This window comes from Cynocephalus volans, chromosome 13 (assembly GCF_027409185.1).
Source record: "Cynocephalus volans isolate mCynVol1 chromosome 13, mCynVol1.pri, whole genome shotgun sequence".
Taxonomy (NCBI): Eukaryota; Metazoa; Chordata; class Mammalia; order Dermoptera; family Cynocephalidae; genus Cynocephalus; species Cynocephalus volans.
In genome coordinates this window covers 81726741-81798829 of record NC_084472.1, presented here as the reverse complement: position 1 = coordinate 81798829, position 72089 = coordinate 81726741, and the positions used below count along the sequence as shown (strand labels likewise).

General features: G+C 35.8%; 1 protein-coding gene across 1 annotated transcript; it reads left to right on the top strand.

The window, feature by feature from the left end:
• Positions 1–21397: 21397 nt before the first annotated feature.
• On the top strand, positions 21398–68287 carry ASB5 (ankyrin repeat and SOCS box containing 5). The gene is made up of 7 exons (XM_063076615.1): positions 21398–21714; positions 59843–59922; positions 62024–62131; positions 62825–62975; positions 63137–63271; positions 65383–65574; positions 66204–68287. The coding sequence occupies exons 1-7, from the start codon at positions 21519–21521 to the stop codon at positions 66329–66331; spliced, it is 990 nt and encodes a 329-aa protein (XP_062932685.1). The 5' UTR covers positions 21398–21518; the 3' UTR covers positions 66332–68287.
• The last annotated feature ends 3802 nt before the right edge of the window (positions 68288–72089 follow it).

Sequence of the window (72089 nt, the reverse complement as noted above, 5' to 3'; positions counted from 1 at the left end):
AATAGCCACCAAAACAAAAAACAAAAAACAAAAAACCTAGGAATAAATTTAACAGGTCAATTCTATTGTGTGGTACTGGAAGGTGTTTCTAGATGGTCAGCCTAGGCTTGCTGCAATCATTTGTGCTTTCAAGTAGTTCTGTAGGCTTCCTAATATCACTTAATTAATCACTTTCTGCTTAAACTAGCTGGCATGGATTCTATTCTCTGCAACCAGGAGTATTGACCGGCAATGATATATAATGTGTCTAAGTGAAAAAGAATTGTTAAACCAGAGCTTTGTTAAAAAAAAAAATTTCTTTAGGTTACTTCAAACCTACTCTAAAACTCCCAATTTTTCTAGAGCTATTTAATTTCTACTCTTTTTTTATTCCACAGTCATTCACAAATGCTGACTTTGTGTAACACCTATTTTAAAAACTAATTTTTGTGGCATTAGTCTTATCAGTACAAGTCTGTTTTCAGGACTATCAAGCCATTTTGACTTCTGAGCCTATGCTAGTACATAATAATGAACATGAACCATGTTTTCTTACTTTTGGTAGTTCAATTAACAATGTTCAAGCTCAGCTTAGCTACAAAGTGCCAGATGGCAATGAATTGGCAATTATTTATTAGGTACACACCATATAATATACAGAACTGGAATTTGTAACATAATTATCTGTGGCCATGTTTTTCAATTTGTACTGATTACATATTTCTTTGGGAATAATTTCTAAAATGAAACCCAAATATTATGTTACAAGATGTTTAGCTCAAGTCTTTTCCCAGTACTTTCTTTTATGCAGTTGTAGCCAAGCTTCACAAAGCAGTGTTGAATTTTCTGCTACTGCACATCCAAAATTTTGCTGTGTCATCTTTTTGGCATTATTCTTTGTGCTTTCCTTCCTCTCATTATCCAATCAAACAGCAAGTTCTGTCTACTGTACCCCTAATTTTATCTTGTGTTTATGTACTCTTCTTGATTTCTGCTCCTATTTCCCAGCTGCAGCCATCCTTATCTCACCTGAATGACTATGACAGCCTCCTAACTGGCCCTCTGATTCCATTCTTGCCCTAATTCTATACATACCAGGTAAAATGATCCTCCCTTGCTTTTATTAAAGCCTTTTAATAGCCTCCAGGTAACTTCGAATAGAACCCCATGTACTGATTGTGGTGTTGCAGTTTGGGTTTCTCAAGCGGAAGCCTCTGAGGTAGAGATTAGCATGCAGGAGGTGTATTAGGGAGCATCGAGGGCAATTCCGAAGAAGACTGACAGCTGAGAGTAGTTAGCAGTAACACCACCAGCAGCTGGGAAAAGAAATTTGTCAGTTCTGAAAGGGAATCTGAGTGGTGCATCACGGGGTCCATTATACATGACCCTAAAACAACAGCTCCTGCCCACTTATCAAGTCCCATTCCATGCCATGCCATATTGCCCTCATTCATGCTTCAGGCACACTGGCCTTCCCAGGAAACCCAAGCCTTTTACTGCAACAGGATCCTTGCACCTTCTCTCTTGTGCATGCAGTACTCTCCCCAGCTCTTCACCTGGCTGGTTCTCTCTGTCTTCAGGGTCTCCTTAAATATCGCTTCCTCCAGAAAGTTTCCCCTTGCTTCCCTAATCGTGGGTCACCACTGTTATTCTTGATCACAGCACTGCATTTATTTCCTACATTGCACTCATCAGTGTTTGTTTATCTTTTAAATTGCTATTTGATTTCTCCACAAGGATAAAAGCTCCACGACAAAAGAGAAACCTGTTTTGTTCACACTTGTCTTACTAGTGTCTAATATAGTGCTGGGACACAGTAGGCACTTGATAAATTTTTATCAAATGAATTAATTTAAATTTTTGTCACATGTTTTTGCATTAAAGAAGCTTCATGATTATCCAGTTCAGACTGATCAAATTGATGATGTGTGTATCAGTCAGACAGTAGCAATGATTAACACTAATAATGTATCAAAGCAAACTGAATGTGATTATTAAACATACAATTATTACAGCAACTGTCTTACAGAAGAGCACAATATTGTTACCATTAATTATAGTAACAATAAGTAAATTAAAAATTGAGATATCGCTACTAATAGGTTATCTGAGGACAAGATGTAAAAAGACAAAAGAAATGGATTACAAAAAGAGCCTGATATTTAGATGTGTAGTTACTGGAAAGAATATCTGGTTGAAAAAAATTTAAATAATACTCACCTTATGAAGGTCATGTCACACAATTATACAGGCTTATCACATAAATTTGATTAGCAACTTCGCCAGAGGGTTATTGATGAAACTTGTCATCACTCCATTAAGATTAAATTTATCTTGGCCAAGCTGGATGTTAATTGAAAAAGTAAATAATCGTGAGATAAAATTGAGTAAGCAAAAATCTTCAAGACTTTACGTATAAAAAAGGTGCTAAAATGTAATGTTGTAGGATATTTATTCCAATTAAACTACCATTAAACAAAGCTTTCTTCTGTTTGACTAAAACCTGATTATAGTAATTCTTTTCTGTGGGTTTATTAGGATGTATTTTTTTAACTACATGCAGATATGAGACAGAAAAATGGGTTGGCAACTAATAATATTTATGACCCAGAACTGAACAATAAATATAATTTTTGCTACTCATAGTAGTCCCAAGAATTCAAAGGCCACTCTTCATCTTCTCAACTTTTACAAATAGTATTTGCCTTTTTGTTTATCACTGGGAGACCTATGGATCAAATTTGGGGTGTAATTTCCTTTTAGTGTTTGACCCCTTTGAGTCCCTCTTGTTTTAAGGTATAAGAATATAAATTCCATGAAGATGAACACTATCTCGTTTATCACTATATTCCCAGTTAACACACAAAGGCCCTTAATGAATATTTTTTTGACTGAATAATGAGCATTACAGAGATTTGAGAATGGAGTTAGACTGGAATCCTTCTATAGTAACAAAGGGAAATTTCATTAACAACTTTTCTTTCCTCTACTTTATTTTTAGTGCTATCCAACTTGGCAACAGAAACTCAAGTGTAAAGAATCATTTTCTTACTCTTTAGATATACTGTAATTGTTTATTACACTCAGTTAATAACTATTCTATCACATGTATTGAAGAAAACTGCTTTGAACGTTTTTAACCACCTTTCTTTCAAAGGACTTACATATAACCATTTTAATAAGTAATATGAGTTTGAGTATGTGACAAAGCTTTAGTGTCATTCTTTTGTTCTTTTGCTTGCACGATATACTTAAAAAGTCAAAATGATATTGAACATAATTGCTCTCCTATTCTGCCAATCCTTTGAGAGTTCCTAAACATTCTTAACGTCTAGCATGGACTCTTTTAAGGGGAAAACGTCTTCTGAACTGATGCTTTTCCCTAGATATAGGGACTCAGTTGGTACCTCTCTCCAACTCTTATTGACTTCCCTTCTTTTCTATCCCCAGTATCAAGTGACTAACATGATTCATAAATGTTGGAAGAAAAATCTGGACATGCACACCTCAGCTTCTCCATTCTGTGGAGCCAGCTCCTCACCAGGGTGAGGCATTCTCTGCTGTTCCTCCAGGACAAAGCTCTTCCCTGACTCATGGGGTGGTCCCTTCAGTCCTGCATTGCCTGCAACTGGGTGAATACATTTTTCTAATTCTTGTCATAAATGTTAGAGTCAAACAGATGGTATTCCTAACCTAGCCTCTACTGGTATTAAAGGTGGTATTCATATGTGTGTGTGTGTATGTGTGTGTGTGTATTTTTTTTTTTTTTTTTTTTTTTTTTGAGGCTGGTCAGTATGGGGATCCAAACCCTTGACCTTGGTATTATCAACAAAGTTGGTAAGTTGATATTTTGACCCTCATCTTCCTATTTGTGATCTCCCTGTGGGAGGATAAATGGTATTTTTTATTGGACTCCCTCAGAATGTCACCATTTTGTTACATTGGCCAGGACCACTGAGAAGTAAGTTATAAGAAACAAAACCCAGCGTGAGTGATCAAAGCCTGGGTTTGGGGATTAGGCTTTCATGTATGTGCAGGGCGTGTTGACTGGGGTCAGGGCTGACTTATCCCATCCTCAGAGTAGGCACAGTGCCTAAAGCCCACAAAACTTTGAGGTGCCCATGAAAATGTTTTCATTTCTTCAAACTTTGAAGAAAAGAAATACATATAATACAGCCTGGATTTGTCTTTCTACCAATGTAGTCATAAAATGTCATTCTTAATATATTTTAATAACTTGTAAAATTTTTTTATGAAAGAGGCTCCTAAAGGCATAAATGCCCAGGGTCCACTTTAAAAGTCCCAATGCAGCCCTGCTTGATGGTCTGTAGAGGCTTCTATTAGGCTGCTCAGCCATTTGCAGTGGTGTGGTTGGCTTTTAACTGCTCCAACCTAAGTACAATAGTTCAAGCGGATGTTGATCGTGATGGGCACATATAGCTTATGGCTGCTCTCTTCTGTCCACTGGTGAGTGGCTGCTCCTAAAGAAGGTAGAATTAGAAGTGAGAGGCTCTAAGAAAATAGCACTTGGGCTGCATCTTTCTGAAGCAGAGGTATCAGGGCATCAGCAAGGGTACAGTTTGCAACAGCATGCCCTTGAGGTATACTTGACCTACATTTTCAGAGTGAGGGGCCTCAACAGATGGGGAGTCTGACAAGAGCTGGCATGTGGATTCTTTTGGGAAAGATCTTTCTGTATACAGACCCTTTAGACATTAAGAGGCAGAATGTGTCTGTTGCTTTTACAATGCAGGATAACTGATCACTTTGTTCTTGTCAAACACTGGTAAGGTTCTAGATTTCAAATTGGGATATCCCAAATTCTACATTTAGGTGCAAGCTTCACTATGAAACAACAGACTTGAATTCATGTGGCTTATCCATGGGATCAAAAATAAAAATACTCAAAGAATCACTAGATCAACTTTAAAGTGCCATCGTGGGTGGGCATGGAGACTAGAATCAAGCTTATGGTCAAACTTGCACCACCCAGATTGAGAGAAGATTCTTGAGAAGATTTTAGAATTCAGTGTGTTGGAAAGATAGTATCTGGAGAAATTTATGTAGGCCTCCCTCAGCCTCTCAGTGAACAGACATTAAAAAAATCGCCAAAGCAGTTTCAGTTCATGGGTTTATTGAGAGTGATTTTTCCAGCTGGAATAAATGTGAGAAACTTGGTGAATATTTTCAATAAGATTCAAGTTTATTAACCTTAAACAATTCCACAAGAAAAGACAGAGGCAGCAGCCTTTGAGGCAAAGACTAAAAATGATTGCATAGAAGATGCTCTGGAGGCCGTTATCTCATAGAGCTCACACACAAAGCTGGAAGAGTCAGAAATATGAAGCTCAAAAGGAAACAGAAATTACCATGTTTTACTGGATGGAAAGAAAATACCTCAAGTAAGACCTGGTGACCAGAATTGTCTCCATTGCATTTGAGTCTTTGAAAAAAGACTGTAGTCATAAATGCCACTCTCTGAGAGAGGAGACAGTGTATATGAGTGGACTTTTCAGGTATAGCACGTTTATAGTACCAAAATTAAGCTCTTACTGAGAAATTTCTTCTCTTTAATTTCACAGTTGTGGGTGCTGTATAATTGACATCTTTTGGCAGACAATTTGCTGAAGATAAAACCCAGATTTTTTTTTTTTAATTCACCCTCCCACGCTCAGATACTGTTGAATTTCTGCCATGGCTTTTGGCAGTACTAATACTGGGTTGTAGAAACGTAATTTTTTCTGGGAAAATTGCCAGCAACAGAGGATCAACTTGTTTTCTGCATTTGCTGGGTACAGGGCCAGGGCTGTTGATCATCTGTCTATATGTCCTACTATCTCTTTGAACTTTTTGATAAGTGAGGAACACCAGAGACCAGGCATTGAGCTGGTATGACTTTTGATGCCCTAAATGTGCTACAGTCATTTAAATGAGAACCTCCACAGGGCTGTTGTAGGAATTCCAACTCTCTCCACCTCCCAAGAATCCCACTGACTGAGGTTGAGCAGAATAATAAATTAGGAAAAACATGTTTAATTTAGCTTACGATTTTGTTTTGGCTTGGTAACTCACAAAAGCAGGTGAATTTTGAACTGCAAGTTCTTTACACATTAACCTGCTAAGGAATTTATTCCCTTTTTAAAAAAAATGTGAAATTCAACATTATTAAAAAATTTACAAAAAACAAATTTATATTTTAACAAATGATGATAAAGTGATCACCCAGGTTCAAGAAATAGGACATTGCCCCTCCCTGTCATACCTCCTGCTCCGCAAAGATAACTACTGACTTGGTAAATACTCTTAGGCTTTTACGACTTAAGTATGCATTCCTAAACACAATGGTTCACTTTTACCTTTATGTGAACTTTATATAAATGAAATTATAGAGTCTTTTTTTCAGCATGGGGAATCATTTTCTCAACATGGTGTATGTGAAAGTCAAATGTGTGTAGCTTCAGTTTGTTTTTATAACCAACTAAGTGTCTGGTCCTGGTTCACTGATGGTTTGGCTGAGCTGAAACCAGATGGTGCCCATTGGGCTGTGCAGCTGTTCAGCCTCAGTGCCAACAAAGCAGAACTGAAAATGGACGTGGTGTTCTAGTCAGTGGGTAGAACTTAATTCTGTTCTCATAGTTCTGGCCAATCCTCCCCTTGATGAACCTTGTTATGTTTTTATTGACTCTTGAGCTATTGCCAAGGGCCTAGCTGTTTGGTCTACCTCTCGGAATACTACAGGTTGGAAAATTAAAGACACTCCTCTGTGAGGCCACAAACAAATTACAACCACTAAAGGAACCATCGGGGTCACTCATGTAGATGCCCATGGTAAGGCCCATTCTGGTGAGACCAACAAGATGAGACCAACTGAGGCTGCTGACTGAGTCTGCACCACCCAGTCTGCAAATGCTGCTGCCTAGATTGTATCCACTATCATAGACTTGGGACAAACAAAGGATTCTATGTCTTTGATTCAGAGGCTATCACTCCCTCAGACATGTGACCCCTGTCAGAAGCTGACTCATTTGTCTCCAGGTGAGTAAGGCTGCATGTTATGGGGCATGCCCTTGCCCACTCCTGGCAGACTAACTACATCAGATTTTTGACCCTCTCCTGGGGCTATCAGTGGTGCCTCAGTTAACTGTTAACATTATTCTCCATCTGTGATATTGTTTTTCTCATCTGTCTTAGTCCGTTTTTGCTCCTATAACAGAATATCACAGATCAGGTAATTTATAATGAGCAAAAATTTATTTTTCACAGATTTGGAGACTGGAAAATCCAAGATCAAGGCACTGACAAGCTTGGTGTCTAGTGAGGGCCCAGTCTCTGCTTCCAAGATGGCATCTTGAACACTGCATCCTCCAGAGGGGAGGAACACGGTCCTTACATCGCAGAAGAGTGGGAGAGAGACAGAGAGAGCCCAGTCATAAATGCCCTTTTATTAGGGCATTAAATTCACCATCAGTTTGGAGCTCTCATAGTATAAAAGGCTTAAAAGGCTCACCTCTCAATACCTTTATATTGGGAGTTAAGTTAATACATTGGCAATTAAATTTTGATAGGAGTTTTGGAGAGGACAAACATTCAAACCATAGTACAATCAGCTGACTATAGTGGCCCTTGAAATTAACCTATGCCATGTGTTCATTTTCTGGACCATTTCCAGTCCGACAGTGGTGTGCTTTTTATCACAAAAGCTACTTAACAGTGTGGGTGGATACCAAGATATTCAGTGTACCTTCCATGCTCCCTACTGTCCACAGGCACCTGATATTATTGAGCTTTGGAGTAGCTTCTCAGAAATAAACTAAAAGAAAATCACTTCTTTTTTTTTTTTTCTTTTGTCCTTTTTTGTGACCGGTAAGGGGATCACAACCCTTGGCTTGGTGTCACCCACACCACGCTCAGCCAGTGAGCGCACCGGCCATCCCTATATAGGATCCGAACCCGCGGCGGGAGCGTCACTGCGCTCCCAGCGCTGCACTCTCCCGAGTGAGCCATGGGGTCGGCCCAAAGAAAACCACTTCTGACTTTACCTCCCTCCCCTCCTCCTGACCCATGACCAGTCCCAGAAAAGGAGTATCCCCTCTCATCTGCTTCCTGGATAATAGTTGGAATGAAAGGGGTGGAAAGTTACATGGATATATTTCAAAAGTTGAGGATTCTGCCCTGACCATTGTTGGGTATAATGCACCTTTCTTTCCCCAGGCCAACCTGGCAAGTACACCCTCTTGGTGGCAGTCCAGCAGAAAGGGGTTCTTGAGATTCAAGCTTCAGCCACTTAGGTTCATTGCGGGGGAGGGTGGGGTTGCAATTAACATTGCTCTGGACCATGAAGATAATGATGACTGGTTGTGAACACTGCTAGCCAAGTCCCATTACAATGGCCCGTACAGGCTAAACTTAGAGATATAATGGGCCTTTATGTTTTATAAGAAATTCCTTTGTCCCTATCACATCTGACCCTTCTGGACAAAAGGTCTGAGCATGAGTAGAGGATAATTGGAAAAAAGGTAAAGTTTTAGCTATTGAAATAGGCTGGGTGGGGCAGGGGGTTGGGGGACACAAACTGGGAACACAGAGAACACCTTAGACCCTGGGAGATATAGGAAGGGAGGGACAGTAATGATCTCCACCCTTCAAATCTGTCCCCAGCACCTTCCTCAGGAAGAAAAATGTCCTATTGCAGCTTTTTTGAACTGTTGCAGCCAGCTTTTAATAGATGGCTGGATCTGGCATTTCCAGCCAAATGTCTCTAATTACAATTTGATCACCATTCTCCTTCACCGTATTGAGACATCTGTTGGAAATAGCAGGGTTGCCTCAGTTCCTGTGCCTCCCTGTCAATGTCTTCAGATGTACTCCCTTCACTGAGCTATCACTCAGTTTTTCCATGGGTGGGCGAATGCCACCAGCTGTAGTATAGACAAACTAGACAGGTTGCACTGACTGTCCTCAGGCAGTTCCTTCAAAAATACAAAAACTAGACTCGATTATCAACCTAAACTAAGAATGCTAAGATTTAACAGCCAGCAGGAAGCCATATTCAAGGCACTGTCAACCCATGTCCCCCTGCCTCCACATAATGTAGGTATCATTTGGGGTGGCTCAATAATTGGTAATAATACTTCCTTTCCAGGGGCACCTTGGGGTTGCACATCTGGTGTAGAAGCCAGACGTTAACTTGCCTCCCTCCTGAAAACAAAGTGGCATGAACCTAAGGAATGGTTTAGGAAACACCATCAATAGGTTATGTAGCCCTCAGATGACTGCAGAGTTCTCTCCAAAATGCAGCCACCCTTGATTACTTGGAATGGCTCCCCAGAGCAATTTATACATATGCTGAGGATAATCATTACTCAATATTTCTCATTATTTACACATACTCTGAGGATAATTATCCCTACAACAAAAGTCCTCCAATTAGAAAAGGTGGTACAAAATTTGTCCCTAACTTCAGCTATTGTGATTAATGAAATCACCTCAGCACTGCTAGGCAAGCAATGATAGTTGATGGCAATTTTTCAGCTCTTTGGGTCCAGGACTCTGGGGGGAATCAATACTGGAGGTTGTCCACATCCTGCTCCCTGGAGTCCCATTAATAGAAGCATTAATTACTTTATTCATGGGACACATTTGATGGATTTGGTCCTAGCTTCTGCTGATCAGATTAGTCACAGGGGTTGACAGATTGGTGGACTCGGGAAAATTTGTCAGAAGCCAATATGGTGTAGAAATGAGGGATGAATAGTACTGGCAGGCAATTCTCCATGAGTGTCTTGTGTCTGTGCTCTTCTTGTGAGCAGAGGCACTTGCTGCCTTTTCTCTAGACTGTTTTTTCAGGGAGATTTGTACAGATGGTCCCCAACTTATGATGGTTTGACTTAAAATTTTGGACTTTACAATATGGTAAAACAATACACATTCAGTAGAAACTGTACTTTGAGTACTCATACAATAACTCTGTTTTTCACTCTGTTTTTCAGTATAGTGTTCAATAAATTACATAAAATATTCAACATTTCATTATAAAATAGATTTTGTGTTAGATAATTTTGCCCATCTATAGACTAATGTATATGTTCTGGACATTTAAGATAGGCTAGTCTAAACTATGATGTTCAATAGGTTAGGTGTATTAAATGTATTTTGACTTATGATATTTCCAGTTTATGATGAGTTTATTGGGATATAACCATCAAAAGTCGAGGAGCCTCTGTATAACAAATAGCTTGGAAGATAGAGGTAAACGTCTTCAGATTAGAGGGTAGGTTTGTTTATTGTACAGTATAATAAAGATAATGGTCTGCTTTCAGGGTAATGTTTAGGTAGGCTTACTACCCATTTAAAAATATCTGGGTTCCTAAGCTTGCAGTTCCTCAGACATGACCCAAAACTGCTGCATGTGCTGCATATAATTTGACCCCTCTATGTTTCCTCTGTGGGCAAGAGGAACTGATGCAAACAGTGTACTCTTGCTGCTTGCTGTGCCATGGATAATAAGTTCTTTGACTTGAAATGAAGTCTTTGACCCAGGATGCTCATTTGTTTTGTCAGCAGCCATGAAACTATGGCAGGCTATCTTATTAGATTGCAAGTAGCGTAAAATCTCAAATCTCTCACACTTCTTGCCAGAGAAAAGAATTCTTTTTTTTTTTAAAATTAGCCTGCTTGGGAGTCATTGGGTTTCTTGAATTTGTGGATTGGTATACTTCATTACTTTTGAAAATTTATCAGCTATTATCTTTCCAAATTTTGCTTCTGATCATCCTTTCCTATCTAAGACCTCAATTAAACATATATTTTCTAATTATATGTTTTACTCCTCTTGTCCTTTCTTCTATCTCATTCATCCTGTATAGTTTCTTCTGACTTATCTTCAGAGGTACTAACCTTTAGTTACATCTGATCTGCTGGTACACCCACCAATTGAGTTACAAATTTTATATAGTATGTTTTTCAGTTCTTGTTTTTCTTTGTTTCTTTCTTCTTTCTTTCTTCCTTCCTTCCCTGTCTTCTTTTTTCCTTTCTATCTCTCTCTCTTCCTTTTTTGTCTTCTTTTTTCTTTCTCCTTTCCTTTTTTTTTTTTTTCTTTTTCTTTTAAATCCTTGATGTCCTCTTTAAAGATTCCAGTTTCCTATTGAGTTGTTAAAGTTTGGCTCCTACCTCTATGAACTTGGTAAAATACTTGTTAGGTAACCTTTTTCTGGAAATTTTACTATCTGGAATACCTATAGGTATGGAAGCACAGAAAAGTTAATTAACTTTTTGAGGCTGCAGGACTAGAAATAGGAGAGTCAAGATTCAAACCCAAATAGTCTGGTTCCAGAGGACATGCTGCCTCTCTGGTTTATATCTGAGCAGGGAATACCCCCAACATACCATCATATAACCTAGAATAAATAACTAGGCCCATTAAATATGCCGCAGATTTTCTTTATAGTAAACCATTGTACAAAGATTAGGCAAATATAAAATGTGCTTGTTTGAGCAACAAGGCTGATAAATAGAGGAGATTCATCACAAGTCAAAGACAGGAAAAAGGTACGATTTAAATTCCTATTGACCGTAATCAATTCCTCCTTAATGTTTGTTCACTTATTTACAGAGTGATTTTTCATTTTCTCCATGTACAAGTTGCCAAATCTGTGTGACAAATATGTGAGAAGACAAAGGGTGCCCTTATCTTGCCGGTACCCTCAGTGTTCTTGTAGAGTCTGCCTTCCCTTGCCATTTCAAAAAAAAAAAAATCAGATCTTGGTTTCATGGACCTCAGTGTGATGCATATTCATCTTTGTGCTGGCAAACTATTCGCAAAGCCCACTACTGCCTTTGGTGATATTACAAACTAAGGCCAGGTGGGGGAGCTCCCCAAAGGACACTACATAGAGAGCTTGACCAGGCCAAGCTAGGAAGAAATTACCATGACAAAATGAAGCCAAAATGTAACTGGAAGGAAAAATTGAGGCTAGAGAATTGTGCATGCGCCAAATGAGAAACACAAAGAGAGAATATAACTGCTAAACTATTGCTGAGTTTGCTGGTCAGATGAAGACTTATCTTGACTGTTTGATTTGACATTCTGGGCATGACATAAAAAAAAAGACCAAAACAAATTGCAAAATTGAGAGAAAATCTATTGTTTAAAAAGCTGGACATTTTAATTGTTCCCAGTCTAGACTGAGTCAGCGCATGTCGAGTTTAACACCATGAGAGTACGGACTTTTTCTGCCCTCACTGTTGTATCCCCACTGCCCAACAGTGCCTGGCACACAGGAAGTGCTCAAGAAATGTGTGTGAAAGAAGGAGCATGTCATGATTTGCAAAGCAGAGCAGTATGCTGCAGTCATTTAGTAGTAGTAGGTTGTAGTTTGAGTTATTACTGGGGAGCAGTCTTGTTTATTATTTTAGAAAGGGTGACCCCTCAACTTGTAGGTGCATCTTTAAAGGAAATTAAGCAAAATGCAGGGCAAATTCTCATACACACAATTCTGCTATACAACTATAGTCATGTGTTGCTTGACGACAGGTATACGTTCTAAGAAATGTGTCGTTAGGCTATTCTGTGATTGTACCAACATTGTACAGTGTACTTAACACAAACACAGGTGGTATAGCCTACTACACACCTAGGCTATGTGGTATAGCCTATGGCTCCTAGGCTACAAACCCTGTATAGCATGTTGCTGTACTGAATACTGTGGGCAATTGTAATACAATGGTAAGTATTTATGTATCATGTTTAAACATAGAAAAGGTAAAATAAGAATACTGTATAAAAGATTTAAAAAATGGGACGCCTATATAGGGCACTTACCATGAATGGAGCTTGCAGAACTGTAAGTTGCTCTGGGTGAGTCAGTGAGTGGTGAGTGGATGTGAAGGCCTAGGACATTACTGGTCACTACTGTAGACTTTACAAACGTGGTGCACTAAGGCTACACTAAATTTATTAAAAAATATTTTTTCTTTCTTCAGTAATATATTAACCTTAGCTTACTGTTACTTTTTTATAAACCTTTTAATTTTTTTAAACGTTTTGACTCTTTTGTAATAACACTTAGCTTAAGATACAAACACATTTAGAGTTGTACAAAAATATTTTCTTTCTTTATATCTTATTCTATAAACTTTTTTCTACTTAAAAATTTGTTTTTAACTTTTTTCTGAGAGCTAAGACACAAAGGCACACACATTACCCTACACGGGGTCAGGATTGTCAATATCACCATCTTCTACCTCCCTATCTTGTCCCACTGAAACGTCTTCAGGGGCAGTATCATGCACAGAGCTGTCATCTCCTATGATAATAATGCCTTCTTCTGGAATATCTCCTGAAGGACCACCACAAACATAAAAGTAATATGTTACATTGTGATGTTACTACAGATTATGATGTCACCAAGTGACAGGAATTTTTCAGCTCCATTTTATCTTATGGGACCAGTGTCTTATAAAGCAGTCCATCCACCATTGACCAAAATGTTATGCAGCACATGACTGTATTATCCTATTTTTATAGGTGAGAAAACAGGCTGAGAGGGATTAAGAAATCTGCCCACGTTCACACAGCTCATACTAGAGCACCTCAGACTTCTAAACTGGTTCTTCTAAAGACCTCGCACTGCTACTTTCTGCCAACTTACCCCGATTATCCCGGGACACAGGTAATGTCAGCTGCTAGATGCTCATCAGAGCAAATGCCCAGGATTTAAGGTGCCCGAACAGATTCCATTGTCTTCATTCTCCTACTGGCACAGCTTCAATTAATTCACGGGCTGGATTAGGGTCACGGTAACATATAACAAAACACATTTTGCTGTTATCATTCTTATTACCATTGCTACTATCACATCTTTAGGTAGGATTTTGCAGTACCAGAACCTTTGTTTCTTAAACCGGGAGCCATGGATGCTAGTGTGAGATTAGCTTTATTTCTAAAACTGAAAGTATCTACTATCTTCCCAGGGTATTCCAAACAGTTCAGTGTCTTTTTCATGGAGCCTGGGAAAATAAATAAAATTTCAAAATATTTGTGATGAAAAAATTTCTTAGGAAATTACATCTATCCTTCATATCAGGAAGCAAAAAGTACATAATTTGTTTTATATATAATCTTAGTTATGCATTCTTTTTGTAGAGATGGACACATTTTTAAACCCAGCAGGTGTCTGATAGATTTCTTTTATATAACTATAGGTCTGCACAATAGGCAGTGAGTATAGTACTGCTAGAAGTTGGACATTTCATTAGAAATGTTAGTAAAATTTAGTGTTAGTAAAATTTCAGTGCCTAATGTTCAGTGAATTCTAATTTAAATGACTTAAATCACAAAGTAATAGACATGTTTACGATATAGCTAATATTTGCTGAGCTCTTTCCTTGCAGCAAGTTCAGTACTCTATTGAATGATTGCATTTAAACCTCACAACATGTGTGGAAGATACTTTTTATTATAGGGTTCTTTACAGATGAGGAAGCTGAGGTCACAGGAGGTTACCAATTCATCCAAGATTACACAACTATGGTGGAAACAGAACTTGAATTTAATTTGTTTTCTACTACACTGGGTAAGATATCTAATATTAGAGAAGGATTGTATATTTAGCATCCTTTTCACATATTATTTTATCTTGTTAAGCTAACAAGGAAAAGATGAAGCCAACTCATTTTCTCTCTTCTGCATATAGGTGGAAGAATATGCTCTGCCTCCTTCTCACCTGGGTGCAGTGAAGATGAAGAAGAGGTGAATCAGCCAGGTTCTGCATACCCAGGCAGCACACATAACCCATTTTCAGGTTTATATTATTGGCTGCTGTAAAAAGATGGTCAGAGGGCGCATTATGAATATTGCCAGCTAATGCATGAATAGTACTTTACCTTGCTTCCTCCAGGCCAGGGGCACCAGAGGCTAGCAGGGACTAGCCAGAGGTTAAGTGGTGGGCCACGATGGCCTCCACAGACATGTTCTAAGGCTACACTTTGCTCATTGTCTATGGGATTGGAGGGAGGAAGGAATGGAGGTATGAAGGAGAGTGCAAAGTTGACCATGTGAATTACTGGGAAAAGGTTGTCTATGTACTAGCATAGCTCTTGTTACATGAGGAGTATTAGATATTTAAGTCTAATGAGAATATGTTTAAAATATGATTTTTTTTCTAAAATTCATAATTGAAGTTAAAAATAGATTTTTAAAGGAAAGTGCACAAGGCAGTACCTATGTTGTTAAAGAAATTATAATCTTAGGATCCTAAATAGGGTCACTCACAGACCCCAATTTTATTAGCCAGTTGGCCACATTCCAGTGTAAATGATATATTTTACCTCTTAGAAGAAATAATCATTATTAATTTTTGTTTATTTTGGTGCATCTGGCCAGTACAGGGATTGAGCTCTGGATCTTGGTACTGTCGGCACCACACTCTAACCAACTGAGCATACCAGCCGGCCCCTCATTATTAATTTTTAAAAGTGTGTAAGAATGCTGAACAAATTGCCATGCTGGAAGTACGTGAAGGATCACTGTAATATCATTTCACTTTTAATGTGGTCTCACACTTTGGATCTTCAAAACGATGTCATAGTGAAGGTTTTCCCTTTAAATAATCCCTTAAATATGTAGGCAGTTAAAATGAGGTGGTTAGAACAAATTCTTATTCAGAACAGATTTGGGTGGGGCCTGTTAGCTTCAGCCCAGTAGTACACAAGCATTTAGCCGAAGGCTATTTATAACTCACACATGGCACAGATGTATGCTGTAAATCACAAAGTGTGGTAGAGTGAGTGGGAAGACCGTGGGTAAACTCAACAATATGAATGTTTCAAATGTAACATTTCAACAATAACCTGAGAAAAATTGCATTGAGGAAAACCTGGATTAGAACACCAGTTCTTCCACTTCAAGATGAACAAGCACAATCTTGTGCAGATTACTTACCTTCTTTAAGTCTCTCTTTTCTCTTCTGTTGTACAGAAAGGATAATGATACCATTTTCTTTATAAAGACTCCAGAAAATGTAAGCATAGCAAGACTTTTTCTGTACAAGTGAGAGAAACCTTCAATTCAAATTGATTTAACAACAACAAAAATGAATTTATTACTTCATATTGCTATCAAATCCATATTACTGTCAGATCTAGCTGCTTCAGATACAAGTAGATCCAGGTGCTCAAATGAAAGTACAACAATGCTGTCTTTCCAAATCTTGACTGTGCTTTCCTTTGTATTGGCTTAATTCCTAGGTAAACTATTTCTGTACTGTTAATGACTGCTCCTAGCATTTTTAGGCTTAGACCATGCTCTCTTAGCCTTTCCTGCAGAGCACCTTTCCTGCAGAGCACCTTTTCCAAAACTCCAGCAGTAGTCTCAGAAATATCTTTCATTGGCCTGTTTTGGTCAAGTATCCTTCTCTGGTGCCAGGAGATCAAGTATGTGTACTGAATTTGAGTAAGGTATGATCCTTTAAAGAAATGCTGGGTTTACGAAACAACAAACAAACCCAAAAAACCCAACAAACAAAAAACAAAGCCAACAACTCCATGGGAATGGATGAAATATTTAGAACAGTACTTGGCACATAGTAGATACTTAATAAGTTTATTAAATATTTAATAAAGGTTTTTAAACCCTCAAACATGCAGAGCTACCAGACTTCAGCCAAGTTTTCCCAGACCACACTAGACTAGAGCCTGTTTAACCCAAGGAAACCACTAGTTAGGGCAGATCACAGGATGCGATGTCTGATGTGACTCAATTTTAGGATAGAACCTGTTCTGTGTTTTGGAGAAAGCCATTGATTTTCCCCAAAGAGCCTGGATGCAATCTAAGTTAATGACAACTTTGTGGATAAGTATTTTTTCATGGATTTTTATAATGCTAGCAGAAATTACTCTCTTGTTCCATTATGTTGAAAATATGGCTAGAGGCCAAATATAAGAATTTACTCCCAAGTAGTAAAAACAAAATTGAATAGCTCTCACCCAAACTTTTCCCAATCAATAATACAGATAATAGTTATTATTATGATTATAATCTCTATGACAATTTTCCCATCAAAAATTAAGAATATCTAATAGGAACCTGAGGCATTAGTACCCATAGTTCTTCTGTGAATATGTTAATTGCTTATGACAGAAGCATTATGTTATAATGTCTAGGTCTATATCAGGAGTTATGACGATGTGCTTTGTTTCACCTTTATGAAGCTGATTTCCATGAGTGCAGCTTTTGGGTAAGCAAAGATGAAAACAGAATATACTGAATGGAGATAAAGCTAAATTCAGTTATTAATTCCCTTGAAAAACATTAACTTGAAGTGAAAACATTTCTGTTTTTATTTCAAATTCCCATGTATTCTAAACATTTAAGGCTCTAGTGTATTCTAAGCATTTAAGGGCTTCTCTTGTCTTTATTTTTTCTTGTGAGATTTCACAAAACTAAAATTGAGGGTTATGTTTTCAATGGTACTTTAAGTTCAATAGTGAGCTATTATATTACCAATAACAACTTGTGTAATTTTTTTTTTCAGTTTATCAGCCATCGTTGACCTTTAGATTTATGGGTAAATGACATTTCTCAGTCTTCATTCACCAGGTACAAGTCAACCTCAACAACCCTGTTCAAGGGCTGGCAAGATGCCTGCCATTGGACTGAACATTAGCAACCTTGCTGTTTGAAATGTCTCTGTGGTTTTGCTTTTTGGAATACTAGGAATAAAAAATTCAATAAGAGCCTTCAGATTTCTACCAGAGAATAATGGATCACATTTAAAAAAAAAAAAAAGTAAATGGTCATGTCAGTGGGGTCACTATATTTCACTTAGACTAAGATTTATCAACTGTGAAGCACTAGAAACAGTCAATTTTTATTATATCCCATTGACATTTTCATTCTAATAACTTGGATTAATATTGTGGCTAAGTCAAAACATTTAACCCCATAATCACTGGTAATAAAATTCTCTTTTTAAAAAAAATTTAAAGGCTAATCTGGTCATATGTGAAAGTCATTATAATATTCAACTTCTGAGTAACATGAAACTATGTCCCTGAATCATACACAAAAAGATGCCAACTTATGTACCCTGGGATACTACAGGAGAAGCATGAGGAAGAGACTTGAAAAGAGAAAGGTTGAGAGTCCCAGGGATTGGCCTTATAGTATCTTCTCTGATAGTATAACATGGTGAGAAACAGAGACAGTACCTAGAAAGGTGACAATAGTGGGAGGCCAGGAGCCTCTTTTCTTTGGAAGTTGTTTTAAGGATCATCCCCTTAACACTGATGACCTGATTCCCACTCCATTATCTTATTAAAATACTGGATTGAAGGTCATCAGTGAACTCCTTCTGGCCAGATCTAATATGCTTTTCTGCATTGTCTTTTTGTTAGTTCTTAGTCATTTGATTCTACTTTAATCATTCAATGTTTTTAATGTACTAACTCTTGACTACCCTATTCTGCTTCCTCTCTGTTGCTTTAATGGGAGTCAGCACCAAAACTTAGCTTTGAATGATCCAAAGGTATTAGCTCCATCATGAAACATTCCCCTTTTCCTTTATTCTTATTTGTTGAGCACACACACGTTTCTATCTCATTTACTCATTATAGTCTATATATAGCGTACCCCACCAATTTAAGCACCTGATTAAATACAGCCTTATATTGATCTCTGTGTGTATGTGTGAATCCGTGTGACTGTCTCATTCTCTGCATACATGAGTCATATTTGCTCAATCATACTGTAAGTGCTTAAAAATAAAGTGTTAAAGGCAACTTGAACATGTATTTTAGAGTCAGAACTATGTTCACATAGTGCTGTTGCTCATAATTAACTTTTATAGTTCACTAAAGCTGAGTCTTACTTTCCTCATCTTTAAAATGTAAATAACAATGATATTCCCCTGAGATTGGGTAAAAATTAGTGAATGAGTATATATATATATATATATATGCATATAGAGTACAGAGGACCCTCAATAAATGATTTCTTCCTGTGTTAACTTTTCTCACATCACCCATTCTAATAATACAATGTTGAACTCAATTTATACATTTTGGTGTGATTAATTGATTGATTGAAATCAACAAAATTTGGAAAGTTGGGATGTACTGGGCTAATCAACCAAATCCTATCATCTCCTCTCAACAAAGAAATTATAAAAGCATTTATCTCAATAAATAATTTAAATTACTAGTCAATATTTTATTTTTAAGTAGGTGCTAATGCCAGGAAAATAGATTCACAATACTTTTCCTGTGTGTTCTAAATATTAATAGTTATTCATGGTGTTATTTAGAAGCATCTATAATATTAAAAATACAGCATCCGATTTATATTTGATGAGTTCACTTACTATGAGATTTTATTCAGCATTAATTTTTATTTAGTAATTAACACACTTAGAGATGGTAAAATTTAGAGAGTATACCAACCCAGAAAATAGAAGTGAGAATCAAGAAATTTATGAAAATAAAACCCGACATCTATACATAAATATTGTACAGTAGTATTTTTCTACTCCTATAGTAAAACTATAAAGATTTAAACTTAATGCACCAATCATAGCGGCCTTAGTTAAATAGGTGTTTCTTGACCCAAAAGAATTCAGGCTCCTAATCAGCCAATGTGGAGATAATTACTTATAATAGCACTTACTGGGAAAGAGAAAGGAAAGAAACTTTAGACAGGCACCTAGACATGACTAAGGCGGGTTTTATTTCCGATTGTAAAGCACTAAAGTGGAAGTCTGCAGTGACTCAGGGCACTGTGATGGTTCAGCTGCCCACAGGCATACCTCTCCAGTGTGTGGACAGGCATCACCATGCCAGAGGGAAGACTCACTGCAGCGAAATTGTCACGGGTTTACTTAACTGGAACAGCATCATTGCTAGTAAAAGAGAGGAACACAATTTATCTTTGATTCTCTGAAGTTAATTGTCACTGCTTCCCCAAACACATACGAAATGGCACACTGGGTCCCATTAATGGCTCCTCAGCTGGTATTCTGCCTCTGAAAATGATACCAAGGGCCATTTTCGTAACGATCTTGGTAATTTCTTTCTAATATATTGATCTAATTTATTTTTCTGGGAGCCTCTTATTCACTAGGGAAAAAAGCAGCCTGCTTTATTTAACACATTTATTTTACAGCAATTTCACCTCTGTCTTAGGAATGTGTCATGTAAATCAGTCTAATCAGACCAGATACACAGCATAAAAAGTATACACCCAGGTAAATTGCTTACTTACCAATATAATCAATCATTGATAATCTCTTTTATTCAAGAAGAGCTACTTCTATTTTCTTATGTCTTTGTCATTATTCTTTATTTTGGAACTTCTCATCAGAATTCAGAAGCAACACAACAAATGGGCCCCAAACCTGGTCATATAAATATATAAATAAGCTTTCTGTATAACATGATATTTTGTATCGTGGCTTATTATTTTTGGCTTCAATGCCAAGATAGCGCCACTCTATATTATTTTTCTTAATAATTTACTCTATTTCTCTTTTAAAATATAGCTTGCCTAAGGATACCCATACGTACAGTCACAATTCATTCACAAATAAATCACATTGGGGTTAACAAAGATTTTAGGCCTAAAATGTATATTGTTTTGTTCGGTTTTGAATAGTCTTGATGAAACACTTGTGTTTACTTGACAATTCTTCTAGATAGCCCACCTCCTTCAGGAAGACTCTTCTAATGCTTCCCTACCAGGATTAAGTTCCTCCTCTTTTTTTCTCCCATGATACCCCGCCCTTATCTGTCTTGCATTTATCTGATTTCTTGTCTGTTTCCTCTTCTAGACTATGAGATCCTTGTAGCAGGGATCATTACATTAATTTTTGTCACCCCGATATCTAGCAAAATGTTTGAAGGTAACAGGTGCTTAAAAAGTGTTTGCTGGATGAATGAATACATAAAATTATTAATCTGTGATGTTCCAACCTAATCACTTGTAAGAAAAATAAGATTTTTTTTTCCTAACAATCGTGAAAACAACATAATTGGCTAATTTGATGAGTAGTCATTAAGGTCCAAGTCATGGACTATTTGCTGATTTAGCTCATGGTCTACAAATAGCACCACTTTAAAGCCTTGAACTGATGGACTTAACTTTATTTGGATATTATGAATATCATTTACATCAACAGTGGGACCCCATACACAACGTCTTCAAGTTATTCTTGATAATTAGATAGAAAACAGGAAGTAAATATGTATGTATATTTCAATATTTGGATTTGGAAATTCAGAGGAGGGGAGCGGGGGTGTCATTTTAGATTGAGAATGGAAAGTCAGGCGTCTTGTGGCATGTGATGCAATTGCTTCCGTGGAATATTTTCAGACCAATAGGAGTTTGCGAAGAACTTTTGTGGACAGTATAAATATTTTGAGCCGTAGGCATCATTACCAGCTGATATTTTCTTTCCTCAGGACCAGCTGTTCAGGAACATCCCGGACTAGAGCCAGGCACATTTGAGACTTGGATCTCACTAAAGACTGCCGCAGATTCTTCTGCAGCAATGTCGGTGTTAGAAGAAAGCCGACCGTTTGCTCAACAGTTATCCAATGTTTACTTCACAATACTTTCACTTTTCTGTTTTAAGCTTTTTGTGAAAATCAGCCTTGCCATCCTTAGTCATTTCTACATCGTGAAAGGCAACCGCAAGGAAGCGGCAAGAATTGCAGCTGAATTTTATGGAGTAACCCAAGGACAAGGTATGTTTATGATAACGCTCTCTTGTTTCAAGTTGAGTTTAACTATTGTTTGATTCACAATACAAGAAAACATAGCATATTTTCTTTATGCACTGCTTCAAAGTCAATATTTTATAAACTTTCCTTAAGGAAAATACTTGTAACTCACTTCTTGGCTTTATGAAAAAGAAAATTCCTTTTCTATGTAAAGGTTTGGGTTAAAATCAAGATATCATTGCAAAATAGATTAATGGAAACATACTATTAAATATATTTTTTTCTATTAATAAATATTTTAAAACTTTAAACATCTCACTTGCCAAGTCATAGTTCTAGAGATTAGTTTTAGAAGTAACTGATTGCACTTCAATTGTCCTTTAACATGTACCTGGATTGTATAATTCTAAATCAAATCTTTAGTTATATGTAAAATAATTGTTATAGAGAGAGGATTTCATGATTTTGTTTTTCACAACTTTAGTTTAATAAGATTAACCATTTGATTCTAAAATAAAGCACAAAAAATGAAGATTAGTAACATTTATTTTCCTGATGAAATTGTTCTTGCTTTGCTCAGTTTGTGAAAAATTGATTATAAAAGGATAGGAACGTGAATTAACAAATTTTATATGTGTAGCCAAGTGCATCCATGAGAAATAATAATTTTAACCATAGATTTGAAGGTTGTAAAACCATTTACATTCTGTTGGACCAATATTTTGTACAATAAAAACAATTCATATGGTGGGCTTCAAAGTGACATTTGAATTTCTTATAGTCTTTAGATTCATTTCTGACTTGAAAATCAGCAGGCATGCATGAATATTTTACAGCCCAAATACCTCTAAAGAAGCTTAAATATTCAGAATCAAAATTTACTATCACACAATTAGAGAATGTAGATTTTTACAAAAAGAGCACTTAGAGTACAAAGCTTGTCTTCTTAAAATCTGGTTTCCTTAAAATCTGTTTTTCAATTTGTGACATAATTTATTTTAAAATCTAAGTTACTCTGTCAGCACATGGAAAGTTGAATGAAGGTGGAAAATTTTGTGTGTGCGTGAGGTGTAAAAATGAATACATTTTTCCTTAGGAAGATTGCCCTTATGCAAAGAAAGGAATTTACGTACTCACTCAAAGTGAGAAAAATCTAAATGCCAATATGAAATTCTTACGGGAAAGATAAGACCTAGAAGAAATAGACAGTATTTAATTCTTTACCTACCAGCTCTGCTTCAGAACAGGCATAATTGTAAATGTGACAAACACAGTATGTGATCCAACTGAAAAAAAAAATTCAGTTGGTAAATAGAATATTTGTGTACAAAACAGCAAACATAGAAAACTAGATTTTAGAACAAAAGCCATATTTCTGGTTATAAACAGATTATATGATCATACGGTGTTAAACTTTACTCTCATAGGCAGCCTATAGCTAGTTACTTCATAGTCAAATTGTGTCTATGTATTATGAGAATTGCCTTGTCAAAACCTGAAATACTGGCTAAAAAGAAGACACATTTTTGGGGGGTTGACAAGGGGTTTAGAGGAGACTATGGAAGCTCCTTTTTGTATATATTTACAAATAAAAAGAAACAATTGTCCCCTCTCTAGGCTGATATTAATGTGTTTTTGCTAAGAAGTCATGGAGTAAATGAAATGGCTTCCATGTTTCCATCTGCTCTTACGATTCTACCTTAAGATATTTTAAAACTCCAGGATTTTGTCCCAAGAAGGAAAGAAAGAAGGAAATCAATACTCACTAATAAAAAACACTTTTCTTACAAATATAAAATGGAACAAAGTTTTTCAAAATTTTGTGTTGTATTATTTTTAATGTTACATCTATTTAACAAAATTCTGCCTTTCAATATCAGACATTAATCTATATAGTAAATAATAGAATATATTATTATAATTTTCTCCAATATAAACATAATTAGTCTCCAATTTTATTTTAACATTAGGAGACCAAATCAGGGATTTTACAAAAACTCTTTCTTAATTTGCTACAACTAAGAGTTAATTCTTTCTTGTCCAGGAAATTATTACTTTCTTCATTTTAATATGGCTTTTTCTTTTATTTACTATAATTACACTATTTTTATTTTGTTTGTATCTTTATAGTTAACTAATCAGGCTTCATTATCTTTGTTTAATGCAGCAATTTCCACCTTCCTAGGAAAGATTATCACCTTTATGCCACTTTGAATTAGGTTTCTCATTCTCACTTTCAAGGCTTAACCAAATTGCTCCCCAACATTTCTGTTGTGGAGTTGCCAAATTCCATGAAATAAGAGATGATGTGTGCATTTTTATGTCTTTCATAATCACAGAAGACCCTTTTGATAACATTCTGGATATCTTCCCCATAAACAGTATACTTTGGTATGAAATAAAAGGAATTATTAGTTTTTCTCCATACTATTGCAAATCAGCTCATTGTGTTAGATGAATGTAGGGTGTTTTTTTAAAACCATGTTCCAATCAGGTTTGAGACTAAGGTATGATTACACACAAGAATGCTGAAAAGCTAATTGGTAGCCAAAATGTCTTATTTCTTTCTTGAATGCTTTGCTATTTCAATAAACTTTACAAATCTATCTTTTTGACTGGGAAGCCTTTTATTAACACCACCATCATACTGAAGGACCTATTCTTTATTTTGTTTTCCTATATAACTACCTTCTGCTTCATTCTTCCTGTTAAATGACCTGATTTCCATCTCTATATATTAGAGGTCTAGTCTATTTTTAGAGCTAGCACTATACTTTGAGACTGACTGTGAGACTAACAGGAATTAAAAGGTGTTTTTAACTATAATATTAAATAGTGCCGAGAGTGAATGAGGACGTGGAGGAATACATTAATTTGGTGAGATTACTTCTAAGGCCTAGAAGAAGCCATGAGCTACTAATATCCCAAGGACCTTCAAGAGACAGCTCTTCTCTAAGGGCAATACTTTCCAAGTTGTATCTTACGCTCTGAAGTTCAGCAGTTTTGCCTCTAAGTAGACAGGACCAGGTGTAAGAACCTATTTTTTGAGCACCCCTTATATTAAGACACTGAAGATACAGGGCACAAAAAAGGCAAAATGTGTTGCTCCTACCCATAAGTAGTTTATATTCTAATTGAGGAGACAGGATATCTACGTATAATAATCACTTTACAGGTATACTAAATGCCAGATGAGTCAAAAGAATGAAAGGGTCAGTTTCAGGTTTGGACTTACAGAGATAACTTCACAAAGAAGGCAGATCTTGAGTTGACCCCAGGAATGAAGTAGAGAAATAGTAATAACTTGGTCCAAGATGTGAAAGGATTTAAATGACAGGCTAAGAAATTCTGACTTAATTTTGAAGGCAACAGGAGTCACCGAGAGTTTTTGGTGTAAGAAAGGACATGTATGTAACTGGAATTTAAGGTAGATTTCTATCATAATCTTTGGAGTTGGACAATGGGGCAGGATTGAAGTAGTTAGACCAGTTAGGACCTTGCTATAAAAGGTAAGGACATAGACTGGCTTGGTGGTAGTGATGTGGAAAGAAAAGAAAGAAATGACAACAAAATTTTTTTAAAAGAAAAGAAAGAATGAATCTGATGATGCCTTTAAGTAGCATTGGCAGACAGAGCAGATGTTACCTGAGGGTAACTGAGTGTGTCCCACAATTAGATATTAACGTGTCAGTCAGCAGCAGGATTGATTAGCCACACAGGTCAAGTTTGCAGCTCCCAGCCAAGGCCACCCCTGGGAGGGGAACTCTTAGCTGCTTAGTGAGCCTGGTGGGTCACTTACCTATCTCTACTGTGAAATAGCAAGGTAAATGAGGAAGTAGTAGGGCCAGAATCTCATTTCTAGTCTTGTATTTGATTTAATGTATTCCTTTTGTTCCACTTTTTTTTTTATTTTTATTTTTTTTAAACACCAAGCAGCCTTCTGATTATGATTTGGCTCCTCATCTAGATCTGCCCACAAAAAGAAAATGTGCTAGCTTGCCCTCAGGAGGGTTCCAGTTCATGTGACATTTATAGTTCTTGTTGTAAATAAATATATTGCATCTTGATATCAATCTTTAGTATTTTGCGCTCTTTGTGTTGTAAGTACGCTTCTGAGATGTGAGTTTGCTTCAGCCCTGCTGATAGATCATGTTTCTGAGCCTTCAAGGCCATGAACCAAGTTTTGGATTATGGAAAATTCATCACAGTAATGTGTCTCTGTGAGCTGCTTGAGAAATAATGTGGTGACACTCAACCTCTTCAGGCACTCCTTTTATGGTTGAGACTTTATGTAGAACACAAAATGTATGCAGAATCATCTGATAGAATATTTGTGCTTGTGATTTTATAAGTTTGGGTTTAGGATTGCCATTAAGGATGCAATTATTTTTTGTCAGATCTATGGTTCACACTTGGAAATAGGATACTGTGTAAATGTGCCACCTCAAGTCAAATGGCAAAGAACTTGTCATTTTGGAAAATAATGTAACCAGAATAAGAAAAGCAGGTAGAATTTTATATAACATCTTTTCTTTTTTTTTTTTTTAATTTAGTGTCCCTCCTAGGTTTAAAACCAACTTTAGGAATTTAATTTTACAGTAGATGCCGCCAATGATGGCAGCAGTAATATTCATGGTACCTGTTTCTGAGACACAACTTGTTTCATGTGATTTTTGGTAATGCTTTGTCAATTGTGCACAAGGTTAGTTATGTTAGAAATATTTCTCAGAATCTCAGCAGCAATAAGGTTCGGGAGGCAAATCTGTAGATGACGCCTTTAATGGCGTTCACTATATAAAGGTATAAAAACATCCTGAAGATGTGTGAGTTTTTGAACACATTTTCTATACTTAGGTGGAACGACTATATATAAGAATAAACTGGAATCAGTAGAACTGCTCTTATATCACAAAAGACATGACCTTATATCAAAAGTGCTACTAAAATTTTTTTTAAAAAGAAGATTTAATTTTGTCCAAGCTCTACTATTTTTCAGAAATGCCAGAACATTTTTTTTTTGAAAGAGAGCATTATAATTCTGTGAATTAAAAATGGAATCTGGGAACTAAGTTCCAAGTTTAGAAAATACTTCACCAAATTTTAACATATTGATGGCTTTCCTCTTCCTCTGGATTTGGAAGAATGCTGGAATTTCTGGAGTTAAAGAACTTGACATAGCTGGTGATAGCTTAGGAGGGATCTGTTTTCCTATGAAAATTCTATTCATACCTTTTTGTTCCTTTCTTCCTTCCTTTAGTCATTCTATTACTTGCTGATTTATTGCTTACAACATACTTACACAACGTTTATTTGTGTATCTCCTAGGTCAAAGGCACTGTGATAGGGCTTAAGAATAAAATATACAATCAAACCACAGTCCCTTTCCTAAGGGTGTGTATAGTCTAGCGGGAGAGAGACAGATAAGTAATTAAGAAACACGGTAAATGCTATTTTACAAGATTAAAGAAGGTGCTATGGGACTACAGAGGCAAGAGTATGAATCTAAGAATAGCTCTGCCTGGGATATGTCGGTTAAATAAAAGCTATACTAACAATATACATGTTTTCTCCCACAATTGTGCATATATCCTTACTCATGATGCTCAAAAAATCTCAGTTACCCACTTTTACTCCCTACTTTTTCACTTCTCAACCTGTTATTTATGTATATTTCTTACCAAAAGCTTTATCTTAAGGCTCAGAGTTGTGTTGTTAAAAAAAATATGTATATTTTTATGAAGGGAACAAGTATTCTCATCGCTTATTACTAAGCTTTTTGAAAAATGACATATTTTGGTAAAAAAATTTCAGAATGAGTTTTGTGTATTTTGATAGGTGACATTGATACAGTCAACTCTTTTAAGATTTTTATATTATAAGGACAGTGAAAGAATGAAAACTATATCTTATTTTTCTGCTTCCCTATCTCTTTTAGAAGATAACTCTCTCTTTTAGAAGGTGGCAAATTATTAAAATAAGCTATTTTTCTTATTCATTGACATAACTGATACAGTTTTGGATTTAATTCAGTATAGTAAATACTTGGATACTAACTCTATTTCTGGCAAATGTTGTGTGCTACACATACGTACATTATCAACGTATATTAGTTATATATATATATAACTAATTCATAATATGTAAAATATATAATATGTATTATGTATATAATTTCTATCCATATAATATATATTTTTACCACATATAATACATGCTTTTTGAGTAAAAGAAGAAAGACTTAGATAAGGGAAGCCAAACCGTGCACGTGTAAAACAACCAAACAGCAAACAAATAGAAAATTATGAGGTGCTACACCGAAAAGTTAAGTTTTGCAATTGATAGTCTCTTAGAAGTCAGGAGGGGAAAAGACTGAGGGAGGACTCCTGAGAGTATGAGGCATTTCACAGGGAAGGGTGAACTTGAGACAGAAATTTAAAGGCAGAACATATCTGGTTATGTAGAAGTGGAGATGAAACAAAGGTGAAGATAAAGAAAAAAAGAGGATAAATTTAGAATGTGGAATTAAACAAGCTTGGTTCATCTGGAACAAAGGTCGAAGTGTTAATATTACAAATAAAGATACATAGTTGAGAGGCTGGTAGCAATGGGAAAAATAAAGACACATCTTCTCAAATTAAACATCCAAAGGTAAATAGTTCTATTAAAAGCTTTCTAATGCCTTTACTGGACTCAGCTTATGAAAGAAGAGTCATTAGCTAATGATGGAAATAATTACCACAATAAGTATTTTACAAACTCCTTGGTGTAATGATTTTATATATTATGATATATATTTCATGAACTGCTTCTCAGAGAATACAGAATGCTGCCTGACATGGACTCAGTAGTGCATATCCTCAGAGTGCTCCATGACAATTTTGTGGATCCCTGCAACAAGTTTAACACGTTTAGCTTAAGCTGTTTTCTAAACTGGAGAGGAGAAAAGAAAGATTATTTAGTGTGAAGAAAAACTATGTCATTGAAAGCAGGTGGAGTATTTGAAATGCCTCTTCCTCCAAAGCCACTCTCAGATTGAAAGAAAAAGAAAGGAAGGAAGGAAGGATGGAAGGAAAAAAGGAGAAAGAAAGGGAAAAGAAAAAGAGTTTGCTTATGGGCTTGGTAGAAGTTCTGGCATTTTTTTCTTCCCCAGCTGCATAGGAAACAAGTCATTCATTCTTACCAACCTTCCCTCAGCAAGGCTACAGAGCAGACCACTGGCTTTTTAGACTGGAAATGATCAAAGAATATCAGGTCAGGAGGGGGAGGCTTAAGGAGTCTCATAAGTTGTTAAATTGTTACTACCCAAAGATATGCCAGCTGGTCTGTGATTAAACAATTTCACTCTGTGAAATTTAAGTTAAGGGTGAACATATGTATATATTAGAATGATTTCTTTTTCCTCCTTGGTTCTATAATTCCCATTGGTTACCTAGGGACAAGATTTAAAAAATATGTCCTCTAAGTAGATTTAAGAGCTTTCTAGAAGAGCCCTGGGGGCTGAGAAGCTAGGGAGGTGTGAGGGGACAGGTTCCTAAGGGCCTCCTCCCCTCTTTAAATGAAGTAACTCAACTTTCATCATCTTCATAAGCTGAGCTTTAAGAGAAATATTTTTTCGAAGGAAGGGATAAAATAATGTACAAAACTAAACCGTCCCCATCTATTTAAAATATTATTTAAATTACATGCATCTTTACAGAACCTAACCATCCAATAATATGAGTCATAAGTGAATATCCTTTCAACATTCTTTCCTAGGGATTAGAGACTGAATAGCAAACATTTGGGGCCTGTCAGGAATGTGCATAATTATGTGAAATGGCACGAAGGCATACTCTCTCCATCAGGGCAGCTAAAATTTCCATGTCACCAGTAACCTACTGAGTAAAATAGAATCCTTTGGAAATACATAGACTCTTTCCAGAAGGCTTATAGTCTTAAACTATGGGCAGAGTACAAACAGTCTGAAATTGAACACCTAAACACCATTCACGTTCTTAAATAGAAGGACTGCTCACCTCAGCTGTCAAGTGTGCAGCTTGATTTAAATGGAAACTGACAAGGATAAAATTAAAGTTAAGGCCCATCCATTGAAAATCTGCTGTTGACTATCGTAACACTATAAGGTCCCCTGTTAGTAGATTGAATAAGTTTAGTCTGCCAAAGTGTGAAAGGAAGTCATCCTTCTTCTAAAGAGGCTTCAACACACTACGGTAGTGGTTAAATAACAACTGCAGAAGCAATTGTGATTTTGTGAATGACTTAACTCCTCAGTAATAATCAAACACATTTTTGATTAATGATTAAGTAGATTCATGATCGCTTATGTTTGCCAAACTCTACCTCATTCACTAGAGAAATGATAATTTCTATCATCCATCAAATGAAAAGAGTAAGTAATTTTTAGATTGAAGTGATATGCCAAATAAATTCTTGAATTTGGAAGCCTTGTGTCTTATTTCCCTTTTGAACTGTGATCCAGAATGGTAAATTTGGAGAAAGAAAGAATGCTAGTTCCTTTAGAGTTCAAATACACAGAATTGCAGACCTATTGAGTCTGGGAAAGAATGACTACTTTTTTATAGTGACTCTCCAAGATCTAAAAGAAAAGCAGCTAAATGAAAATATAAGCATCTCTATCCCACACACTGTAGTTATAATGAAATTACTCAGCTATTAAAATCTATTATAGGAGCTAAGTTTTATGGCTACTTACCGTTACTCAAAGAAACCAACAAAACAAGACCAGTTTGGGTTGGAGAGAAAATCTCCAGAATAGTGAATGCTAAGGCCTAAAAGAATATTTGCATATCTAATTGGTATGACCTTCTAAGAATGTGAAAGAAAGGGAAATCTGTTTAAGTAAGCTCAAGATTTAGGGTTTACTGGGTCTGATGATAATTTTTTTAAAAATAATTTTAACTTATTAAAGTTAATTGGATTCAATGATTGAATTTTTTATAATCATTTAAAGCTTATTTCCCCCCCCCTTAGTGTCCAGAGTTTTACTGGGGCTTGGTCACATAGACATGATTGATCACTGCATGGCTGACTTTAGTCTCCAGCCCCGCCCCCTCAAACCCCGACACCTCAGAGCCTCAGAGGTTGAGCTTATATCACAAGGACCAAGCCTCTCTCCCCCATAAGTCACATTGTCAGCTTAGACTATCTGGCATGGCCCAAGTCACCCAGGTAAACAAAGACACTCTGATCAGACAGGATACAAATAACCACAAACCCAGTTCTATAGCATTATAATAAATATTTTTATTATTTTGTTACTTTTGCAAGACAAAGTATTTAGGAGGAAAATGTTATTTTTAGAAGGAAAAAATTTCTGTTATTTAGAAGGAATAAAAAGTGGTTTGTAATTAACCTAAGGCTCATAAGACAAATATGTGATTCCTGCCAAATACTTGAATAAAGACTGAATTGTAAACAGAACTACAAGGAAAGTAGATTCATCAAAACTGTGGTTATTCTGGAGTGGGAAATTACAATTTACTAGACAAAAAGTCACTTGGTACTTGAAATAACTATCAAGGGCATACAGGAAAAACAATGCCTTGGCTATTGAAGAAAGTCAGCAAATATTTGTAGAATAAAAAAAGACCTTAAATAGGAGAAAATGGAGGTTAAAATCACATTGCCAATATCATAGATATTTACGCAGACATAAATTGTTCTATCATGGTTCTAGCACTTTCTAGCTGTGTGATCTTAGGAAAGTTGCTTAACATATGTAGGCCTCAGTTTCTTCATCAGTAAAGTGGAGATACTGATTTTTACTCTAGATGATTAATATAAACCTTACATGGGATAAAAGTTATTTCCTAAACCACTTACCACAATGTCTGGCATATAGTTAACACTCCATAAATGTTAGCTCTTTATATTATACTTTGTAAACATTCAACATCAATATAAAACTGCCCACAACTTAGTAACACAAAGAAGTGTAGTAAGAATAGATAGTAAATTATGATAAATTGTGTTTGTCCAACAGTTGCTACAAGCACACAATAATACCAGGGCATGTCTACTAAGCACGTGTTCTATCCCATCATGTTAGCTCTTTACGTAAACAGTTTCAGAACTTAAGTGGTTGGTTTTATGTATATGTCAATTTAACAATAATCAGCTGAAGCTCTGAAAGGTTCAGTAGTCAACTTTTCCAGGTAGTAACTGAAAGAAGCAGAATTTTAGCCCAGATCCCATAGGCTAGTGAACTTTTACTCTTAACCAATGGCCTCTTCCACTCCATGGCCTTTCACACCAAGTAAGCGAGGGATGAAGGGCAAAATCAAGCCTCAAGTTCATAAGTTCTCTGTGCCGTGCATGTGGTCTGTCTACTGGACCTTTCCATACAGAAGGAAGGATAATAGAATATTTGAACTATTTAAAAAGTGTATAAAATGCAAAGTTTGCCAAAAATATAAGCAAAAATAAGTAGTTTATTTTATGCCTTTAAGGTTCAAGATATGCTTGTTATTCAGATTCTCTCTCTGATGAGCTTCACAAAAGAAAGCAGGACATTCTGAGCCATTACCTAGGATTGGAGCAAAGCAATACAGGGAGTTCGGCTAGTGTGGCCAGGATCTGGACAGAATGTTCTGGTTTGAAAGCTAATGCAGAGTTGGGAGTTTAAAAATTTCTTGCAGGAATTTCTTCTATGATCTTACATTGTCAAAGAAACTTTCCTTGACAGAAATTCTTAGGACAGAAGGGTTTTCCTGGGCAAATCTTGTCAAATACCTGGTCACGGCTATACTGTAGGAAAACCTGGGTCACTCTGTGAAGACTCTGTGATAAGTTAGTAACACCGTGTTACAATGGCATGCAATGGCAAATTTCTGGTTACTCTTTTATAGTCAGTGCCATAGAAAGAGTTGAAGCTGCTTAACCTCCAACATATCAAAGCACCGGATATTAACATCCTCTGCCAAACCATCCTTCTTAAAAGCCTCTTGTCCTTTTGTTTTCCTTTCTCTTAATCCCTGGCAGCTGAAAAGGAAAGACGCAATATAATGACATTAACAGGGAAGAGCTAAGTCAACTGGCTCAGGGGTTTGGCTTTTTTCCTTTACATTCTTTGCCCCTTTCGGCCAGCTGCTCTGTTCAGGAAGTGACCAAAACATAGTTTTTCACTAGACATATCTTACAAAAAGTTTTCTTTTTTCTTATGAGAAAAGAGAAAAATAAATCATTTTAAACAAGGAGATTATATCTGGAAATAAGGATGCAGAATTATCTCATAGAATCATTGAAAAACCTCAAGATCTGATCCATATTTTAAATTATTTGGAGCCCTATGCACAGGTTTACAAAGTCTCCTTCCAAGAGCTTTGGCTTCCAGGAACACTTGCTTCCTTATCAGGCAACTGCAAAAGCTATCTGAAGGTGGCAAAGCCTCTGTTCAGAAAATAATAAATCACAAGTAATGATTTTTGTCTTTGCTTGTCAGTATGAGATCACTATAAATATTACAATCAGGAACAAAGTGGTGATCTAAACAATAGGAAAATTAATACTTAGTTGCAAGATCCATGAGGCTAGCTTTCACCAACAGCATGTAGAGGTCAGAGTCAATCTCAACCTCAAGTCAGAAATGAGGTTTTACTACTGAAAGCTTGGCAGGAATATAATGAAGGACAAAGAACTTTCTCAAAATGGAATGTCTTATGGTGACTTCACAAACTTGACAGTAGCATTTCTGAGTAACACATCAGTATAAGAAAATTCCTAATATTTTCAGGACATAGCTCAATCTAGCCTATTTTTTCACAGACTCAAGGAATAATGCTGATGATACAATACTGACCATTTGTTCTCTCAGATGATAGAAATCCAGTTCTGTGTGATAATATCAGAATAGTAATATTCTAACAGAATTTCTATTTTTCAAAATAATAAAGTACCTAAATCCTAGGTACTTTAAAAGCTAAGTTTAAAATGTGGTAAAATATCAATGAAATATATATATGGGAATATGTACACAGTTGTGCTTTATAAGTTGTATATAAACAGCTTTTAGTAAATTACTAAATTTTTGTCATACTGTGTAAACTTATTACTTAAAAGAGTCTCTTTGGAAATAAACTATTCATTTTATAAATACAAATTTTTCATATACTACATCTTCTTAAATTGCAGTACATCTATGTGTTGCTTTTCTAGTAAATATTATGTGGTTAATATTGTAGACAGAGGAGAAGATGAGAAATGGAAAAAAGTAAAGTAAAAGTAAATCCTCTTCATCAGAAAGTGAATCCTTTGTTTCTCAAATTCTCTATAATTGGACTTAATAGGTATAGTTAGCCAGTCTTTTTTGACAGTTTTTATTCCTAGGCTTTGACTTGACATGGCCTACCTCACACTTTCTAATGATAATAGGTTATATTTTTATCATTTTTCCATTATCCCTTTTCAGCCACATAATTGTCCTCTACATAAGTAAGTGGTAATATGCTTCTTCTGCAGAGAAGACAGAGGCTTAAAAATGTAGAGGAGCTTGTTCAAGGTTAGTGATCTACTTAGATGAAAGTAAAAATGTGAGCCCTGGTGTTCTGCCATTGCTTCTGACATCACTCATCCTTGTCATTTGTGGGATTTTGTTTGTTTTATATTATGAAACAGGCAATGTCCTTTTCGCAGAGCTAATCTCTGTATCAGGTTGCAGTCTATCTTTCAGGGTCTTTGTAATAGTCTCAGTAAGACAAAATTACTTAACTCTGTGATACTTTCTCCCCACGCTCATGAAAGCCTAAACCGATTCAACATGGACTTATTAATGCTGGTCATCAAGCTGGTATTTTTACTGACTTGTGAACCTCATGAAGCAGGGACTCATTTCATCCTCAGAGCTTACAAAAATGCCTATACATAGCAGGCACTTAATAAATATTCAAGAAAGGAAGGAATAAAGGAAGAAAGAAAAGAGGAAGGGGGAAAGTGAGGGGATTCAAACCTAAGTAAATGGATTTTATTACCACTTTTTTATAGGATGGTGCCTATTCTAATGGTGCCTGGTCTAATGTTGTGAATAAATGTTAATGGATAGTGACTCTGAGAGTTAATTATCAAAGAACAAGTGACAGAAATTCAATACTGTCCCGAAATTGAATCTATAAGTAAAGCCTTTTACTCCTTCTTCTTAATCAAACTTATTGTCCCTTTTCCTGATTCCTTTTAACCTCATGAAACTGTCATAATACCATCCCCCCCTCCACCCCCCATAAAACAAACCCTTTATGTGTTTCTCTTTAACTAGAATTACTTAATGGCTGTTAACTTGAAGATCGCTTTCCTTCTGGTGAAGAATGCTGCTTATTCACCTTTTGATTTCCCATTTTAAGTGAATATACTTTTATTCTTAATATTTTAAATGTTCTGACCAAACTTCAAATATTATTAAATGTTATTTCTTCATTCATTTAAAATCAAATGCTTAGTATGGTACTTCGAAATGTGTACAGCAAGCAGAAAACACCACAAACACCAACTGACAAGAGATTGCTCTCTTTTTTCTCTGAAGCAGATCAGAAAATTGTCAAGTATTAGAAAGTATTACAAGAAGGGATAAGGCTGATATAGAACCGAGAATCAATACCTGCTGAAAACAGTACCTCTGGACTTTAGTTCTTCACCCTTCAAGCTACTCTGTCTATTATGGCTGTGCCCCAATCCTTTAGTATCTGTTTTAGTTAGCAAAGTAGCAGGAATGATTAAAACAAACAACAGAAATTTTGCTTTTTTGCCTATGCACACAACTCGCTCATTCATACTATGCTGCTAGAGGATTATAGTGGGAGGCACGATCTGTCTCCAGTGTCAGGAACTCTGTTTCTCTGTAGTGAATACAACAAAAGGAGAAAAGATCTTTTTTTTCTTTCTTTCTTGAAAGCTGGTTGGTATGGGGATCCGAACCCATGACCTTGGGGTTATAAGGCTGTACTCTAACCATCTGAGCTAACTGGACAGCCAACAGCAGGAAGAGAAAGGAAAAAGCAGCAGCCCCCACAGTGGGCTGAGCCTCCTGTTTAGAGATAGTTGGACCAAGGCAGAATACGTGCAGGACACCCAGAGCTGCTCTGCCAAAGTGGGTGTGATACCACCATGGCTTGTAAAGTTGGAGTTAAGGCCAGCACACCTGGGACTCCTACCTTTCTATGCTTTCTGCTCTTAAGACTTAGTTCTGCAAATACGTTCAATTTTCATGAAAAATAACAACATAAAACATCCTAACTGATGTCAGCGCATAAACCTTCCATGAGCACATGGTTAGTGGTGATAAAACTATTTGTGGCTAGACCTACGGGGAGGAGAAGGATTATGTGTAAAATTGTTCTTACATTAAGTCCTTATCCGTGATGCATATCAGATTTTCTGCCCAGCAGCTGTTGTCCTCAGACTAGAGAACAAAGGTTGCTGATTTCATTCCTTGTATGGATTTGTGACCCTTTTAAAATTTCAAGCTGGCAGTTGGGAGAGATAGAAAACGATGTGAACAAAGTGGATAAAGAGAATGAAAGGACCAGCACATTGTCATTTTAGGAAATAGAAAAATCCAGTTTTTTCTTAAGTGTTGGGGCTGTTCTAAACATTTACCATTATAAACTCATTTAATCCTCACAAAAACCTTATGCAATAGGTGCTATTGATTATTAGATCTGTTTTTGCCTTCCTCATTTTATATTCACTGATTTAGATTTGTTCACATAAGATATTAGGTAGGAAGCAGATAATCTTGGTTCCAGTCTTGCTTTGCTGGTAACACTGTGGGTGACTTTGAGGATACCACCTACCCTCTCTCAGCCTTTTGATCTGCAAAATGAAGAAGTTAGAAAGAATCAGTGGCATTTGAATTGTCGTTTTTCGTTTTTAAGCCATTGACCCTTTCTTTTGTGATAAGCTGGAAGCTCAGTTTGTAAAGCTGGAAGAGTAGAAGCTGCACTGTTTGAAGACAGAGCCCCACGCTCTGCCAGCACACTCTGAGCTAGCTTTAATGAGCTCATAGGGCTCTTCGAAGCCATTCGTAAGTCACTAAAGTAGATGATGTGTAAGTCCACTTTTAGCTCTGAAATGCTATGATTCTTTCAAATCATTTAGGCTTTTGGTGAATCATCTTTGTACCAGAAAAGCTTTTAGCACAAAGAACCCAAATTACCTTTTATGAATTTATCCCAGCCATGACCTCAGCCACCCTATACCAGAACATGGAAACTCCTCAGAACAACTGCCTCGAGTCACCAAATAATGTGTAATGACAATTATTGCAGAGCACTCCCTGTGGTCTTGCGGACAATATTTCCCTTATTCCCTTCCTTTCAAAGATCACCCAAGGTCACTTGAAGCACATTGTCAGCATTTCCGCTCCCCAGCCATTCTAAGTACTCTTCCATCTGCATATGTTGTCATCCTCTCCACTGTGCACACTTGCAGTGCTCAGAGGACGTTCCTAGGTCATCTTGATCCTCTGTTTGTTTCATAGAGGTGAACAGTTACTCCTCAGCACAAATGGGAAAGAACTAAAGTCTCTCATTGCCTTCAGCTGTGGAGCAGAAATTCAGCAGATTAGGGCAGTCAGGACGAGCAGAGAGCCCCAGTGGTACTGCAGTTTGGACAAAAGATAGAGTAAGAAAGAGCCAAGTGCTTTCTCTTCTGTTCTTTTATTGGGATGATATATTTTCTGTGATATGTTTCTTCTCCTCTATTTTAAAAACTTTGTGGCTGGGCTCTTTTGTTATTTAGTATTTTCTTAATCATGAAATATATCACATCCAGAAAAAAAAAAATGAACGGAACTTATTTATGGAGTTTAGAGTAGATTCTAAAACAGAAACCTGTATAACCACCATACAAGTCAAGAAACAGAACACTCTTGGAACCCCGGGAGCCTGCAGGAATCTCTTTCCATTTACAATACCCTTTCCCTGTCCCACTAAGATGGAGTGACTGACTTTTATAGTTATTTTCTTGATATATATTAAATCATAAGTATAATATATATCATTCAGAGTAGAGGAAGGAAAAAAATAATAAACTTTAAATAACTAAAGAAGACAACAAAATAGATAATGTGGGACAAATACAAAGCATAAAACTAATATGGGAAGAGTAAATCCAAATATGGCAGTTTTTAAATAACAATAAATTGACTGAATTTTCCAATTAAAAGATAATATTTTCACATTGAATTTGTGTAATATTCAGCAGCATATTTTTAGAGATGACCCATCTAAAATGAAAGGATTCAGAAGAGTTGAACATAAAAGGATCAAGAAAAATGTGCCCTAGAAAAATACTAACTGAAAGTGCTGTTGCTATATTCACATGAAAAAAATAAGATTTGATGTAAAAACTTACTAGATGGCCACTATATAATGATAAAAGGTTGAATTTTCTAAGAAACTGTAACAATTCTGCGTATTTACCCAATAAAATTGCTTCACAATGTAAAATTCAAAAATGGACATAACTACAAGGAGAGAAAAATTTTAATGAAATTATTTTAGTAATTGATTGATTAAGCAAACATGTAAATTATATCAACATAAAGAAGAAGTTAAAAAGGTCAGTCTGATTAATATATGAAACTCTCTATCCACATTCTCCTCATGTACATTTTGAAAACTTATGAAAATTGATTATATACAGGACCATGAAGCATGTCTCAGTAAATTTCCAGTAGCTAGTATTATACAGTCCAGAGGTTAGCAAATTTTTCCTGTGAAGGATTAGAGAGTAAATATTTTAGTCTTTGTGGGCTTTCAGCTCTGCAGTCATCTAAAAAAAAAACATAGATAATGTGTACATGAATGGGTTTTGTTCTTTTACAATAAAACTTTATTTATAAAAATAGGTGGTCAGCCAGATTTGGCCATGAACACAGTTTGCTGACCCCTGATAAAGATCATATCCACTGACCTCAGTAAAATTACTGTGGAAATCATTTACAAAATGTAATTAGTAAAAAAAATACTCGTATGTTTGGAAATTAACAAAATAACTTTAAGTAACTCATAGGCCACAAAATTAAAATTATGAGAACACAATCAGCTTCTAAAAATTGAAGAAAACAAGAAAGAGACAAGGAGAAATTAAAGTAAAAAATAAATATAGATCAACAAAGTCAAAAGAGGGTACTTTGAAAGACTAATAAGATTAGTATACCTCTGTCAAAATGTTCAATTACAAATAAGCAGCAGTTGGAATTAAAAAGAAAACATAATAGCAGATGCTGCTGAAATTTTTATAGTAAGCAGTTATATTATAATAACTCATGCCAAAAATTTTGAATATTTGGATGAAATATACAATTTCCTAAAAAACACAATTAATCAAAGCTTAGTTTAGAAAAAAGAGAAAACCTAAATAGTCCTAAAATCATTATACATGTATGTACACACACACACACACATTTCAAAAAGTTTGTGAAAAAATAGAATTAAAAGATAATCTGAATCTTTCCATAAACTTCTTGAAGACCCTTCATATTGTATTTTACATTTATATATAATTTTATATATATGTATATGATCAGAAAAACTTCCTCAAAAAAACCCTGAGTGGATGATTTTACTAATGACTTCTACCCAGCATTACAGACAGAAATAGTTCTAGCATGTAAACCATGAAAGCAGAGAAAACAAGGGACTAGTCCTGAACTCATTTTATGGAGTTACTAACCTGGTTACCTGTGGTGGCTTTGTGCTGTGTCAGTTTAGAACTGCTTCCCTTTCCTGTGTTGCTCAAGGTGAGGATAGGCCAGAAAAGAAAAATTAGTATAAAATTTGGATGGCAGTGGAAGGAGCTGCCATCTTTACACTCTGGTGTTTGGTATAGGGTACCATGTGCCCCAGCTGCTTGCACGTCACTGGTCATTTAGCAACATCCAGATCTAGAGCTAGTTCTGCTCCCACCATATCTTCCCCTCGGACTTCTCTGAGTCCTGGGCCAGGTGGATGTACAGTTCTGTGGTGATGGGCACCAGCCTCTCTTCAGGTCACCTACATAGTTGAAGATGGAGATGGTGGTAGACAGACGCTGTTCTAGATTCTCCCCACAGGTTCCAATTGATCTTTGCCTTCCCCAGACCACTTTCACATCAGCTCTCATTGCCAACTGCCAGCCAAGCAGCCTAGAGTGATGTCAAGCCCAGCATCAGCCACAAAGACAGCAGCCCTGCAGAAACTTCTTAATCAGCTCCTGAAAATGTACAAGATATAGTTATCATGATAAATTCCTTGCTCTATAACATTCAGAGTGATCGAACCTTAACTGATACATTACCAAAACCTGAAAAGGTCACTACATGAAAAGAAAATAATAGGACAATTTCAATCATGAATATAGCTGCAAAAAATCTTAGCTAAAATATCAGCAAGTCAAATCCAGCATGAGGAATCATCTTTCTAAGAAATCTGTTATGATAAGGTTTCCTATTTTAAATAATATCCTTGTCCATAAATAGAGCAAAAAGATGATACCTATTAGAAGACACAACCTTGCTTTTGCAGAACACTATTAAAACTGCAAACATTACCTTGAAGTTATTTTGAAGCAAATTTCAGACATATCACTTAATTAATAGAGAGAATGGACCAGACAATGACCAGAATGGATGTGGGGAGAACAGTTAGCAACTATTACAATGTTTCTAGTAGCTTGGCCTAGGCCTTTGAGTCAAGGGTGATGATATTGGAAGTAAATGAATGTGGATGTAATCAAGGGAAATTGGGGGGGGCGGATATCGACATGATAAAGTAATGGATTGGATTATGCACTTTTCAAAACCAACATTTGAAAGCCCTGGCATACTGACAAATTCATCAAGAAATTTTCAGTGTAAGATAGTATAGTGCATTCTTATGCATTTAAGAACTGTCATCAATTCTTTGTCTTTTCATCTGGAATTTACCTAGGGAAAAACTTAAGAATAGTATTCAATTCAACACAGCAAACCTGCATGTAAGGACTGTCCAAGCCATGTGACTTCATTACCACTGGCAAGACCTTCCAGAACTAAGGGACTGTTGAGAATACAATGCAGGAGACTCCTGTGCTTCCAGAGTATTGCTGCTTCAAATCACTTCAAAATCTGTGGCTTCTTCCTATTCTTTATTTTTTAATTTTCTTATTTCTAACATTGTAAGTACTTTCTTTCAACTTTTTTTTTACCTTTACGTGTAAGTGGCTGGTCTCTTATATCAACCAGCATTTACTTCTTTGCAACCAGTAGACTCACCCATGACATAGGTTTGATGTATTTTTGAGTCTGTGGCTTCCCTAGTTAGGTTGTATTGTTGTTGCTTCATTTCGTGGGCTGCTTTTGTTTGTTTGTTCACCTTTGTTTGGCAGGTTTTTTGTTTGTTGTGTTTTACTTACAAGGGGACAAATCTAGTATGCCAAGAACTGTTTTATATGCACCACAGTAACTGAGCAACTAATGAACCATGAATATTTACTTGCAGGGTTTACCAATAGCTGAAATACTTGAGAGTTGGAAGTTTTTGACTTACTTTTTAACTTTATCCTTCAGTAGAAAGACAAGATTAGATGAAGGAAGCATGAATTGTGCATTTATCGCTACATTATACACTAGTAAGAATAACGCCATAAAAGCTGAACTTGAGGGCTGGCTGTGTACCAGGCACTACTCTGATTTTTGTATTAATTCCATGAAATTATGTATTAATTCAGAAATCCTGTGAGGTAGGTGATATTGTTTTCCCCACTTTCCACATAGGGAAATTGAGACACAAAGAAATTAACTTTCCCAAGGTAGCAAATTTTGTATTTAGCTGAGCTAAAATACAGACCTAGCTTTGGCAGTTTGCAGAGCTGCAGCTCCTAACTACTACACTGTATTGAATTGGGTAGTTCTATTAGTGGCTCTGCAGAGATTTTTTAAAATCAAATGTAGGTAAACTGCAGATACAAGTGAAATTTGTAAAAAGTATTCACATCAATGAGAGTTTAAAATCTTTTATTTCTATGTATAATGGTTAAAAAGTAAAATGTGTGTACTTTTAAAAAAAAAGTTGTATATGCTTTCCTCAAAATGTTATATATTTAACCAAAGTCAGGAGAAACATCAAATCTTATTTTAAAAAATAGAACCAATATTCTTGGTTAGATTTTCTCTTACAACGGTATCTTTCTTTTTGATATCTTTCCATTGGTTTTTTTTGGGGGGGGGGGGTGTTTTGTTTTGTTTTTCCTTTTTTCTGGGTTTTTTTTGTGTTTTTTTTTTTTGGCCGCTGGCCAGTAAAGCGATCAACTCTGGACCTTGGTGTTATCAGCACCATGCTCTAACCAACTAAAATAACCAGCCAGCTCTGTCTTTCCATGGTTAATTTCACAGTTTATGTGCTAGCCAAATGCTTTCAAGGATACCATGTTAAGAATTAAAACAGTAAAAATAGTTTTTGCCTTACTTTTCCACAAGATTCTTTTGTGCTTCATAAATATCTTAGTAATGAAAATGTACTGTCTATGATCATATCATGTCCTCTGTATTAAGAATTACTGTTTTAGGTACCACTTATGAATTATTTAACTTCCATAAAAATTATATGTGCATCAGATATTTTATGGACAATTCTACTAGGGGCCATTACTGCAACTCACTATAGGAATTTCTGAGTTCATCATGACTCTGAGAACTTTTGACTCCCAGATTTACAAGGTTTGCATGCAGTGATTGAGATTCATGCAGTTATGAAATGTCTCAATAGAGTTTAAGGTTCAAGAAGGCAGCAACTGTCTTTTCATTGTTGTGTCCTCAACGTAACTCCTGGAAGGCATCTAATAAATATTGAATGAATGAGTGAATTAATCAATGACATTTCACCATGTTGGCCATTCATTACATTGGAAAAAATATACCTTAGTAATCAGAGTTTGTGATACTCCCTTGCGTTTTAAGCATGTAGGCATTTTGAATTAAAATTGTATTTTGATTTTTTCTTTTGCATACAGGGAATATTTATGTCTTTTCAAAAAATCATTAACACTATTCAAGGTAGTTTAAAATATTTCCTAATCAGGGACATTTTTTCCTTTATAACATTGTACGAAACATTTTAAACATTTTGAAAAATTTTTAGCTCTTGATACTAACAAACACTTGAGTATGACAGAAATTATCTTTAACTAACAGCTGAAAAAAAATTATTCTCCATTGTTTGTTAAGTTTCCTGGACACTGGGGATAGGTACGTTTTACCCAACAGAAGCTCTTTACCATTTTGTTTCAGGGTTTACAATAAAATATGTTTTGTGAAACCATATAATATTATTACATCAAGCTATATTTAATTAGATTTTATGTTATGCTTATATGTCATTTCTTTAACTGTACAAAAGTTAGTAAAATTGGAAAGACCTTCTTATATAACATTTATTCTCAAATCCTTGCACACACATTCTAATAAAATACTCTTCACCTCAGTGTTTAGGCTCTGCTGTTATATGCGTGGTTTTGTAACGATTCCAACCATATTTTCTCTAAATGTGATTTTTCAGATCCTTGTAACCTTTCCTAATCACTCAATTCCAACTAAGAGAGGAGATACCATAGACCTCAATACTGACATCTGTAGGTTACCCAGCAACCTTTATATAGGAAGTAAATGCCCTTGAAATAAAGGTTAATTGTTGGATAACAATCGCTCCATTTTTCCCAAGATGCTTATGTCAGGCTTGCCTCAGGCCTCATCTGCCCTCATTCACTATCACTAGGCCAACAGATTTAGGTACTCATGTTTAAATAAAATAGAACAAAAAATAAAATAAAGCAAGACCGGGGCTGAGAGATGACTCTGAAGAATTATAGGAATGCGAGGCCTTGTAAGGACACTCAAAGCAACAGAGGCTCCAAGAACTGAATAATGGCCTATTCCAGATGCGTCTTTGCAAGGGTGGAAATTTGGCACTAGCAGGTAAAAGAAAATCTTAGGTATCATTATGATAATTTGAGGCAAAGATTTGACCTTGTACTTAGTGAGTCCTTAGTAAGGATGGGAATCTTTCATTTTAAAGACATTCAGAAAATAGAGAGATCACAGATGTTTGCCCCAAGGTAAAGGATTTAAAGGTTATATCAGTTTAGGTATCTTTACAGAAAGCAGTTTATAAACTGAGCTGCTCTTTAGAAAATAAAAATTGCCGACTTCTATTTGCTGATATTATGTTTCTGTGTGATTAAGATATTGCAGTTATGATTACAAAAAATCCTCATCTTTTAGAGATACATACTGAAATATCCATGAATGAAATGATATACTGAGATTTGCTTCAAAATAATCCTAGCAGCGTTTTTAGGGGAAGTAGGTGGGTTGTAGATGAAACACTCTGAGTGTGAGTTGATAATTGTTGATACTGGGTGATTGATGTGCATGTAAGTTTGAAATATTCCATAGTAAAAAGTGGAGGGAGGGTGCCAACCTGGATCCAAGCAGGAGTATATTTATCTGGATCTTCTTTTCCTGTCAGTGGAGGAAGAGTTGTTCACGATCTAAGTCCCCAAACTCAGGAATATTCCCTCAAAAATCTTTCTCTGTGGATGATTCATACATTCATTTATTTAAATACCACTTCTTGTAAGCAATGAGCTCTCTAAGTTTATGATTTGTTGTGTAAACTAAAAAAAGAGTTTATATTTGTATCCCAAATTTAGCTTTTAACATTGTGAGAGGGTGATTCCACTTTCTAGTTTTTCAGGATTTCTTGAAAAAGTTTATTTGTTCTTAACCATGCCTTGCATGATTACGTAGATTTCTCTCATAACGTCTCTTAGATTTCAACTTTCCAATTTGAAGTATCTAAAAGTATTGTCTTAGTCTATTTTCTGTTGCTTTAACAGAATACCTGAAACTGGGTAATTTATAAAGAAAAGTATTTGGTGCGTGGTTCTGGAACTGGGAAGTCCAAGGGCACGGCCCGCAGCTTCTGTTGAGGGCTTTCATCTGCATCATAACACAGCTGAAAAGTGGAAGGGCAAGTGAGGGCATTCAACAGAGGCAAAACACAAGGGCCCACCGTGCTTTACAACAACCTGCTCTCACGTAATTAATCCAGTCCCAAGAGAGCAGTAACTCACTCACTCCCAGTCCCACAAGAGTGATATTAGTCCCTCTTCATGGCCTAATCACCTCTTAAAGGCCGCACCTCCCAACCTGGCCACACTGAGGACCAAATTTCCAGCACATGAATTCTGGGGGACACACTCAAACCATAGCAAGTATTAAGATTTCTCTCTGCAGAAGGATCTTCATCTCTTTGATGGTTTCCAGTGCCCTTCTTTGAAACATTTCCAGCTTTCCCCTCACTTTCTCACTAAGTATTGGTGGCCAGACCAAATATAGACTCCTGTGTTTTCATACATATTGGTTAAAATGAGAAGAGAATACCTCTTAGGGATAGAATCACCATTTTATATCCGATATTCTTTCTACAAGGTTTAAAATTTTATTTTTGCCTGTGTGGGTAGTGATACCAGGCTATCTCTAAGAAATAATATATCTCAGACGCTTTTTCTGAGACATGATAGTTCAGAGTTCATTATCTTCTATAAAATATAAATTTTATTATTTTTCTTAGCGCGTTAAAACTTCTGCCCACTCACAGGGCCTAATGATATCTTGTAATTTATCCAGTTTGCTTTTGTATTTACACTAGGGAGGATGTTAGATTCTTCTAAATATCTGGAGATTTCACTGTACACTTATTTATACCATCACAGGTACCCAGCATTTAAGCTATTCTGTCCTGAACACATTTACTTCACTGTGCATCATTTTTTACGAAATTATGCAACTCAGTACACTGAGCATACTCAATTTGTTCAATCTTTTGTTCCTTTTTTTTTCTTTTTAGTAAATCAATCATAACATTTTTCTTCAATTCCATGGAGTCACTTTAAAAATATTACTTCTGCTTTTGATCTATTAAAAATTTATGAAAAAATAAAGTAATTACTTTTTCTCCTTAGTCCACCTGTAGGCCAGCATACATCTCAGTTAATGTAATATATGGTTATGGTCAAATCCAATGGCTTCTTTTTTCCTGACTGCAATGGAAATGAGTTTATTATCACCAAGGACTATAGAAAGCCTTCTTGAAGCATTCTTGGGAATTCCATATCTGAATTACTCTTTAAACTAACATTTTTTTGAATGCTCACTATTTAATAGATATAGTAGTAGACCTGTGAAATAAGAGATTATGTACCTAGTCACTGCAATCAGAGTGCACAACCTAGTGGGGGAGGCAGACATAGAAGTAGATCATTATAAGACATGATGTCTAAAATTGTTTTAAGAACAAAAATTGTCCAACACTTATGATAAAGCTTCTTATATTTATTCTATAATAACAGAAGCTGAAAAGCCATAAACTTAAAGTTGAAATTTCTTTTAATTAATTTAATTAGTTTAAACAAAAATAATTTTAATCTTAATTTAATTAATTTAAACAGAAATTAATATTTACTTTTCTTGTATGGTTTATGTAGATTATCATATTTATTTTATGAATACAAACTAGGGGACAAAGAACCAGTGGTTAACAACAATTGGCTTATGTAAATATACTGGACTGATAGCCTTCTTTAACTTCACCTAGGAATGTGCCACCCATACTAACAGCCTCTGCAAATAGGCTAGGCTGAGATGACTCTGAGTCAGTTTTATCAGGAATATCTGGCCTCTTCTGTGGTAATATAATAGGGCCTAAAGCTCATATACTAACTACCTTGCCCTTTGTGTATTAGTCATAGAATCTGAATCAAAGAATGTTAGAGCCAGAAGAGAATGATTATATCCAAGCTCCTCATTTTATAAAAAAGGAAACTGAGGTATCATTAAGCTATTTGCTCCAGGTCACACAAACAGTTTGGTAGGATTAGAACTTAATTCAAGATAGGAAAAAGATATTCTTGGTATTTACTAGTGATAACTTTGAGGTAAACATTGGCAATGTAATATGTCAGTAAATATTTGTAGGGTAGCATATGGGAAATAATTTTGCTCATAAAATATTTTTTCTCCTACTTGACTTGTTATATGATGGCAATACCCCAACCATCTTTTTTCCTGTGTGTAGCAACCAAAGGTAGAGCCTAAATAGTAGTGATAAGAAAATAAAGATAGATAACAGGATCTGTCACCATTTTTCATCCAGACAGATACTCAATATGCTTAATACCCTGTAACATGACCACCAGCTCAGCTAATCCTCGGAGTCCTATCACAGTTCAGTCACTGCTCTTGACTGGATCATGGGCTGTGTGCCTCGTTCATCTTCACATGCCAGCAAAAATACCAGGCACATGCTTGGTTTTTCCTCTCGTCTCTCCAGCTACCCTTTCCTCTACCTTTTAGGGTGTAAAATCTCAGCTGTACTTAAATTGACTGCTGACGTCTTTTGGTTTAGAAATGACCTCCAGAAAAATCACAATATTGAGCTATGCCTACATAAATAAGAGGACTGTGATTTTGTACTAAGGCCAATTCTAAACTTAGATCCTTATGAAAACATGAGCTAGCTACCAGCTGACCCTAATGCACATATAATATTTACTCCTGAGTAAGGAAGGAGAAAGGCTAACTAGTCACTGATCACTACTGAGCTTTCCGGCTGCAATACTCTGCAGCCATTATCAATGGTAATTTTACATTTGATTGATTTGTAAATCATTCAAACTGGCTTTTGTTTTTTAAAGACAGGGCTCATGTCTATCCTGTTTCCACAAGTAAAAACTTTACCCATTTTTTACTTTCTATATCACACAAATAGTTAAATACTTCCAGCTGCAGAGAGTCTTCACTTTAAAAATAGAAAATGCTGCAGCATTTCTGGCCCATCCCCCACATTGCATCTACCAGCCCCACTCCAGTATTTCTGAATAGAGTTCAATGTCTAAGCCATTCACTCCAGTTAGCACACAGGAACCTTTGTGAAAGTCTTAAGGGAAGGAAGTAGTAGGTAGAAATCCAGACGCTGATATTTCTTCTGGCTAGAGCACTTGCACTTATGAAATCTGGTTGTCACAGACAAAAAACGTCAACCAAACTATGTCCGCAGATATTGCTGTTGAAGGGAACTGTATTAAGCAGATCCTCACGAAAAGAAGGCTAGCGAGTATAGAGGAATGTTCTCCTAAACGAAAAGCTAGCTGGGGTATTCTGACCAGTCAAGGTTAGTACTGCATAGAAGCCATTTCAAATCTGTTGGTGTTCTGAAATGAACTAAGTTGACCTTTTTTTTGCAAATACTAACTTTAAACTGTGGATGCTTTCCAGAATGGAGATTCTGAAATGTAAATGTATGGCATGGAAAAGGGCTGCGCTGTATTTTCACCATTTAGTATATGGAAAATGCATCTGCTGACTCATTTTTATGAATGTATATTAAACATGATGGTAAACTCTTAGATTCTGGCTTGTTTACCTTTCCTTTTCAGCAGGTGCTTCTAAGTGGGTATACAGGAACAAGAAGAGATGCTATTAAGCAGGAAAAGATTGTTTACAAGCAAAATGGAAATTTTAAATCATGTGTAAATTAGGCCATCAAGTAGAAGGATGATTCAGGTGAGAAAATGAATAGAGCAACTTCCTTAAAGTGTTCTGACACAAAGTTATTGATTCTAATAACAGAAAAATATGAAGGGTATAAAGGAATATGAGCACAGTACCAAAGAGGAGCAATGTGAAGAAATTATTTTTTAAAAGAATAATTTATACCTTCGCATAAATTTTAGTAGAACATCCATTTGGCCAATGATAGACCTAAATGTTGCAAATGCAGATTCAGAGATAAAATGACACCTCCCTTTCCCCCGAAATCCTAAGTTATATTTACTATGTAATAGTTGGAATTTGAAGAACATTATTTACAAGTGATTATAAATTTTAAAAACGTACAAAGCATATATTAAAATAAGATAAAATACTATTAGTTCTTTAAAAGATTGAGAAAGCAGCTGGATCCCTTCTCCCCACCCCAATATTCATTTCCTTTTTATTACATTTTAACAATGTGATTAACAATAAAATTGAGGACACACTAGCATGGGTGAAGAATGGTTGACTACAAAAAAGATAATTTAACATTTTGACACATGTTTGAGTACTTACTATGTATTAGGCACTGTGATAGATGCTGGGAAGCAGATGCTGGTCCTTAAAGTCCAGGAGAATTCAGACAATTGTAGAAATAAAGAGACTCCTGTCATTTCTTTTTTTTTCTTTCTTTTTCTTTTTTAATTGATGCATATTGATTATACATATGTATGGAGTACAGAGTTATATTTCAATATATGTATACAATGTGTAATGATCAAATCACAGTAATTAGCATATTCCTCATTGCAAAAATTTATCATTTCTTTGTGCTGAGAGCATCTGAGCTCCTCTCTTCTAGCCAATTAGGAACATACAATAAATTATTATTAATTCTAGATGCCCAGCACTACTGCAGACCACTAGAACTTATTTGTCCTATCTAGCTGTCCTTTGTATCTGTTAACCACTTGTCCCTATCTCCCCCAATCCCCTTCCCAGCCTCTAGTAACCACAATTTTACTTTTTACTTCTATAAGCTCAACATTGTTTTCCTTTAGCTCCCATATATGAGTGAGAACATGCAGTATCTATCGTTCTGTGCCTGGTTTATTTCACTTAGTATTTTTCAGGCTCATCCATGTTGCTGCAAATGACAGGATTTCATTATTTTTTATGACCGAGTAATATTCCATGGTGTGTTTATTCTATATTTTCTTTGTGCATTCATTAGTCGATGGACTCTGAGGTTGATTCCATATCGTGGCTATTGTGCATAGTGCTGCAATAAACATGGTGGTGCAGATGTCTTTTCTGTATGCTAATTGAATCCTGTCATTTCTTAATGAAGAGTAAGCTACCTAACTAAACCTCAAGTATTAGCAAAATAATAGAATTAGGGTAGATGGTAAAATAAAAAATAAGTAAATTAATTCACCTGGATGAGTCTCAAACATCCTCATTGTGGATAGAGACTCTAGAGTTTGTTGAAAAATAAGCTATAAAATTAATTTTAAGATCTAATTTAGTAAAAAGACAATACATTTTTATACGATTTTCTTTGACATAATTTAAACATATTGAAAATGTAATAAAGGAGAAATGCCCCATGCTTTGATTAAAAAAGAAAAAAAAAGTAAACTTTTATTATATTTAGCTTCAAATTTTCACAGTGCTGTTTATGAGAATGTAAATAGTCTTGCTGGAGGTAATGTGATGACATGTATTGAAAGTTTAGGAATTTACTCTAAGCAGATAATTAGACATGTTTACTAAGATAAGTAATAATGTTGATTATCCAAAACTAAAAGCCAACTAAACATTACCATATAGATGATTAGCTAAATAAGTAATGGTACAGCGATACAATGAAATATGTATCATAATAAAGTCATTTAAAATGTGTAGAACTGTATTTTGTGACATGGAACAATGACCATGAGATATCATTAAATGAAAACAAATAGGTTAAAAGCAATATGAGCAGTATGGTTACATCTTGATTAAAAAATGTATGTGTGGTTAGAAAAAAGTTTGGAAGGATATACAGCAAAATGTAATTATTATATTTGGAAATAAGCATTACAACTTTTTGCATGTTTTATTATTTAACATACCACTTTATAATCAATGTCAATACAGCTATTGTTGTTGTATTGTATTTTGCTACTATTTCAAATATACATGTTACTTTATGGGACTGCAGAAAATAAAATTCCACAGTTTTTTTCATTTTTAGGAGATAACCCTTTACTTGTTTAGTTAGTCAGTTACATTCATTATGGATCATGTACCTCCCCCCACCCAAGGAGCTTACCTCTTGACTTAAGAGAAACGGCCTTCAAGGCACATCTGTGGTTTAGATTTCATAAACTCCTGCAAGTTGGGCAGGAAAAAACAAGGAGAACAAAAACACAGATACACCTCAATAAATTACTGTGCAACACAAGAAAGAGAACTAGGCAGGGGAAGATAATATGAAAGAAGAAAGAAAAAAGTTGTTTGGGGGAACATGTAAAACAGTCCTGTTTAGCTTCAGCAGGGGGTCAGTGAAGGTAGTAATAGAAAATAAAGCAAAAAAGGAAGATCTAATCCAAATTACAGAATTACAGACAATTTCGGAGTAAGAATGCTAGACTCTATTTAGTGGGGAGCTGTTAAAGTTTTTGAGCCCAAGAGTGGGAAGATCCAAGAGGTGCCTTCAGGGTAGCCATGTGCTGACGTGCAGGTGGATGTGTATGCTCAGATTGGGCTGCCAAAGGAAAGGGGTGCCTTTTTCTAATTTTCCAAATGGCACAGTATGGGCTAGCTGGGACTCGAGGTGCTTGAATGAAGTTTAATTCAGTGGCATATACAGACAAGGATGGTAGGATAGGGACTGGTGTCAGGGAAACTATTTAGGAGGTTATTGTCCAAATTGAATTGAAATGGAAGAAGACCATACGCTTGTAGTTCATGACAAAGACTTTGGATTTTACTCAGGGTGTGAAGGGAAACCATTGGATTCTTCCTGACTTTAAAAGGATCTTTCTGGCTTTCATGTTTAGTACAGACTGTTGGAAGGGCATGGGTGGAAACATACTGATCAGTTAGGAGACTTTTGTAACTAAGTCAGGTGAAAATAATGGTGGCCTGGACTCGAGTAGTAGCAATGAAGATGTGCTATTGGCAAAAGGGCTTATTGATATTGGCCAGTGGGCTGCGAGAAATAGAGAAAAATGAAGGAGTATGCAAAGGTTCTCGGCCTTAAAGCACCTAGATAAATGGAGTTGCTATCTACTGATAGAAAGGAGATTTGGGGAGTGTTAAATCAAGAGTTTGGTTTTGGACATGTTAAGTTGAATTGCCTATTTAGATGTTCAAGTGGAGAAGTTGATTAGCCAGCTGGAAATGAATGTCTCTTATTTAGAGAAGAGAGATATGAAATTGGGGTAATCAACACATGGATAATATTTATATCCGTGGGACTAAAAGAGATCGTCTCAAGAGGAAGTGTCGATAGTTGGAAAGACTGAGCTTGGGATGATAAGGCTGCAAGTCAGGGAAAAGACCAAAAAGGAACAGCTGTTTCAATAACAACTGCCTCCTTTCAAAAAAAAAAGCACATAAAATAGTGAATATATATAATGTTTCCTTGAAAATTATTGTGCTTAAATTTGAGACCATATGACTACTGCCGGATAGAGGGAGTGGTGACAGTGCTTAAATCAATAGAGAAGCAAAAATGAAATAGCTGGTTTTAAGAAAAAGATGATGAGTTTGGTTTTAGAAATGTATTGCGATGCCAGCAAAATATCTAGGTGAATGGCCAGACATAAACTTTAAAACAGAGCAATGAAATTTGAGGGAGAAATCCAGGTAGGAGCTATAGATTATATACGTGGATGTGATCCTTGTCCCTAAATTTTGATCATTCCCCATCTATTTATATCTCCTACAAATACATAGGCAAGAGGAATAAGATGAGATAAAGCTTTATAATCTTAAATAAGTTGTTCTTTCTTCCACTTTTCCGATTTACCCATTATATTTTTGTCCAGCCCATGAAATATCTTAAGAGATAATGAAGGGCTCATGGTCAAGGAACAACAAGAAATCCATGAAAGTAAGTTGCATGTCTGTGCAATTCAGCATATGCACCTGCAGCTCCTGAGGTACAACTGAATCTGGTGGTTTCAGATCTTAACTAGCATTATTGTGAAGAAACTTTCAGAGAGGAGATGAGAATGAAAGTCAGAATAGCCTCTTGAAGAGACTGGTTTTGGCAACACGTTATTTCCCTCCTTATCACCATGTCCTCAAGGATTTCTGTGACATTGTTGATTTGGTTGTCTGAAAGTACACAGTAAAGGTCAGTTAATGCTGGTGATTTTTAATTTATTTGTAAACTTGTGAGTAAGGATAGGCCCGATGTTGTTGGGCCTGAAGCTTATACACATCTTGGGGACTTCTTTAAGTAAAATAACATCTGAAATTAGGTACAGAGACTCACAAAGAGTCCATGCAAGTTAGGGGTCCTGTACTGAAGTTTCATTGTCTTCATGGTAAATCTGCCTCCATTGTGAAGAAGATTGTTGACTCAGTATTTTACAGCTAAGGGAGCTATAAAATGTATTACCAGTTCTTACTGAAATGAGAATGTTATATGAAAATGTCATTGCTTCTCCCCTAATTCCCTGTTTGAGATGTTTTGTGTCTCTCCTACTTGGAAAACACTGAGGAGAAGTGGGTACGACCAAGCCCAGAGGGCCCTCTGCACCACTGCTAAGTTAGCTCTCAAATGATTTTACTCCACTTTTGTTATTGGATGTTCTAAGATTGGGAGCAGGCAAAGACTTTCTAAATAATCAAGTGATTTTACCACAGCCGTGGACTGAAGTCTAATTGCAATGCTTTTATGTCATTTCGGGGTACATACTGTAAGAAGAAAAAATAAGTTAGGATCAGCAAATTCTCAAATAAAGAGGAGTGATCAATAAGAAAAGGTAATTTTACAAAGTAAATCAGATTTTCAGAAGCTGTTTTTTTCGTTTTGGAGGTGAACGGTCATATTTCAAGGAGCTTAGAGCTCCTTAACATGGCTGAACAGAACTAGCAAATGACAAGTGATTTTTTTTCCTTTCATGCTGATTAACAAAGATATGAGTCGGATTTACCTCAACAGTGGCTGGCTTGAAGTGCCATGGGGAGATGGTGATCTAGGTATAGTATGGACTTTGAAAAACTGTATATATTGGAAAATGTGAATGTTTTTGCTCTAGCAATCTGGTGTTTACAAAACAAGGCAGACTGTCTCCCTGTAAATTATATACCGGACGTCTGAGAACTCATGTTGTTTCTAAATATAGTCAGTCACCTCCTGTGTGGCTACAGAAAGACCATAACAGTAGGCATTTGATTAACATGGTGAAAGTTACAGATATTTTGTAAAACAATTTCACACTGAATAATTTATTATGAATAGTTAAGCTGAAAATTTTTTAATAGGGGCTGAATTGCTTTTATCTCAGATACTTAGTCTAACAAAATTTGTAAATTACTAAATAGTGGTACATGAAGATATTTATTGTTTGGCCTTGAGAAAGTTTAGGAATTTCTCTAATGTAAAGCATATCCATATTGAAAAGTGAGATATTTAATACTAACACATTTGAATAGAAATTTGTAGTTGCTAAATTTCAGATTTTGAAAAGGAAAAACAGAGAGAAGTGAAAACTTAGTTCAAAACAGAAATTGGAACATGATATAGTGCCGTTTTGATTCTCACGTGTTACCAGATTAATTACAGAAATTCTTCTAAGAATTATAAGGAAGCAAATGAGGTAGGGTTGCTTGGAAACTAAGTAAACAGCATTCAAAACAAATAAAAATAAGTTTTTCATTGGGTGGCATGCATGTCCTATAAATTACTTCTTTAATAGACTGATATAGCTTAATTTCTTATTTCTTACTTTGGAAAGAAAAAATGTAGCTGCAGTTGTTGATTGTTGGTTTCAATGCAGTTATAAATCATTCAATTACTTTATATTATTTAATTAAGCTGACAGTATTGAAAAATGTTTTAGTTCATAGATGCTGTAATAATTTATGAGTTTCTCTAGTTTTGAGGAAAAGATTGTTCCTAGAAATCATGTTAAAATCTCCCCTATTTATTAGTTTATGTTTAGCCAATAATACTCGGTATTATTTATTGTGCATTTATAAAACAGACACTTAGTGTGATCATTTCTAATTCTCCCCGAATTCTGCTTCATAGATAGTGCTTTTCTTATTTTATGAGAAAACAGGATCTCAGAGGGTTGGATGACTTTATGAAGGCCACTGTCCTAAGCTGGGAGGCACATCCAGGCCCGCCTGGCCTCCTTCGTCTTTTTCCTCTGTGAGCTTCTGGGCTCTAAAGTCCATCTCATTTTTCACTTCATGCTGGTCTCCCTTTCCTTCTTCTCCTTCTACTCAAAACCCCTAACTTGCTTCTTTAAGGAATAGCGAGAGACTGCAGGGGTTCTATGAAGGTGAGCAGAGCTTAGTTCATTCCACGGAATAACAGAACAGTGCACTCTTACAAGCTCTTGTCCCTGCCTGATGGGCCAAAGGATCCAACAGTCACAATCCATTTCTGCAGATTACTATGGCATTTAACTCCTTTTTCATGCCATTGGAGGTCATATTAATAGAAATAATAGCAAATACGCCTACGTAATATCCGACTTCAGTCTTCTTTCCCTCCACCTTGAAGAACTTACATCTTGATGATAAAGAAAATTACTGTGAATACAGGAAGCCATATGCTAGTCAGAGGGGCAAGGGAAGGGGGGACTGGTGGATGGGGTATGGGGTGGTAAATGCAGATACTTGAATTTCATTATTTTGTCCCTTGTGTGGCCTGTTTTCTAAATGATCCATTTTCTCTCTCTATTTTTATTTTTTATTTTTGAACACCAGCAAGTAATGCTGAAATTGTTCAGAAGACTAATACAATCACTTTGATGAACAAGCACATTAGAATGCAAGAGAAAAGAGCTGGTTGGAAGGAATATCAAGTACCCTTCAGCTGCAAATATTGTTCTTTGCTGCCCCTTAAAGGCCTTCATAATATACTAGCAACAAATGAGTCCAAAATGCATCCAAAAGGCCATTTCTTTGGACTTTTAACAATCCCCACATCTGGTCAGTTGTCATGTTAGCTGGTGACAAAAGAAAAACAGGCAGTGATAATGAGTCAGCATCATATAATTCAGCATATCTCTTTTAGAGATAAATTAAGGATAACAAAATTTATTGTTATTATACAGGAGGGGGAACTCTGATCATTATAAATATTGTAAGTTATTATTTAAATTTACACATCTATTTATGAATTGGTTACTTAAAATTGTATTAATTTACTATTATTTTACTAATTAAACTGAACATAATGGCTTCACATATGCAGTTTACTGTTTTCTTATTTAAGTATTGATATACATTTTGATAGACAATTGATATATATTCTGAAGTTCTCCAGAGTTCCACTCTACAATCAAGTTGCTTAATGATAAAACAAACGGATGCTTATGATTTTTAAGGCATCAGATTTCATCTTAGAAGCTGAAACTCGAAACATGGTCTTTCCCCAATAGAATGCTACTTTTGATGGTGACGTTTGCATTTTACTTAATGAGAACATAATGTTCCAATTTCTTATAAATTATCGGTTTGCCACCAAATTTTGCCCTACCAACAAATATTTATTAGTGTGCATTATTGCAATTCTTTCTTGAATATATAATAGGACTGTTGCATACTGGAAAGAATAGACAAAGCTAATAAAGAGTAACTTGTTTCAACTGAAAAAAAAAATTGGGTATCTGGTTTACTATTTTTTCTAGATAATCAAGAAATAATGCTAGATAGAAACTTTAAAGTATATCTATTTATACAAAATATATAATGTCGTTTCCTTTTGAGTCTTCTGGTAGTTTTAATTTTAAACCTCAATTACCATTGTTTTAAGACTCAAGATAAATACTAGGGCAAGAAATTGAGTGGGAGTTATATCATTTCCAGGGCATACTCAGGGAGTTGCTTTTTTTCCTTCTTCTTCTGAATAGTTGATAAGACTTAATGTTTGCTGCCTTTTTCTCCTGAAATCAACATACAGGAAAAATACGGTGAAAGGAAATGTGAATGAAACAGGCTATATTTTAAAATAATAAGAGATCATTAACAAAGACTCTATACACAACTGAAATTCCCTAAATATCTAAGAAACAGAACCCAACGTGAGAAAAGCACATTTAATTCATATCCCACCGAATTACTGATAATTTCTTACAAAAATTAGGAATAACTGTAGCCTTTTGCTTCCTGATTTGAGTTATTTACTTACATTTCAGTATAGATTGAAACTTTCCTATATCATTGCTCTAGTATCATTTTGTAGTAAGCCTTATCTCGTCACAGCAATGGCCTACTATTTTTAATAAGAGGAAAACAAAATAAAACTGCTGTTTAGACTAGAGGTTTCTATTTTGGAGAGGTATTAGAAGGAAAAATAGACCAATGAAATGAATGACAGCAATGAAATATTCCCAGAGAAATTTAGAGTCTTACCATTTGCTAGAATGCTTCACATACTCTGTGTGTGTAAGAGTGTGTGAGTGTGTGTGTGTTTTAAGAGGCAGGATCACAAAGACTTAAATGTATTATCTCTGGAGCTAGGAGGCTGCTGTTTGAATTTTACATCTTTCTCTTTCTAGCTATGTAACCCTGAGCAAATTACTAAACCTCTGCATGTTTCAGCTTTCTCACCTGAAAAATAGGGATAATAATTGTGCCTACCCTAAAGGGTCAGTGCAAGGATTAAAACAAGTAAATTTATGCCTAGCAATTAGGACAGGACCTAGTATATGATGAGGACTGTGTAAGTGTTCCATGTGTTTGTTTATGTAATCAGGTTATTACCAAAGAAATTTGCTTTCTGAACTCTAAGACTGTTACTCCAACCTGGTACAGAGGGAAGAAGTCAGTTGTCAATTATTAGTCCTTTTATATCTAATGATATTGTAGGGTGTCATTGGAAATACAGATCCTCAGGGAAAGGGATCGAGTCTCTCCCCTCACTATTGATTTAGGGGTAATTTTAAGAATAGCTTCTGTTGAATAATCTTTACTATGTGTATAATACTAGTCTAAGCACTATATATATTATCTCTTTTAATTATTAAAACAACTCCCTGAGGTATATACATTTATTATTTCCACTTTAAGGTGGAGGAAATAAAATCTAGAAGAAATAAAATAATTTATAGAGTCACATAGTCCAACTCCAGAGCTGATGCTCATAGCTACAACTCTGCACTGCCTCCTTTGTTTTGACTTTAGTCTTGCACAGAGTGATTTTACTGCAGGGAAAGTAACTGGCCACCTCAGAGGTCTTTCCTGAAACGATGATAGCCATTTTATAGCAATATGCAATGAAATGCCTAACCACCAGGACACCATGTTAGTCCATTCATGAGAGTTTGGATCTAGAAGCAGTGCCTGTCCTCATCTCAGACTTAGGGCTCAGCTATTTTCTCTCCTTGGCGACATGTTGCAGCCATTTATGTCTCAGGGCCAGGGAAAGCTGGGGTGGGGGGGATTGGGGGATCAGCAGGGAGGGCTAGGAGTGTGGAGAGGTGGGTGTTCTGGCTGCTTTCCCTGCTTAAAGTACAAAAAAAATTTTTTTATGGTTTCTGTCTGAAAAACCATGAAACAAAAAAAAATTTTTTTTCTTTTTGCCTATCTGGTAACCTTAATACTCCTCTTCTTTAGAGGATGTATTAGGGTTTTCCAAAGAGACAAAACAAATAGGACATAGAAGATAGACAGACAGACAGACAGACAGACATAGAGATATATGAGAGGGGATTTATTGGAGGAATGGACTCACGTAATTATGGAGGTTGAAAAGACAACAGGTTGTCTGCAAGCTGGAGACCCTGGGCTGTTAGTAGTGTGATTCAATACAAGCCAGGAAGCCTTAGAACCAGGAAATCCAATGGTGTAACCATCAGCCCCAGGCTGAAGGCTTGAGAACCTAAGGGGGGCCTCTGGTATAAGTTTGGAGTTCCAAGGCAGGAGGTCCTGGAGTTCTGACATCCAAGGGCAAGAGGAGAAGAGTGTCCCAGATCCAGGAGAGAGAGGAAATCCTTTTCTGTCCTTTTTTGCTCTATCTGGGCTCCCAGCTGATTAGAGGGTGCCCAGCCACATCAAAGGCAGATCTCACCTGCTCAGTCCACTGACTCACACACCAATCTCTTCCGGAAACACCCTCACAGACATACCCAGAAGTAATGTTTTGTCAGTTCTCTAGGTATTCCTTAATCTAGTCAAGTTGACACCTATTAACCATCACAAATCCACCCCTTGTCAATTTGGTACTGATATACATAGCCTTCAGCCATACTTGATCTTCAAATAAGGACAATAACAGGTAATGGTCCTGCCTAACATGATACAACTACCCTGCACACAACCAAAAACACGCTAATCCCTTCTCCAGAAGGGGAGGTAATGTCCTTGGTGATGTTTACTCATCTCCTGACATTTCATAATTCGAATACTATGATGTTAAAAATAACAACACTTAAATATGGATATAAAGTCAATATGTCTTAGGTTACATGATAAAAGAATAAGAGAGAAACAAAAAAAAGATATTTGCTTAATATATGTGTGTGTATAGATATACACACATAATATATATATATATATATACACACACACACGCACACACATATTCTTAATGAAGGGAGGAAATACTCAATGACAATTACAGTTCTCATTTCTGTAACTGGTCACATGGTCATAGCTGGTATTTATAACTACCTTCTCCCTAAACCCATTCTGTATTCTCTTTCCCTTCAATGAGCACCTCCTGGTGGGATGACCCAAACCTTTATTCCTGAAGTGTCTGGGCCACTCATAGTCCTGCCTGGATTGGGTTGTTTTAATTTCCCATTGACCTTAATCACAGAATGTGGTAATACTAAAAGACACCCTAAGGGATCTCCTGTATTCCAGACATACTCTTCCTCACCCCCAGTGTGGAGTAGTGGTTCAATCTACCCTTGGTAGTCTGGATCAATCACCCCAGCCAACACAGTAACTCCCTTTTTACCCTGTTGAGTCAGAGGCATGAGGAGCCCTAAGTGGCCTGGTGGCAGTCTTAACTTCCAGTTCAATTCACAGTTCCAGTTCACAACAATAAAATCATTGTTTTGTCTCCTGATGGCAACATTCCTCCCTCTGGAACTAAGATCTCTAGGCTGGCAGAGCATAAAGTTGTGTGAACAGGAAGCAGGGGTAATGGTGAGTGAGGGTAATTCACAAGGTACAGTAAGTCTGGGGTAGATCAATGCCTGGATGGGCATTATGGCCTTCTGAATTTGGGAACTGCTTACCTACATCCCTCAGATAAAAATCAAATTTCCTAGTATATGGTATAGGTATCTGGGTCACCTTATTGGACACAGTATAAATTGAATAATTTATACTACATAGGAATTGATTGTGTCTATTAGGATTTACTTTGACTCACAGATTTTTGTTTTCTTTCTTTTTTGACAGGTTCCTGGGCAGACCGATCACCACTACATGAAGCAGCAAGTCAAGGTCGTCTTCTTGCTCTGAGAACATTATTATCACAGGTAAAATATTACATATAGCTTAAAATAGGCCCCCTTCCCATGATCATAAAACATCATTAAAACAAATCAACTGAAAAATAATAAAATTGCTTAAACTTTACTGCTGCCTTTTTATTTTAACGCATGTCAGGCAAATCGATAGTTTCTGATTTATCTTTGGGGCATCTTTATAAATATTTAGGTAAAATCTTATGTCTTAGTATTTCAGACTTCTCATACAGTATATGTGTTCATTGATAGCCATTTAAGTAAGCAGTAATTGGATTTATGCATTATTTAATATGCTTAACTTTGTACAATGTATACAGCTAATTATAGACTTAGTTCAGTAGTAAAATATTCAAAAAGGGGTAATCAGACCAAATGCTGAAATAATCCTTTTTACATTATGGTAATCTGTAAAATTACCCATGAAATGACAGGATGATCATTTCTACACCTGCCTGCTCATCATACTCACCAAAGGAAAAAGGAAAAAGATTCCTTATTGAAATAGACAGTACTCTGGCTTGTGCCTGTGCATTTTTTTTAAGCTTCCAGTATAATTCAAATGTACACCCAGACGTGGAAGTCACTGAACTAGTGTGTTCCAGTACTGAGGAGAATGGACTTTTCTCAGATGGCTATGAAGAAAGGAAGGGTCACGTTGCCCAGTTTAAGCAGCATTGCCTGGGACTCGGGAGACCTGGATCGTGATCTTGCACTTAAAGTGAATCACAACTTATCAGAGCCTCCGTTTTCTCATCCATAATATGAAGATGTAGAATGAGAAACTCCCTTAGGGCCTTCCAGTTTTTGACAGCCACGTGACTATTTTGTTTTGCTCATCACTTGATGGGAAAAAATACTTGTAAAAAGGTTGGTAGTTTCTAAAGGATGATCCCTTAGAAAAGGCCATGCAGTTCTTTGAGAGGAGAGCAGTCTCAGGATTTTTCTCAATGTGTATCACCTGTCCACCAACGGGCCAGACAAAAAGAGTGAGAGTCTGCCTCCAAAGCCTGGTGTGAAAGGGAATCTCCACCTCTTCAGATGCTTCTGTCATCTGGTCACCCTAGTGTGTGGCAGTTTGGGATTAGCTCTCCAAGTCTGACTGTTGGCTAGCCAACTTGAAATCTTTGAAACGATAATTAAAGGATCTTAAAAATTGCCACTTGCGGGTGACAAGTTTTGGAGTGACTATTTTCTTGCCTTCATTTTAAGATTCTTCATAACCATTTTGGTATTACAGATTATGGTAATCTGCAGTATGTTATGAGAATCCAGCCTTGAAATTTTTCCTATTATAGTGCTTAGTATGATTGTCAATAGACAATGAATTCCCTAAGATACCAAGAAGGTAAAGGATCTCGCATCCTAATAGTATTTGATTATTTTAGTCTAATGTTGTGAGTTTAATTGGAATACAATACAAGTGTTTACTTAGTTTTGATTGAATAATAATAAAATAAAATTTAACATTTTTATAAGCTGGGCATTGTATTAATAATTGCTTCACCTGCATCCTCTCATTTAATTCTCATAATAACCCTAAAATTTAGAAGTTAGGGTATTTATCCAAATTAAAATGATTAGTGCATGATAGAGCCAGGCTTCAACTCCAAGTCTAACTGACCCCTATTCAACTCTTAACCACTAGCATAAAACTTAATCATACCTATGCAGTGACAGAAGTTTTCAAAACAGTTTACTACAGTTTATAGTATTTTCCCCCAGTCTGGATTGACCTGTAATTTTATACTCCCGGTCAAAACTAGTGATCCAAGTTATAAACAGTCTTTAGTTCTACAAAAAAAAATAAAATAGAATAAAGACCAAAAAAAAAAAAAGAAAGAAAGAAAGCAAAATTTAAAGAAAACACGCCAGAATCTATTGAATGAAATACTTAAGGCATTATCAGGTCCAGGCAAGATAGTGCTACAATAATGGGACCAAGAAGTTTTGACATCTGATCGACTCTGGTATTTGAACCTGCCGTTTCTGCCAAACTCAAAACTGATTTGCCTGAGATTCTTTGATATTTAAAATACATTGGTCTCAATGACACTTATAGAGATGATTTTATATTTTGCTCACCTTTTGAAATTATTTATGTCCTATTTAGGGTTATAATGTAAATGCAGTAACCATAGACCATGTCACCCCATTGCACGAAGCCTGCCTAGGAGATCACGTGGCATGTGCCAGAACTCTGCTGGAGGCTGGAGCTAATGTAAGTACCTTATAAAAACATTAACAATTTCACATCTACTGACTGAACCAAAGTTCTCATTTTGCTGTTCTTTCCTTCTTTCTCAATAGTTTTCAAAAATAGCAGGATAAAAATAAAGCTCTAAATTGCCTCAGACTTCTCATTGTACTCTAGAAAGAATTTCCAGTCATTGCATAAATAGGTAGCATGCTGCATGTTAATATAAAATATTCTTTAGGGTATTTCCTGCTTTCATGACTCTAAATAGATGAACATCTTTATGCCTATAATGTTTGTCCATCTTTTGGATGACTTTTCTTAGATAAATTCTCAAAAATAGAATTACCAATTTTACCAAGTCAAGCCAGCAAAGTATCTCTATCACAACTTCCACCACCATTACGTTTTTTCCTTTATTTTTTTTTCTTACCAAAAAGTACCTAATCATTGAATTAAATTTTGTTTGATATTGGAGTATGTATGTTTTCATCATTTTCACCAGTTATATGCCCATTCCTGTGAATTATCTGCCACATCATATTTCTATTTATCTCTAGAAGTTTTAAAGCTTTTCTTATTGATGTGTCTGAGCTAAACATACTTTGTCATATTTACTGCCCACATTTTCCCATTTATTTCTCTTAGCAGATCATATAACTTTTGAAAAAGCATAACTAAGTCAGTTAATCATGTATGATTTGGGGTTTGGTTTAGGTAAATGCAATCACAATAGATGGAGTGACTCCATTATTCAATGCATGCTCACAAGGCAGTGCAAGCTGTACGGAACTTCTCTTGGAATATGGTGCCAAAGCCCAGCTGGAGTCGTGCCTTCCGTCTCCCATACATGAGGCCGCCAGTAAAGGTAATTTAGTTATGAGATTAAGTGACAAGGGGAGAAAGTTCCTTCAGTAACATGCTGTTTTCTTTCAATGAACAACATTGCAGGGGGAAGTATGGGGTGAGCTGCATATGGGGGAATGGGCATTAAGTAAAAATAAACTCATCTCTACTTTGTGTTGGCAGGACACCATGAATGTCTTGACCTATTGATATCCTGGGGCGTAGATGTTGACCAAGATATTCCTCATCTGGGAACGCCTCTCTATGTAGCTTGTATGTCACAGCAATTCCATTGCATCTGGAAGCTTCTTTATGCTGGTAATTTTCTTTAAAACATCTTTCGTTTTGTCCATACACACAAGCAATTATTTATTTCTCAAAATAAGCTTCTTTAGAAATTATATGTCATTGCTAAAAAGTTCTTATTGTAAGCATTCTCACATATAAGTATACAGCTAGTAAAGAAGAACCTCATTCTGGATAAGTCCACTTCAAAGTTCACAGTTGGATACATAATCACTATCTTTTGCATACACAGAATCAGCAGACATTTGAGTATGTAACAGAGTCTGAAAGCCCTACTTATAAAAGGCCATAAAATTGAGATCCTCAAGGTTGAATATAATGTAGCCAAGTATGTATATATCTGTGAACAAATCCATCAAAAGAAATCTCAGGGATAGTAACCGCTGGGGTAATGTCATCTTCTACCAGCCATAAAAACTCTTGCACTTTCTCAGACTTAGTACTTTCTGTCCTGCTTATTTGAAAAGACTTTGTACCCCTTTTCAGTTACTTAACAAACCAGTTCCTCGTGGTTCAGCTTTGGCCCCAAGAAACATTCCTAAACCTACTAAGATGATAGTGGTCTCTCTCACCATAGGACTGGGCCCTCCATGAACTATGCCTTTTTCTTTTCCTGTCATCTCCTTTTTCTAGTACAATACCTCCCTTTCATGTGGTAGATGCTTAAAATATATGTAAAGTGAGTAAATGGATTTCTGTGCTACTTATTGTTTATGACAGTTATTTGACCCCTGATGTATACTGACATATATTTTCAGTAACCCCATTACGTGTTACTTACATTATTTTAGCTAAGTTATAAACTTCCTGCAAGCAGGGTGCACATCTACTATTTCATTTCCTAGTAAGAGTCTTAAACATGAGTTCCATTGATAATCATGGACAGATTGTTGTTTTCTAGCTATGTTCTCCCATAAATTTAGTATAATAAAATTTATGCTTAATCATCTAGTTTTTTTACTTTACTAAGAATATTATTCTTCCCAGAAAACATTTTATATTGGATTAAAAAGTATTGAAAATGTGCCATTAATAATTGTTAATTGATTGTTATCCTGTTCTCCCATAAAATTGATACAAACTAACAAAGTATATGTTTTATCTATGGAAATTTTGCTACGGAATATAACTTTTCCACTAAATATTTCATATTTGTTTTAAAAATATTGAAAACGATTACATTTATTGAAATTTGAAAGTAGCAGGAGAGCCATAAAGGAACTCTTAAGATATACTGCTTCTTAAAGACATCATTCATTTTATAAATAGTTTCAGAAACAGTTGAAAGGAACTTACGTATTTTTATTGGTAGATATTTCTTGGTGGTGGAACCATTTATGTCCCAGAAATGAGATTATTATTTTTTATAATACTAAACAGTATTGAATGACCACCATGTGCCAGGCCTTGCATTAAGATAAAATAACTATGTAATAGGTATTTTAAAATGTAGAGCTATCTTTTTTTAATGTAAGCATTTTTCAAAAACTCACTCTGCATACAGATCTCATCAATGTGCCTTTCCACTTAAGAGTCTCAATGTCTTTATATATTTATTGCCTTAAACTACATGAGTGAGAAGTGGCGGAAAAATCTATATACATTTTATCTAAATAGCTCACATACATAGATGCATGAATTTTTCAAGAAACCAAAGAGCTCTATTGCCTTAAAATAAATGAAAAGAATAAGAGCGATAAGCTCTTGAATAATCCTAAGAGCTATCAATCATGATGGAAATAAATGAGTGAACTTAGTCATGCACTGTTTATAATATCAGCTAATATGACTACTTTTGGAATCATTTAAAAATTTTAAATTCTCTTTTTATTATGAGATCTTTGAAGAATACAGAGAAGTATTAGAGAACAACATAACAAAGGTGTGTACCCCCTCATCCAGATGTACGGAGTTTTAAGATTTTATATATGTATATGTATATATGAGGTATATATATATGAAAGTATATATGTACATATATAAAGAAGTAACTTATTACAGATAGAGCTGAAGTCCCCTTTGCACCCTTCCTCAATTGCCTTCCCTTTCCTTTGCCCACCGAGGTGACTGACTTATCTAATAACTTTCGTTTGTATTTATCATCACACCCTATGTATCTATAGGTGCTGATGTACAGAAAGGCAAGTATTGGGATACTCCATTACATGCTGCTGCTCAACAGTCCAGTGTGGAAATCATAAACTTACTGCTAGAATTTGGAGCAGATATCAACGCCAAAAATACAGAGCTTCTGCGACCTATAGATGTAGCTAAGTCAAGCAGTGTGGTGGAAAGAATACTACTTCAACATGAAGGTAAGAAGAATACAGTGGATAAATAAATATATAAGTGAATAAATAAATGTCATTTATTTCAAATATACTTTTTTTTTTAATAAACAAAAGTATATTTGCCTGAAATAAATGAAATTGAAAGATGTTTTGTTGGCATGTAAAGCAGTAATGGTATAAAATTTGGAATACTTTTTGTGAAAGTAGTTTCTATCTATAAAGATTTCATGATGATTTTAATTTTCTTTTTCCATCTTATCTAAACTTTCGTATTCCTTTGGCTAAATATATTCAGTTTGTTTTTACAGTGCATGAAACATAGTTCTGATATAAAATCTGCTAATAATTTGAAAACATACCACATTTTATAGGGCATGCACCTTCTATAACATGTTGTAGAACATAATCAGGGAACATTTTCACACTTAACACTTCTGTTCTAAAACAGACTTTCTTGAGCCTGGTCTAGAGATGATAATAAATTTCCTTTAGCTTTAATATTAAAGCTAATTTGAGTGTACTAGTATAGTGATCACACTGTCCTAGTTTACTACAAAGCATCATAGTTTTTTTCTATGGTTTTATTTCATGTTTCTCAACATTTAAAATTTATTTTTATTTTAATTAAATAATACTTTCATGTCTTCTTGTAGCTACTCCAAGCTCTCTTTGCCAACTTTGCCGACTCTGCATCCGAAATTACATAGGAAGACCAAGATTACACCTAATCCCTCAGCTGCAGCTGCCAACATTACTGCAGAATTTCTTACAATATCGATAAAAGTAAAATAATTCTAAATACTTTGAAAATCAAAAATCTGTTTCATTGGCATAATGAATATTTCATATTAAAATATGCTAAAGATAGGGTAAAAGCGATTATGAGATTTCCCAGGGAAGCAGTGAAATATCAATTTTCATTTTAAGTGTACTACTTACTACTATTATTGTTTCATGCATATTTAATGTCTGTGGATTATAGTATATTTTTAATATCTATATATTATAGGTATTAACTATTCCAATATATCCATCCTCTTATTAATTTAAGAAAAAAAGTGAGAAATCCTCCATTTTATTTCTTTTTTTTAGAATAAAAAAAATGAACTCTTACTAAAATTATTTATATTATATTGTACTTAAAACACTTATGTTCTTCAAATAGTGGGCTAACTTAAATTTTGGCTACTGTTATCTATTGGTTTTTAATATTGACGTAAAATATGTGTACGGTTTAAAAAGAGCAACATAGCTTTTGAAATAAAAATAACTCTCAGTCAGAAAATTCACTGTGTTGAACATACATGTGTCATTATAATGGACAATTCATAAAGAAAAATAAATTGTCCCCCTCCTCGCAAAGAACTCACAAATCACTTCTCCACAGTAAATGGACCTGTTACAGAAACTGGTAGGACTAAAAGTCAGCACTGCCTTCTCACCCGGAGATATCTTAACATTTTGGATATTATACACTTGCTAAGGCTATTTTAAGACCTCCTTCTCAAGAGTAACCTCTTAAGGTCTCTCTTCAGTGCTTTTATATATATTACTCCAGCTTTCTTTCATTTCAGAAATTGTCAGTAAGCTAGTGGCACCTAAACCAAAGAAAATAAACTTCATATTTAATTGATAAAAAGGCCCTGGGTCATATTCCAGATATAGTTAGGTCAGTCTAAGACTGTAGAAAATGAAAGATAAAGAAACACCTTAAATTGTGAAGTTTTTAAAGAAAATAAAGGGGGGTGCCACTTACCACACTTAGAGAACTTAAGAAATTTACCCAACATGTAGACCTTAACAGTGATGTTACTAATTCCTTTAACACAAAGCAAGGGTTTAGAGTATATTTTGCTAGAGAGTGTTTTATAAAAGAAGACATTACTAAGCTAGTCCTTTGCAGGGTTAATACTTCGTTTATTGTCGTCAGCTTTAACTGTACTTAGGTGCGTTGGAAAACATAATAAAATCTTGTGCCTCCTTTGTAATTTAGACTAGATTTAGATCTATTATGAACTTAGAAATAAGATAACCAAGATACAACTTGCATAAAGTAAAAGAAAATATTTTGATGAGCTTTATAAATTCGTTAAATTTTGATAAAGTAAATATTTTGACTACTATTTTAACAACCTAGGGCCTATTTTCTTCTCCTCTTAGTTTTTGGCAAACTCCCAGATTATGGGAAAATAAACTATTACTGTATGTAACCCCAAAGTCACTAAGTTTGCATTTTTGGAAAAATAAATCATTTGTTTAGATTTTTAAAAATAGAAATAAAACTGTTTATTAAACAATGTCTTCTCTGTGACCAGGGACTTTTACAGAATGTATTTTATAGAATATCTCAGTCTAACACATTTTTAATGGCCTCGTGAATAATATGCATTAAAATGGAGTTTTATTATGGAATAGCATCATTAAATATAATTAGATATTAAAGCTGGCTTTTGGTACAACAGGCTTCTACTAGTATTTTCTTTGCACTAGAGGTAAAGTCTTAGATTGTAAGAGTAATGCAACATATTCCTCTTCATTGGTCTTGTGCCAATAAGAGAGTAAATATCAAATGTTAAAATGGACACCTTAAAATTATAGTACTCGTATATCTGTATCTTAGCTTGAGTATGATTGTCTTACCAAAGAAGTGTTCTAATTTAAATGTACGATATGTTTGTTAATATATGAAAGTGTGATTATTATCCCTTGGAATAAAACACTTTTTTTCCTGTTGTAATTAGTATTTTATTTTATAATGGAAGGCAACAGAAAATATGATTCAACTGCATTAATTTTTTTTACCAGCAGTTTTCAAATCATTGAATCATGGGTATTTAGTGTAGTGCAGAATAAACATAGATATTTCAGAGGCCTTCTAATCCAAAACATACTTTGTATTTATATACACTGAGGTCCAAAAACAAAATTCAGCAAAGGCAAAGAACTACACTTAGTATCTGACCTAAAATTAAAGAAATATAGTGAGATAATTACTGTGGTTAGGCACTGTTGAATCATTTACTTTGGAGGAAAAAGTACTTAATTTCTATTATTTTTATAACTACAGCATGTATTTAATATTTCTGAGAAAATAAATAGAAACATAGTGTAAAAGGAGAACCTCTTCTCAATAGAAGTTCTGAATCCACCTACTGATGCCTGCGTTGTTCCATAACAACCCTGAACCCAACTGTTATCCATCTACAAAATAACTTCAGAAATTATCCTCTCTTTTATCATTCCCACTTTGTACTATAATTTCTTTATCTTTTTATTCTTGCTGTCATTTATAACTTATCTTAAGGCTTGCCCTTCTTTAAAAAATTTGAGTAAACATTCTCAAACTTTCAGGATTGATGGAATGAAATTTGTTCAGAAAATTTAGGTGAGTGACTAGTTCCCCATCTGCTCTATGACCTTAAAGAAGCCACTTCAGCTCTGTAGTTCTCAGTTTTCCATTTTTTTAAGTGATGGATTTCTTACCATTGTGAATTCTATGTTCAAATTTTCAATGTGTCTCTAATTAGTAATTTTGGGGTCCAAATATGTTTTTAAAAATATTTTTGGGTCTAAGAAAATCTTATATTGTGGGTACAGATTTTATAAGCCAAATATTCAGGTTTGCAAAAAGCCAATTTTGTTATTCTAAAGAGAACTTAATTTTTATCTCAAGCTTCACTTTCACCAAGTGAAATCTGGTTATTTGTGGATAAACTCGGTCAAGTCAGAGATTTCTCCATCTCTTCAGATATACTTTTGAGATGACCTCAGTCAATTCAAGCCTGTCTCTTCCCACTCCATTTCTTCCTGGGCTGGCATCTAAATTCCAGAAGACTTCTGTGAAATCCACTTTTCAGTGGGACTGTGCATCTGCCAGTATCTGTCCTCTGGGAGACTCAAGCATGTCAGGAGAGAGAATGTTAGGCAGACGATCTGGGGCAGAGATCAGGAGACAGATCACAAAGGGTCTTTATGTGATTTTAGAAAGCTCATAATATGAAAGTCAAAATCAGACGATTCTCACAGAACACATCTTGCCTCCTTGCCTTTACTAATGTTGTTCCCTCTGCCTGGAACACATCCTACTCCATCTTCGATCTTATTTCTGCTGCATTGCCACCAATTAGCTAAAAAGTTACTCATTCAAGTGTGAAAATGTACCCCAAAAGACATGCAAAATGGACTCTCTGTGGCTAACAGAGATGTTCAAATTGCTAACAGAACCAAATGGCCACAGTGGGAAGGAAAGGAAGGACAGACATATTTCTCAGCCTACAAGTATGTATCTTACTGTTATAAGGTTTTCGTTTCTGTAATTAAACAAAGACAACTCTCAGAAGATCAGGCCAAATCAGCCATAGCTGGGAATTCTCCACTGACCTTCAGTATGATCACCTGTTACCAGCCACCAACCCCCTCCTTCTCATTCTTGGAGGCCTGCAGTGTCCCCAATTAGATGGAAAACAGACTCCAAGGACATTCTTCTCCCTCTTCGATAAGAGAGGCCACATCAAAACCAGCCTTGGCCAGCCTTAGAGCCTGCACAATAGCACACCTTTGTGATGTGTTCACTCACTGTTCATGTGTGCAGCCTTCTCCATAAACACTCATAGCATTCCTCTAAGCTCACTGAATATGCATGTAAACCTGGTCTCGGAAGGCATAAATACAGTCTTCCTCCTTTGTTCTCTGGAGTGCTTGACTTTGGCCCAGCCAGAGCCTGTGCTCTTCAATCTGCAGATTGCTTTTCTCTCTCTCTTTTTTTTTTTTTTTAACCTCTCTCTGGAAAATAAAGTCTCCCTCTTCTCTTAGCGGATGGATCCTGTGGTCCTCTTTCTGTGAACACAAGAAATATTCCTCACCCTCCAATCTGGGTTGCTCACCAATCTGATCTCTTTGGGACCCCTGTGCAGGCCTCTAACCACACTCATAATACCATAGAATAAACTTGTATCTACTTTCTGTCTTCTCCACAGACTCGAAGTTTATTGCAGGCAGAACTGTGTCATATTCACAACTTCTTCCTCATCAGTCCAAGATATATCTACATCTCTTCCCCTTAAGAGCCATCACATGCCTCTTCAATTAGCTTGAAACACAAAAGTTTTTCTCTCTTCCCCCTGGGGTGTATGATTGTATGTGGAAAGATAGCACCCTTCCTCCTAGACTGGGAACAAGAGAAAGGAGATTTTAAACTAATTCAGCTGCTTCCTTAATCATTCCCCTGTTGCAAAGATTGAAGTTAAGGATGCCATTGATCAAGAGAGTGACTCTATCATTTGGAGTGGAGACATCTGAGGAATTTGGAATATGTGATCCGAGGTCCTTAGGAACAGTTACCACTGAGCTCTCCCTTACTCTTTCTCTACTGCAGGGTGATATTAGATGACAATTTTTCCCATGAAGATTGAAATCTAAGGTTAGAATGCAACCTAAATTCTAAAGTCATAGTAGGATGGCTTCTCAAGGACACTATTAAAAAAATAAATCCACTCAAAAGTTATTCATCTTTACTGAGCAACATATGCCTGAAAATTTGTCACACTTACAGCCATTGCCAGTTCCAGCACATGCAACACGAAGCATGCCACCCCCTCTGTAGATGATTAGGCATTTCCCCCAAGAGCAGATAGGTGACATGTTGTGTGGCATGGTATGAAAGATGAGCTGGGCCAATGAGATTCTCTGATGTAAGATACTGGGGAAAAAATGCCACAGAGAAATTAACAGAGGAGAATGAGCCATAACAAATGATATGAGATAGAAATACCATAAGAACAAGATTGCAAGGGCATGAGAGAGAGAGAGAGATCTAGAGAGCCACAGAGTTTTACTGATGGTGGGCTTCTGCACAGAAAGCAGAGCCATTGACTGTGAGAGCAGACTTTTCATGGACTTTCTTTCTCCGCCTGTCTGCTGTTCCACCAGACTGAAGCAGCCCAGCCTGAGGCCAATGGCCACAGCAGCAGTAAACAGGAGAAGCACAGAACTTTCAGAGTCAGCAGAACACCAAACTGCGGAACCCTGAACACAAACTCTTTGGCACTTCAGTTAATACCTTATTCCCTCCTATTATTAGAAATAGTGTTAGTGAGTCTCTATTCTTTGAAACAAAAAGAGATCTCTAAAACACACAATCAAAATTAAAAGATAAGATATAAACTTTTATATTCCCTCACAAAAGAAGAAAATCCTGCTTGGATACAGCAGCTTAACTGGTCTTAAACCAGCAAAAGGTTATCAACAGAGATCAAAAGCCTCTTGACCTCCATCACTCATCTCTAGCCCTCTTCAGCCCAGACTCTAAACAACGCCGAAGAATAGGATGGTGGGTAGATGGCTATTTTGGAATGTCCAGAATATCCATACTAAAGGTGGAAGAAAGCAGGAATAAAAATATAATCTGTTATAGAAATCTTTATTTAGGAAGGTGATTAATTTTTTTTCTCTTATATTATCGTATGTAGTTCTTCCTATAAAGGCAAATTCATGAATATCTAAAGGAAGAGCACAGAGAAAAGCAATCCTCCCATTGTTCA

What these genes read in the sequence shown, in the direction of transcription:
- ASB5 (XM_063076615.1), top strand. Translation starts at nt 21,519, where the DNA reads ATGTCGGTGTTAGAAGAAAGCCGACCGTTTGCTCAACAGTTATCCAAT. An exon ending in TGGAGTAACCCAAGGACAAG is followed by an intron (nt 21,715 to 59,842) that starts GTATGTTTATGA and finishes CTTTTTTGACAG; the next exon opens with GTTCCTGGGCAGACCGATCA. An exon ending in TGCTGGAGGCTGGAGCTAAT is followed by an intron (nt 62,132 to 62,824) that starts GTAAGTACCTTA and finishes GGTTTGGTTTAG; the next exon opens with GTAAATGCAATCACAATAGA.